General features: G+C 46.7%; 1 protein-coding gene across 1 annotated transcript; it reads right to left on the minus strand.

Moving 5' to 3' along the window:
- Positions 1 to 24,514: 24,514 nt before the first annotated feature.
- On the minus strand, positions 24,515 to 46,210 carry LOC147698076 (uncharacterized). The gene is made up of 4 exons (XM_086936178.1): positions 44,773 to 46,210; positions 34,262 to 35,316; positions 29,851 to 29,911; positions 24,515 to 24,627 (listed from the first exon to the last, which is right to left on the minus strand). The coding sequence occupies exons 1-4, from the start codon at positions 46,208 to 46,210 to the stop codon at positions 24,515 to 24,517; spliced, it is 2,667 nt and encodes an 888-aa protein (XP_086792304.1).
- Between the last annotated feature and the right edge of the window lie 25,879 nt (positions 46,211 to 72,089).

The raw sequence follows: 72,089 nt of genomic DNA on the forward strand, positions 1-72,089 counted from the left end.
ATTTTTTTATTTATGTGTTGGTTTTGAAAATAGCTAAATTAATAGCTTTGTCATTTACAATGCCAATAGTTATAACTTTCGCAAATGTGACAACTATAGCATTTGTAATGCAACATGTTTTGTATTTACGTGACTTAGATGTATTGATAATACACATAACAATGGCTTTTAATTTTTTTAAATAATTAATACTTAAATAAAAGTGATTGTAATTTATAATGGCAATAGCTTAAACTTTTGTAAATAACTTTTGTGAAGATTATGTTCAGTGTATTTCATTGTGACGAAAATCCAAGAACATAAGTGAAATATTAACATCTTTTTGTGACATTTATAATAAAGCTTGAAACATTGAGAGAACATATTTGAACGTTCAGTGATGCTGTTGTAGCGCATAGTGATGTTGTGGTGCCCCTGAGTGATGCTGTGGTGGCCCGGAGTGATGCTGTGGTGGCCTGGAGTGATGCTGTGGTGGCCCGGAGTGATGCTGTGGTGGCCCGGAGTGAGTGGAGGCCGTGAGTGATGCTGTGGAGGCCGTGAGTGATGCTGTGGAGGCCGTGAGTGATGTTGTGGAGGCTGTGAGTGATGCTGTGAAGGCCGTGAGTGATGCTGTGGAGGCCGTGAGTGATGCTGTGGAGGCCGTGAGTGATGCTGTGGAGGCCGTGAGTGATGCTGTGGAGGCCGTGAGTGATGCTGTGGAGGCCGTGAGTGATGCTGTGGAGGCCGTGAGTGATGCTGTGGAGGCCGTGAGTGATGCTGTGGAGGCCGTGAGTGATGCTGTGGAGGCCCTGAGTGATGCTGTGGAGGCCCTGAGTGATGCTGTGGTGGCGCATAATGATGCTGTGGTAGCGCATAGTGATGCTGTGGTGTTCCAGAGTGATGCTGTGGTGTTCCAGAGTGATGCTGTGGTGGTGCTGAGTGATGCTGTGGTGGTGCTGAGTGATGCTGTGGTGGTGCTGAGTGATGCTGTGGTGGTGCTGACTGATGCTGGGGTGGCGCTGAGTGATGCTGTGGTGGCGCTGAGTGATGCTGTGGTGGTGCTGAGTGGTGCTATGGTGGTGCTGAGTGATGCTGTGGTGGTGCTGAGTGATGCTGTGGTGGTGCTGAGTGATAATGTGGTGGTGCTGAGTGATAATGTGGTGGTGCTGAGTGATGCTGTGGTGGTGCTGAGTGATGCTGTGGTGGTGCTGAGTGATGCTGTGGTGGTGCTGAGATGCTGTGGTGGTGCTGAGTGATGCTGTGGTGGTGGTTCTGAGTGGTGCTGTGGTGGTGCTGAGTGATGCTGGGGTGGTGTTGAGTGATGCTGGGGTGGCGTTGAGTGGTGCTGTGGTGGTGCTGAGTAGTGCTGTGGTGGTGCTGAGTGATGCTGGGGTGGCGCTGAGTGATGCTGTGGTGGTGCTGGGGTGGTGCTGAGTGATGCTGGGGTGGCGCTGACTGATGCTGGGGTGGCGCTGACTGATGCTGGGGTGGCGCTGACTGATGCTGGGGTGGCGCTGAGTGGTGCTGGGGTGGCGCTGAGTGGTGCTGTGGTGGTGCTGAATGATGCTGTGGTGGCCCGGAGTGATGCTGTGGTGGCCCGGAGTGATGCTGTTGTGGCCCGGAGTGAGTGGAGGCCGTGAGTGATGCTGTGGAGGCCGTGAGTGATGCTGTGGAGGCCGTGAGTGATGCTGTGGAAGCCGTGAGTGATGCTGTGGAGGCTGTGAGTGATGCTGTGGAGGCCGTGAGTGATGCTGTGGAGGCCGTGAGTGATGCTGTGGAGGGCGTGAGTGATGCTGTGGAGGGCGTGAGTGATGCTGTGGAGGCCCTGAGTGATGCTGTGGAGGCCCTGAGTGATGCTGTGGTGGCGCATAATGATGCTGTGGTAGCGCATAGTGATGCTGTGGTGTTCCAGAGTGATGCTGTAGTGTTCCAGAGTGATGCTGTGGTGGTGCTGAGTGATGCTGTGGTGGTGCTGAGTGATGCTGTGGTGGTGCTGACTGATGCTGGGGTGGCGCTGACTGATGCTGGGGTGGCGCTGAGTGATGCTGGGGTGGCGCTGAGTGATGCTGTGGTGGTGCTGAGTGGTGCTATGGTGGTGCTGAGTGATGCTGTGGTGGTGCTGAGTGATAATGTGGTGGTGCTGAGTGATAATGTGGTGGTGCTGAGTGATAATGTGGTGGTGCTGAGTGATGCTGTGGTGGTGCTGAGTGATGCTGTGGTGGTGCTGAGAGATGCTGTGGTGGTGCTGAGTGATGCTGTGGTGGTGGTTCTGAGTGGTGCTGTGGTGGTGCTGAGTGATGCTGGGGTGGTGCTGATTGATGCTGTGGTGGTGCTGAGTGGTGCTGTGGTGGTGTTGAGTGATGCTGTGGTGGTGCTGAGGGATGCTGGGGTGGCGTTGAGTGGTGCTGTGGTGGTGCTGAGTAGTGCTGTGGTGGTGCTGAGTGATGCTGGGGTGGCGCTGAGTGATGCTGTGGTGGTGCTGTGGCGTTGCTGAGTGATGCTGGGGTGGTGCTGAGTGATGCTGGGGTGGCGCTGACTGATGCTGGGGTGGCGCTGAGTGGTGCTGTGCTATTGCTGAGTGTTGATAGTGAAGTGGCGTCTGTTAGGGCGGCGGTTTGGAGTGTGTCAGTGTGGTCACAGTTCATACTTGTGAACGTTTCTACTTTGTACATTGCTGCCAGCTTTGGCAGTGGATTGCAAATTAGAGCTAACAAGGGGAGAACAAGGAAACGATCATATAAATAATACCAAATAAACGCCTACATAATTTTAGCTTGAAGCATTTAGGCGGATTTACCAAAGTCTACATTTTAGAAAGTGTGCCTTCATGCGAAGCCAGTGTAGACTTAATGTGACCGGATACTAAACAAGAACAAGGTTTGTGCAAACCATTATAAGAAGTGCACACCTGCAACTAGCACACCACTAAAAAATAAAATAAGGCATCGAAAAACTGCTGTGCCACAATTGAACACGTGGAGACAATCTCAAATAAGCAGTTGTTGGAATGTTACAATGCGCTTTATCCCATATATTTTTAACAAGGAGATGCAAAGAAAATTCCAGATTTCAACATCCTCCAACATTACTTCTCATGAAGGCATGAAATATAAATGTACTAAAAAAGGCTGCATCGCTTTTACTGCTTCTTGCTCATAGTTGCACAGAGAGCAACTCAAGGGACTGTTGGCTCAAGTTACCCCAATAACAGCCTCATTGAAAATGAATGTCACAATGAGATGAGCCAGGACAAGCACTTTCATTTCAACATACATTTCCCAGAAGGCGGGTTAAAGCAGAGAAAGGAAACATGTCAGTCTCTTATGTGTGTGCCGAGATTAACATATTTGGTGAAAGGAAGAAATAAATTGGTTAGGGGACGGAGATTAAGCAATTCAACCTGACAACTATTTTGAGACAGTTTGAGAAAAAATATGCCAATGAACTTCCTTCTCGGAACCACCCGACTCCTTCACTTCAACCCCCCCCCCCCCCACACACACACACAACCATCAACAGCTGACATAATATCGGGTAAATGGCTGGGCAAATGAAACGGAAGCATAGAAACGGATGTAAGGACTGCCCGATAAAAGATTTAGGTGTGTAATTCAATATTCAATTACCACATTCAATAGTGAAAATAAATACGGATCCTTTTAAACACATTTCCTAGTAGTAGGGATTCGTCTCTATCAATGGATGGGAATGGCTGTATTTGCTTTGTGTTCACTGCAACACACACCTCTCGTCCCCACCTGCACACATCTCCGTTCAGTGAGCCCCCACAAAAACAGATTCAAGCAGCTATCATGTCAACTAGAGATAGCAAACAAAACACGGAATACAAATGAGATGGGAGGGAAACAAGAGAAACACCGAGCACGGCGTCAGTGTCGGCATTGCTGTGGGGGGGGGGTGGGAAGCGGGGATTAAATAAAGAAGCTCTCTGCATTGCTGTGGGTGGGGGGAGGGGTGGGCGGGGAGGCAGCAGCCTTTAATGTGCGAGCGAGTGGGAGGGAACGACCATATGGGGTGTGAATGAGAAGTGAGGCCAAGCGCGCGCTGGGGAAGCATCGTGCTTGAGTACCTCACATGCATTGGGGACAATCCTCGCTGGTTTCAAGAGTTTGTTTCGCCTACATTAGATCTCGACATCTGCAATGCGCAAGCGCATTGGCAGAGGTCGAGACCTAAAAAGGAGAGACGTATGGAAACTAATGGGCCGTCCGGGCTCGAGATAGTAATGGGGAATCATAATAAATCGCAATGAAACTCACCGATCCACTCTGGTCTTAACACCGAAGGCGCAGCCCGTGCCTTAGACTGGAAAAGGGTTTGAAAAAAGAAAGAAGGCTCGATCAGTACGAGGATTCTAGCATGTCTAACATACCGTAATAACATCTCGCTCAATGGTAGCAGTTCGAGGAGCTTACCGCGGGTGACGGTGATCTTTGCCGGAATGAATCCAAAGGGGATTCTTGCCGGTCACGTCGTCTTACTTAAAGGTGCGTGCACATGTAGCGGCAGCGGCCGCAGACGCTAGATGCTGGCGCACTGACCGGAACGATTTCAGAAAGCACACAGTAAAAAGACTAATGCTATTTTGGAGCTGAAATCTTGTGCTACATGTGCATTACATACTGGCACAGATATGTAGCCTTGATCCTCGTAAAATTATCATAGGTCAAAGGGAATAAAAATGAATAAAAATACCTAGAAGGGTTCTTAGTATTTAACACTGTTTGATACTCGAATATTCGACAAGAAGTGTATCACTAAGTGATATGTGGATACATTAGTAAAACACGATTGTAAACCCATTGAGGAACCCGGTATTGGTATGCGCATGCATGATCGTATCAAACATACAGGATTGCATTATGTTCACCAATAGGTCACATAATACATTACAAAGTTTATAATAATGGCTGACGATATATGTGGATTTGTAGCCGGTTTTGTATAAGTTAAATCGACAGGACTACATGGTCTCATTGGTCATCATTCCCACTTTCAATATGACAAAGAGCGATTTGTTAAGGCAGACAGATGGTCACATGGTACCATGAGGAGTTATTGCAATGAGAGATAAGTTGTTCCCAAATGTCATATACAAATGTACCATACAGAGAGAACATAAATCAAGTTATTCAGAAGTAGTACTTCTATATATACACAGATAGTAATCTTGATGCTTTGTACCTAGATTGGAGGCAAAATACATTGCAACAGGCAGCAATCTCAATTATAGAGACAAAGACACTGTCCTCTGCCTGGCGTGTGAAAAAAGAGAAGTGAGCTACGAAAACACTACTTTGGACGTCTACCCCGATTTCACCCAAGCTGTACAAGATGCCCGCCTCAAGTTCCTGGCTGTAAAGAAAAAACTGCAAGCAAAAGAAATACCGTATGCTATGCTCTACCCCGCCCAGCTGAGGATCACCCACCGAGGAAAACAGCACATCTTCAGCTCTCCTCAACAAGCAGAGGAATATCTCAAGCATGATAGGCGATCGGCGTCCCGAGAGGAGGCTGCCCGGCGGCGCTCCCGATCCCATTCACCGATGTCTGAACGGGGCTGACGCTGAAAAGCTCCACGAAAACTGGACAGAACCTAAGTCGCAACCAAGAGAACATTGGACACTACACAAACTGGTGATGTATGAATACGACATTTACTGAATGCCTGACTTTTAGGTGCGCCCAGACACTTGCCTCCATCCCGTCGGATCGGCCCTGTGATACCTGGGGCTGTAGACGGGTGAAATAGTGAGGCTGAGTGGGAGCGGTCCCCATTTGCGGGCATTCCCCTTATATTGCTCTTATGTTCAGTTCGAGGGTGGGTAAGATTACTGTACCGGTGTGGGTGGTTGGGGGGGGGGTTTCGTTTATGCCATGTCTGAATTGAGTCATTGTATGTACATTACATCAAAAGCACGGATCATAGACCACTGGTGGTATGACACTGATGGAGGGAACACGTAATCGGCAGGATGTGACATTATTATCGTGGAATGTGCGGGGGCTTAATGACCCGCGCCAAAAAAGACAGATTCTGGCATATCTAGATCGACACCACATTCATGTTGCAATGTTGCAGGAAACACACCTGGCCCCGTCGACTCCCCCCCCCCCCCCCCTTTTTGCCTCCAGATGGGCCTCGCACAGATGCTTTGCATCGTACTCTACGTACGCCCGAGGCGTCTCCATATTAATCAAGCGTGGGGTAGCGTTTGTGCCAGGTGGGGTAGAAACTGATGCAGGAGGGCACTACTGCTTTGGGGCAGACTGCACTCCAGGGAAGTCACCTTTGCCAATTACTATGGTCCTAATAATAATGATCCCCACACTCTCCAGCAACTCTGGTATGGGCACCACATACGTGATTTGGGGCGGAGACTTCAACACAGCCTTCCAGCCCCTCTTCGACAGGTCTAACACTTCCCCTTTGCACTACACCACCTCTTGCAAAACACTGCAGGCCCTCACGGCAGATAATTACCTAATTGATTCCTGGAGGCACATGCACCCGACGAGTCAAGAAGGCACCCATTACTCTGCAGTGCATGCTTCATGGGCTCGCTTAGATTACATCTTCGTATCTATAGGAATGACACACTGGCTGCGCCGAGTAGTGCACCTAGCCTGTACTTTTTCTGACCACTCGCCTGTCCTATTAGGGATAGCAACCCCGGGAAATCAATCCCCTTATAGTAGTTGGCGTCTTAACCCCCTGCACCTGCAAGACACTGCATTCAAGGCGGAGCTAGAACAGGACATTAAAACCTTCTTCGAAAAGAATATAGGCTCTGTTTCCATTATAACCACGGTGTGGGAAGCCTTTAAGGTAACAGTACGCGGCTGGTGTATCGTTAAGGGTGGCGGAGTCCTTAAATCATTGCGCACAGACCTCACTACTTTGGAAAAGAAGCTCAAAATGCAGGAAACTGCTAACACCTCCAGCCCTAGTGACCACAGCCTAAAGGCCACCTTGCGCACTATGCTGTCGGAATACGAAGAGTTGGCCGATAGGGAGAGTAGATTCCGTGGGAAGCCTCATATGGCTCGAATTTACGGTGAAGGTGACCGGCCCGGGAGAGCGCTGGCCGCTGCCGTTGGCCCCCCCAAATTCTCCAACTACGTAACGTCCATCCAGGACGAACAGGGTACTACCAATAGGAATCTTCCCGATATCCTCTCCACATTCAGAGATTTCTACGGTAAACTGTACTCCTCCCAAAGGGGAACTCCCCTTGATCTCTCCACATATCTAGAAGACGTGGCACTGGTGTGGCTTGGTAATACCCAGCAAAAATTCCTAAACCTTGACTTAGAACTGGATGAACTCACCGATGCAATCATGCAAATGCGGTCAGGGCGTGCCCCGGGATCTGAGGACTGGCCATAGAATTTTATAAAGAATACGTCACAACGTTAGCCCCCATCCTCAAGGAAGTCTATTACACAGCGCGCGAAGAGGGGTGCTTACCAGCCACCAAGCGCGAAGCCCTCCTTACGTCACTTCTAAAATCCGGAAAATCCCCCCTCAGCTGCGACTCATACTGGCCATTGTCGTTGCTGAATAGTGATACGAAAATCCGAACCTAGGTACTGGCGACTAGGCTCAACTTACTCATGCAACGCTTGGTCTTACCGTGACCAGGCGGGGTTCATTCCAGTCAGAGCCACTGCACATAATCTCAGGACCCTAGCTGCGGTACTGCAAGACATAAATCCCAACAGCGCTGCAGTGGCGGTCTTTCTAGACGCCACTAAAGTCTTTGACTCCTGGAGTGGGATTATCTGTTAGGTGTCTTGAGCCAAATGGGAATGCCAGTGTCCTTTCTTCAGTGGGTGCAACTCCTCTATTGCCAACCGGTAGCAACAGTACTCATAAATGGAGACCGGTCATCCCCCTTCCCTATTTCCATTGAGCCCCTGGCTGCTAAATTGCGCCAGCACCATAATGACAAGGTCTCGATCTATCCAGCTAGGCAGCTGCTTATCTTGCTTTACGTGGACGATATGACACTATATGTGCATAAACCGCAGGATAATTTAAACCCGATCTTAAGAGAAATCACCAAATTCTGAGGCATTTTGGGAATACAAATAAATTGGTCCAAGTCCGCAGTATTCCCCCTGACAATACCCAGCTGCACCAACTCGATTACCCATTGGTCTGGGAGGCGGACGAACTTAAATATTTGGGTATACATATTAACAAAGATAAAGACGCCCAGATAATGTCACCAAGTGGCTGAGGCTACCTTTGTCTATGGCGGGCAGTTTCTCCCTCATTAAGATGGTACTCCTACCCAAACTGCTCTACCTTTTTATTAATATCCCGTTGTGGGAGGGCGGGTTTGATATACAAGCGAGGAGGCTTAAGAAGTGGTTTCAAAGTAATTGGTTTATTGAGAACAGAAGGGGTTGGGGTTGGGTGGCTGGCTGGTTCCTTGGTTTCCTCCTCTTCAGATGACTCTGCTGATGAGCTGGAAGGGGATGACGCAGGCGAAGGGGTGGTCTTGCTTTCCTTATCCTTGTCACCACGGTGGTCTTCCCGGAGGCTCATAGGAGGATAATGAAATAAAGAAGGGAACCGTAAGTATGTTGTTCGTTATAAGTGCAGGTTTCTTTTCTTTCTTCACCACACCGTTGTGCTCTCTAATAGGTTTGATTTGTGCGAGGGAAATAGGAATAAGGTTCCTCGGAGCCCAATAGAGTTTAGTGTTTTTAAGAGGGTCAAGAAAGGTAGTAAGGTGAAGGTGAGGTTTGAGGTTGGATAATAGTGCCTAGGAACAGATGTAGGAATATATATGTGCCCGATATTACAAGGAAATAAAGTATGCAGTCAAGACGTTCAGTATAAGTAGGATATGCAGTCAGGATGTTGATATCGATATATAAGGGACATGCAGCACTAGGAAGCATAAGAACAAGACATTTGCCTCCCGTCTCTAGTCTCACCCAGCACAACCTCCCGCTTCCCCACTCTCGTTAACCCTTGAAACAGGATTACTCACAGGCTCTGCCGCAACTTTCCAGAGTTGCGGCCACTCCCCAGCCTCCTCCGGACACCACCAGTCCTCACACCAGCTCTCGTCTCCGTCCTCCTGGCTCCCTGGTACTCCGGCTTCCAGCCTAACGGGTCCCGCGCCTTCTCTCCGCTCTCCCTGGTCTTCAGGTGTTCGGGCGTTTGAAGTCTTGGGTCCCGCGTCTTCTCGGCAACTCTCCTCTTTTTCCGCGCCACCGACGACCTCCTCCCTCTGACCTCCACTGCTTTTCATTGGTCCTTTTCCACCGTTTCCTGCTTGCGTAGGATCCGCTTCCGGGTCACGCTGCCTGATGCGTTCCTGCAGGAAAATAGCAGAGTATGGTGGAAGTCCCGTGTGCCTTTGCCGTGTTGGTTCCCGTGATCGGGTTTCTCCGCCCGGCGCTCCACTGGTAAGCCCCGGGTCCTTCTCACGCCCGTATCATCCAGGAAGTTATTTCTTCTGAGCTCTTGGGTCTCAGATCACGAGGCTCATATGGGGGAGAAGCAGACTCGCCTTAGCCTACGGACGATGATGCTCCCTTACCATCAGGGAGGGTACGAAGTACCTAACTTTGAATTCTATTACTACTGCGCACAGGCGCACTTCGCACAATATTGGTTTTACCCGCCTCCCTTTATGCCTCACTTGGCAGTAGAAGACGGCTACATGGGCCGACGCCTCTGGAGGCTTACCTGTTTACCTCGGTCAAGGAGCGCGGCAGGGACCCCTCAACTGTGGACTACACAGTAATAGCATGGCACCATATAGCCCGCAAGTTGGAGTCTCCATTGTTATATTCCCTGAATATGACTGTTATGACTAACCTGTTGCTGGAGGTAACATGCGAGGCGATCTGCCGCAAAATGCTAAAAGTCTAAAATATTACACCTGGGGTGATTTCTACCTGGGGGGACGGTTCCGAACTATAGAGCAATTCTTTGCACCACGCACACCCACCACCATGGAAACCTTTCTCTATACTCGCCTTCACCAGAGTATGCGGGAAGCCACTCCTGAGTTCCTAGAGGAGCCACCGGTGCTGGCCCCCTTGCACGCCTTCCTGCAAAAAGACCCCCCTGTGCATGCAGTGTCCCTTCTGTACCGCCATACGCAGGCTGCTGCACCATCCCACGTGGTCAAGGCCAGGCAGGAGTGGGACCGAGATTTGGGCACTCCGTTGTCGGATGACCAATGGGAAGCCAGCTGCTCCAACACAGACTCCATCACAGGTAACAGTAGGCTGCGCCTCATACATTTTTATTTTTTTAACATCTTTTTATTGAACAAAAAGAAAGACATTACACAACTCAGAACTGACCATAGCGCATTGACTGACTGCAAATATAAACAGTGAGAACATAGACCTCCATCAGAGACAAATGAACAGAATATAAAGGACGGGTTTAGGCGTCTTCCGGTTCCACACTGGAGGGATCTACATCAGGTGGTGTACAGATGTCATCCCGGTAAGCGTTCCAAACTCCCCAGATCTTACCCCACTTGCGGGGTCGCCCCCTCGACACATACACAGACCTCTCTCGGAACATATACCAGTCGAGGTCCTCCATCCACTTCCCAACCCGAGGCGCCCGAGAAGCGCCCCAGTGTTGTGCAATATTGCGTTTGGCTATCGCACAAGCTAGAGTGACCCAGAGTTTGCCATGATTCGAGAGGTCGGAGGGCTCCCAAACATTTAACAAACATCGACGCGTCTCCAGCTCGATCCGCACCCCCCATACTTCACTCATCTTCAGATGTATCCTCGTCCAAAAATCATGGACTTTTTCACACTCCCACAGGATATAAAGGAATGTTCCAGGCATTCCACACCCTCGCCAACAATCCCCAGATACGGCCAACCCCATTCTCAACAATCCAGGACCCGTGGTGTAGGAACGTTGCAGAATCCTGAGCTGGACCAAACGAAGTCTCATTGGAACCGCCACTACTCTAGGGGATGACACCGCCTCCCTCCAATCAAACTCATCCAGGACTAAGCCATCCGCCACCCACTGTTCCCTAAGCTGCACCAGGGGATCCTCAGTATGGTTAATGAGTTTTCTATAGGTCAACGATATTGCTTTGGTGGGCAGATAACCATCCAACAGTCTGTCTTCCAGCGGGAAGGCTACTGGAGGTGTCTCTCCACTGGGGATTACAGCATGTAGAGCATGACTGACCTGAAGGTTTCTAAACCGTTCAGTATCATGCAGCTGGTACTTGGCCTGCAACTCCTCAAATGTCAACACCCTATCCTTACCCCACACATCACGCACCTGAGTAATTCCAATCAAATCCCAATGGTCAAACCCTTTCGTTTTCCACAGAGTACCCAACATCTCCAAGCTCTACAAAGGCGTAGCTAGTGTTATTCGCCCCGCCCATTTGAGGGCCCTGTTGGCCTCATGCCATACCCTCGTCGCCGTCGATGGAGGACCCACCAAAGGGAAACGACCGCACCTCGCATACAACACTCTGGTATACTCTCCCCCGGGCACTTGGCCACGGTCCATCGCAAAGCCCGGGTCCACCGGCGAGCCATAAATGGCATGATTGATAGGAGCCAACTGGGACGCCCAATAGTATTTCCTGATATTAGGCAGACCAATACCCCCGTCATACCAGGGCAACATCAATTTTGACAATGCTATATGCGGCCTCCCCTCCCACAGCAGGCCACGCTGCAAAGATTCAATCTCGTTAAAATACGACGGAGGCACCGGATCAAAGGAATTCTGTAGAGCGTACAAAAAGCACGGTAGGGCCAACATCTTGAAGAGGACCGCGCGGCTCAACAAGGAGATCGGTAATACTTTCCACCTTGCGACATCACCTCGCAGTCTGGCCAATGGGGGTAATAGATTCAGGCTAAAACGTACCTTGGGGTCCTTCGATATCTGGATCCCCAGATAACGAAAACTGACCAATTCCAGCTTCACCGGGCAGTTCACTGGCACTCTGGGTGGTTCACCACTTAACACAAAGAGGACCAACTTCGCCCAATTAATAGCAAAGCCGGACTGCCTCCCGAAAATAGCGAGGATGTCCATAAAAACTACCAGGGAACTGTGAGGGGAGGTCAAATACAACAGGAAGTCGTCAGCATACAGCGAGATCTTATCCTCCCACTCCGATGTCCAACGCAGTCCTCTAATTGAACGGTCCTATCGCACCCAGGCCGCGAGCGCCTCCAGTGCAAGGGCGAACAAGAGTGGTGAAAGAGGGCAACCCTGATGAGTGCCCCTCCCGAGTGACAAGTTGCGGGATCTATGATTGTTATCGACCACACGAGACAAGGTGGCTGAGTAGAGAAGCAAACCCAACCAATAAATTCGGGGCCAAACCCCAACTTCTCCAGGACCGCAAAGAGGTATGGCCACACCACTCGACCAAAGGCCATAGTGGCATCCAGGGACAACAACACCGCCGTTTCATGGATGCGCGATGCACCCGCCACCACTCCGTGGAGCCGTCTGAGATTAAGGGCGGTGTTCCAAGGCGGCATAAAACCGGACTGGTCCGGATGCACCTGCGTCGTGATGACCTTCACTAGTCGGGCGGCAAGCAGTTTGGCTAACACTTTTGGCTTTACATTTAACAGGGAGATCGGGCGGCACGATGAACACTCCAGACGCGGCTTACCATCCTTATAAATGAGCACAATATTAGTGATGCGTTGATCATAAGGCAACTCGCCACGGTCTCTACTCTCAAGATACATATCTTTCAGGTGCGGGGCCAAACGGTTGGCGTGAAGCTTAAACAGTTCAATGGGGAGACCGTTTGGGCCCGAAGCCTTGCCGGAATGAACCCCCCTGATGGCCATCGCCACCTCATCGTTCGTGAGGGCAGAGTCCAGAAATTCCCTATGTTCGGCAGACAGAACCTGCATCGGAATGTCCAGAATCATGTCGGCATTTTCTCCCTCCGTGAAGTCCTCTACCGAGGTATAAACCTCCTCAAAATAACGGGCAAATTCCTCTACAATTAACTGAGGGTCCGACGAAACCGCCGCACCTGCGATACGCAATTCCGGCACCAACCGAGATCCCCAATCACCTTTTTCCAGCTATGCTATCAAACTTCCCGGCCTTGTCGCCATGTTAATATATATTACTCTGCGTGGTAGCATGTTGCGTCTTTCCTGTGTCACGTGTCAGGGTCCTGTACTCGTCCCGGTACCCCGCCCCAGGGTCCCTCTCCGAGGAGACAGCAGCTTCCAAGACCAATAGCTCCGCCTCCACCCTATCTATTTCCGCCCTGCTCTTCTTCTTCTGCCCAGATACTAGGGAGAGAACCTCCCCCCTTGCAACAGTTTTATGCGCTTCCCACAGGGAACACTTCGATGTAACCGACCCTTCATTCTCCTGAAAATAACGATCCGTGACACGTACAAGTTCCTTCCTGACAGCAGGGTCTTTCAGATGCCACGCATTAATTGGTGCCACCCTACCCACATCACCCTGTCCCATCCGCAATCAAAGCCATATCGGTGAATGATCAGACACTCCCCGCGCCAAATGAGTCACCTCCTGAATAAAGGCCGCCTGAGACGCTGGTAATAAAACATAGTCTATCCTAGAAAGTGAGTGGTGCGCCGCAGAGGCGTGTGTATAGCTCTCATCACTAGGGTGCCGAAGGCACCATCCATCCACCAAACCCGATGTGGAGGTAAAATCCGCCAGCCATCTACGGGGAGGCAAAAGCACACGGGAGGGGTGCCTGTCTAGTTCACCATCCAGTACAGCATTAAAGTCCCCGCCCAGCACCATTGTCCCGATGGGTAAAGTCAGAAACACCCGGCCCAAATCACGGAAAGTATCCACCTGTAACGCTGGAGGGACATAGATAGACAGAAATGTGACAGTCCTACCCTCCCATAACCCCGATATTCCAACATATCGACCTCTGTTGTCAGACCACGTCGACTAGATCCCCACTCCTCTAGAGCCGGAAGTAAAGCCGGCATGAGCCACTAGTTTGTAGCATCCTCTGTGAAGCGCCATACAACGTTTACCCATGAGATGAGTTTCCTGTAGCAGCGCCACGTCGGGCGAGTGCCTCCTAATCAGCTGACTCACCATAGTGCGCTTGATCTTATCACCCAAACCATTCACGTTCCAGCTAAGGACGGAAAACCCCAAACCCAACCTAGCGGAGGCCATTCCTATCTCCGAAAAAGAACAGAATATCCATAGGCACCCATAGCGAACTCTGGTCACACAAAACAAACAACTCAACAATCAAAACCCCCTCAGTACCAATCCCCCAACCCCCCTCCCTGCACCCCTGCATGTAGCAAACGCACATCCCCAACTCGCAGTGTGCCTGTCACCCCCAACTAACTACAGGTATCTAAAAGTAGAAAACAGAAGAGGACCTTACAACAGGCCGCCCACCCCACCACCCCAAACCAACCACTGTCCCCCCGTACGACAAAACACAAAAAAGGGCCCCAGCAAAAATAGTCCAGGGGGGGAAATAAAGAACAACCCCAACCAGTTCTACTACGCCAACAGTAATGTTAATGCGGTACAGTCAAAGCGACGAGTCACTGTTCTTCACTATATGTCTGGGCCTGACCCCCGGAGTCCGAGCCCTCAATTCGTTCCAGCCAGTCCGCGGCAACCTCAGGATTATCAAAAAACCAAGTCTTCCCGTCATGTTCAATCCAAAGACGGGCCGGAAACATCATCAAGTACTTTATCTCTCGGTCCCTCAGACGCCGCTTGATGGACATAAAGTTCTGCCGCTGTCTCTGCACCATCTGAGTGAAGTCCCGGAAAAACAATAGTGAAGCGTTCTCATAGGCCAGCGGGCCCGTGGATCTTGCCGTTTGCAGGATAGCGTCTCGGTCCCGAAAGTTCAGGACCCGGGCTATTATGGGGCGAGGTGGTGTCCCCGCCTTCGGGCGACCACCGGGCACTCTATGGGCCCTCTCCACCGTAAAAAAGTTACTGAGGGCCTTAGGCTTGAGATGTTGCAGGACGAGTTCCTCGACAAAGAGGTCTGGAGTCAACCCCTCCGACCTCTCCGGCACTCCCAGGATACGGATGTTATTGCGGCGCGCCCGTCCTTCATATTCATCGAGCTTTCGATCGGATTGAGTCCGGGCCGCCTTAAGGTCTCGCACCTCTTTCTGCAGCTCCGACACATCCTCGATGAGACTCGTCGTCCTAATTTCCAAACCCTTAACTTTCTCCGCCGTTTTAGTCAGATCAGCCCTGATGAGGCCCACTTCGATCGATACAGAGTCAAGTTTAGTGTCCATCTTACCCAAGGATGATTGGACCCCGGTGATCGCTGCCATTAAGTCTCTCATTGTAGGGTCCTCAACGACCGAGTCGCCATCCCGACCACTAGTCGGGGTACGTTTCGCATCAACAGGGGACCCCTTGGAGAAGGCGAACTTGTCTATTTTGTTGGTCTGGATCTGGCGAGTATTCTTCACCGACTTCGACTGGGGCTTCTCAGGGTCTCCTCTCGATGCCATTGCCACCACCAATCGGGTCCTGGCAACTTCCTCAGCAATGCGACCTTAGACCAAGTTAGGTGGACTCAGGACACCCCAGCCACGACTCTCCCGCGATGAACCAGGATCCGACCGGTCACTTCCGGTCCCAGAGGACAATGTTGTCTCACTCCAATGCGGACCCCACCACACTTGGGGTCCCGGCTTCCACGTCCGTAGGCCTCAAAGTTTCGGGCGACGATAGTCTGTCGCCAAAGTTCCCAAACAAACCAGAATTTCACCTACTGACTCAGGTGCTGGTCCCCCACCCGATGGTAGGGACGGGGTTCAGGATAATATGCCGGATGGCTGGTCAGGATGTAGCGGCCGGCGGAGCCGAGGCTCAAGCGGCCATCTTGGTCGCTGGCACGGCTCCTCCCCCGCCCTCATACATTTTAAGTTCTTGCATAGACTTTATCATACCCCGGCCAAACTCCACAGGCTACATATTAGAGAGGACGATAGATGTGTTAGATGTGGTAGGGAAGGGGCGGATTTTTTCCATCTGTCATGGAGCTGCCCCTTGGTGGCTGACTTCTGGACACACACCTTTGAGGGCCTTTCACGCATGCTGGGCATGCAACTTGATCCTTGCCCGCCGCTAGCCCTCTTGGGATTATCGCAAACCATAAACACCCCGCATAAGAAATTCCTGGCCATGGCGCTACTTTTAGCAAAACGTCATGTGGCTTGCCGCTGGGGACGGGGACCCGCTCCCAAGTTTAAATGTTGGTTCCATACTATGTCTACTTGGTAGGACAACCTGCGCTACTATGCTGAGATGTTGCCCGTTAAGTCGCGGCCGAAGGACATCTGGGGCCCACTTACCGCATACTTACTTCAGCAGGACGAGGCTGTGCAAGATGAGGGGGGATGCCACTGCAAACAGGATGGGGGCTATAAACTCGGAGATGGTATCGCTTCCAGTATAGCCAACTGAGTCTCACCACTTAATTTTTATGTGTTGGTCCTTTGTGCGGGGGAAGGGTCTTGGGAGGGGGGTAATATGTCTCTGTTCCTTTCCTGCTGATGCCGGAATTTGTCTTTAAGTGCGATCAGTGGTGACACTATTATCCACACCACACATGGAAATTGGCATGACGTGGGCGGGGTGGGTGGGTGGGTTGTTCTCTATTCATGTTTTTATGCTTAGACATTGCTGATGCGGAAAGGTGCGCAATACTTAAATTACAATATGCTCACTGCACTGTGGATTGGTTATTGCACTGATGTACCGTATTATGATCTATCATTGTGACAATAAAGGTTTTTGAAAAATTTAAATAAATAAATACTTTTTTGTTTAAAACTTCCGTGAAGTGGGGGCTTTGTTTCTTAATGGTCACGATTTGATCATTCACTGTACGGAGGTGCGGGGATGGTGAAGGACATACATAGGTTGAGAAACGGTATATTAATGGCCTTGTATTTGTGTTTTCCTGAGGGTGCCAAAGTAAAGGAGGATGACTGGATGTAAGAAGTGGGATTACAGGAATTGCACTCGTTACAACGCATGCGTGTTCTACGCATGCCATTACAACGCAAGTCGTTACAACGACTCGTTGTTACATCACATGCCATTACAACGCAAGTCGTTACAAAGACTTGCTGTAGGGGGTGGTGCTGGAGTTTGGCATACTATAATTTACTATTCCAACTCCGGGGGGTGCAACAGTAGGGAAGGTGTTGGATTGAAAATCCAACACCTTCTGCCCCCTACAGCAAGTCATTGTAACAACTTGCGTTGTAATGGCATGCGATGTATCACATGCATTGTAAATAATGTTTCTCGGATTACAGATCCCCAGGACCAGTGAAGAGTGTCTTCTTATCTTGGTAAACCAGACAAATGACTGCATATATTTAAGTTGCAAGGCATAAACTTGAGTGATAAAGCACACTGAGTGGGTCTCATATCTCTTTTACTGTCAGAAGACGATAGATAAATTAAAAATGCTGGAAAGTCAATCAATTGAAGAAAGGGCATCAATCTGTTGGACGTCGGAATGCAGAAAAGGGTTCTGAGCCAATGCAGGGATCCACTGACTGGGCCATGGGCAAGAGTCTCGAATGACATACCATAAGGAACAATACATGTAGAGAAAAGAGGCAAACAGGTCTGGGAGATGAGCTGATTCAGCAAAGAAGTTAGGGAGCCCACTGGAGGGAGACTTCTTTCTATTAACATCGCGATTCTCTGTCCTCTATAAAAAGCCCAGTGGTACCAAGGTGCTATTACTCTTAGGTGCGTGCAGACTGTGGACAAACCCCAAACAATAGATTACAAGCTAAAACGGGTACCTAAAATGAACACTCACACAGTCTTCCAAAGTGTCCATCGTGTCTGGTCCAATCCAAGCACAGCGTTGCACCATTGGAATATCTTTAGCATGAGCTATAGGAAAACCTCTATGTCTCGCCAGCCACTTCAAAGATTTGTTGTACAATACTTCCAAGAACTCACCCTGGTCCTTCGACAGGGTCGGAACCCCAATAAGAACCACTACACATGTGCAGGCGGCCGGTGTAAGATTAACCACTGCTCGGGTAGACATTAGGGCTGGAATGCTGACAAACTGTGCAGCTTCACCCAGGGTCGTCAGTCGAAGTTCAACACTGGAACTTCCAGCTGGATAAGTAGAAGGGTTAGAGGAGGCATGGACACTACTCATAGGGTGAATCGGGCCATGATGCTTATCTGGATGAACTCCATCAGTCAAAGGTACTGCATTTTAAGCATACGACATGGTCGCAGGAGTAGGTTGGAGCGCGGACAAGCAAAATGATGCTGAAGGTTGTGGAGATATTCACCTTGAGGCAAGGTAACCAGATGAGGTGCAGAGGATGACAATATAGATTCCAAAGCATCTAAGCACGCAACTATGGGGGAAAGTACCGATTTTAACAAAGTACTTAAGTGAGTAAAGAAATTCTCACATAGCTGCTTTGCGCCTTTTTATGATATACAATCATAGATCCTTACCTCTAGATGAGGAGCGTTATCAGCTTTCCTTACAGCTGAAGAACGGGGTGAAGTGACAGGCAGTACTGGGGTGAAAGCTGCATTACAGGGTTGTTTCGAACACGCACCATCCTTGGATTTCCAAGGTAATACAGGGAGTCAGCATTACCCCTCATGTTACAAGGGTAAGGGCCCTTCATATGACATGTTAATCCACAGCTTTCCAAACTTTTTATGTTGGGGACACACTTTTTGGAGGTGCATAATTTTGGGACACAGTAAGGTAGTGTAGCGAGCGAACGTAGCGTAGCGAGCCCAAACTACCTAAGGGTGATGCTGGGGGAGGGTTCTCACTCACTCTGTCTGTCTCCCTCTCTCTTTCTGTAACTGTCTCCCTCTCCCTCTCTCTCCCTCTGTCTTTCTCCGTCTGTCTTTCTCTGTCTGTCTACCTCCCTCTGTCTCTCTCTGTCTGTCTTGCTTCCTCTGTCTCCCTCCCTCGGTCTGTCTCGCTTCCTCTGTCTCCCTCCCTCCCTCTGTCTGTTGCCCTCTGTCTCCCTCCCTCTGTCTGTTGCCCTCTGTCTCCCACTCTGTCTGTCTCCCTCCCTCCCTCTCTCTCTCCCTCTGTCTGTCTGTCTGTCTGTCTCTGTCTGTCTGTCTGTGTCTGTCTGTCTGTCTGTGTCTGTCTGTCTGCTGTCTGTGTCTGTCTCTCTCTGTCTGTCTCTCTCCCTCTGTCTGTCTCTGTCTGTCTCTCTCCCTCTGTCTGTCTCTCTCCCTGTCTGTCTGTCTCTGCCAGTGTCTGTCTCTGCCTGTGTCTGTCTCTGCCTGTGTCTGTCTGTCTCTGTCTGTCTGTCTCTGTCTGTCTCCCTCTATCTGCATCTCTGTCTGTCCCCGTCTCTGCATCTCTGTCTGTCCCCGTCTCTGTATGCATCTCTGTCTGTCTGTGTCTCCCTCCCTCTCTCTGTCTCCCTCCCTCTCTATCTCTCTCCCTTTCTCTACCTCTCTCTCCCTCCCTCTGTCTCGCTCCCTCTGTCTCCCTCCCTCTCTATCTCCCTCTCTATCTCCCTCCCTCCCTATCTCCCCCCTCTCTCTATCTCCCCCCTCTCTCTATCTCCCTCCCTCTGTATCTCCCCCATATCTCCCTCCTTCTCCATCTCCCTCTCTCTCTCCATCTCCCTCTCTCTCCATCTCCCTCTTTCTTTCCATCTCCCTCTCTCTTTCATCTCCCTCTCTCTTTCCATCTCTCTCCCTCTCTCTTTCCATCTCTCTCCCTCTCTCTTTCGATCTCCCTCTCTCTCTCCCTCTCCATCCCTCTCTCTCTTCATCGCCCTCTCTCTCTCCATCTCCCTCTCTCTCCATCTCCCTCTTTCTTTCCATCTCCCTCTCTCTTTCATCTCCCTCTCTCTTTCCATCTCTCTCCCTCTCTCTTTTTATCTCTCTCCCTCTTTCTTTCCATCTCCCTCTTTCTCTCTCTCCATCTCCCTCTCTCTCCATCTCCCTCTCTCTCCATCTCCCTCTCTCTCTCCATCTCCCTCCTTCTCTCCATCTCCCTCTCTCTTTCCATTTCCCTCTCTCTTTCCATCTCTCTCCCTCTCTCTTTCCATTTCCCTCTCTCTTTCCATCTCTCTCCCTCTCTCTTTCGATCTCCCTCTCTCTCTCCCTCTCCATCCCTCTCTCTTCATCGCCCTCTCTCTCTCCATCTCCCTCTCTCTCCATCTCCCTCTTTCTTTCCATCTCCCTCTCTCTTTCATCTCCCTCTCTCTTTCCATCTCTCTCCCTCTCTCTTTTCATCTCTCTCCCTCTCTCTTTCCATCTCCCTCTTTCTCTCTCTCCATCTCCCTCTCTCTCCATCTCCATCTCTCTCCATCTCCCTCTCTCTCTCCATCTCCCTCCTTCTCTCCATCTCCCTCTCTCTTTCCATTTCCCTCTCTCTTACCATCTTGCTCCCTCTCTCTCTATCTCCCTCTGTCTCCCTCCATGTCTCCCTCTCTCTATTTTCCCTCTCTCTCACTGTCTCCCTCCCTCTGCCTGTCACCCTCTGGCACCTCACCCCAGCCTCCCGGACATGCAGGTCTTTTAGGCGTCACTAGGGGGGTGCGGGGAGGGGGGGGGGGGGGGGGGAGGGGGATGAGTTGCGGACCACACCGGATGACACCATCAGTGGGGGGTGACACCAATCTGTGAGCACAGCTCTCTGTGCTGCCTCGCCTCTGCAGACTGCTTTACTTTATATTTATAAAGTAGGAACGGAACAAAAGATCACATATAAAAAAATATTCTTCCTAGTTTAAATACGAAATGGACCAGTGAGGAACATAGAATTAAAAGCGCCGCACGTTATAGAAAGAAGCAATTTTTACATAGAAATTTGACTGAGGAAATTGAGTAAATGCCGAGCCAGCAATGCATTTCTCTTACCAAGGACAGCCAGGCAGTTTTTAAATTGGCCCACATTTATTGACAGAGATTGTTTTTTTTATTTTTGCTTTTCGGTAAATTCGTTTTGGGACATGTTTGCATCGATTGGCTACTGCGCACTCTCCTTTCAGATGTCAGTACTTTATAATTTAAACATTGCGGGAACAGGTAAATATAAAAAAAATCCAAGGATCTCTCGTTTTTGAGAAGTTAAAGGCGTCTTTAAAGGACCATTTACTTGTTAATGGGGCTTTGTTGTGAATCTCCCGGCCCCCCTAGAGCAGAGTGTCTCGGAGTCTGCACTGCTGTGGCTGACTCCGAGACACTCTTTCAAAGGAATGCCTCCTAATTAGCAATTACGTGCTAAGTGCCTCATCCTGGGACACACCCACAACTTGCAGGCGACACACTACTGTGTCGGGACACAGAGTTTGGAAAGCTCTGTGTTAATGGGTGACTTAAACTTGGGGAATTGGGAGGCATTGGAAACATTGAAGCAGTGGCACCATCACGTGCAGTAGTGGCAATAACATCGGGAGAGGCCGGTAATGCGCTTACTCCGAGGCCACAAACTTGATCGGACCCGGAGCCAGTGGAAGCAAGAGACAGTATCCTTTCAGCAAGTGCTATTTAATTGCTCCCCACATTCACAGCACGTTCTAGCATCCAATCAATGGGCCACTCTCAATGAACTTGTTATTCTCCATGCTTGAACGCGCTCCAAGAATCCATAATAGGAGCAAAGAATCGACATATAAATGAAAAAATGTTTCCTGTACCTTAACCCCTTTGGTGCTTATGACGAGCTCAGCTCGTCATAAGGCACGGTGCTCGTGTGCTCATGAACTAAATGTGGGCTCCTTGAGGTCTGAAGCGGCAAGAGAAGAGACGGGGCCCAGCCCAGCCTCTTTCAGTCAATGACAGGCAGACCTGGCTCACCCATGGGCCAGGCTTTGCCCTGGCGTGGCTCGCACAGTGGGAGCCTGCAACAGCTTTGTAGCACAAAAGGGGGTGTGGCGGTTGGTGTCCCTTGGTGCGGTCTCCTGGGATTCCGAGTTCGCTTCACTGGCAACACAACAAACAACAGAGCAGAGAGCCCGCCACATGCTTGGTAGGGCAAAAGGGTGTGTGGTTGCCTCTTCCCCAGGTCTAATGTTGGCGCTTCCTGGCGCGGTCTCTTGTGACACTGAGTCCCCTCCACTGACAGCATCAAAAAGAACAGAGCAGAGCCTGCAACACGCTTTGTAGCGTGAAAAAGGCTGTGGCCGCCTCCTCCCCCGGTCTTGCGTTGGCAGCTCTTGGTGCGGTCCCCTGGAACACCAAGTCCCCTCAACTGGCAGCACAACAAACAACAGAGTGGCTAGTATCAACTGCAGTCTGCGATTCGTGTTTGGTATTACTCTATCCCCCACTCCAGGAATGTGAGCATATGGTATGTTCTATGCATCTAACTTGTAGGAGTACTTGAGTGGAAAGCCTTTAGGCAGGTGGTGGGTGTTGCAAGCAGTATTGAAAGCCACCATGATGTCTCTGTCTATCCTTGTGCTAGAACGAGTGAGTGCAGCAACCGCAGAAGTACAAACTGTTGCTTTTGCAGCTTCTTCAGCCATGGAATTACCTGCAATGTGACACTGGTGTCTCAATGTGTGGATTACATGAGTCTGTGGCAAGCAGTCTTTCAGCTTTGCCACATGTCCTCAAAGCATCTGGTGCTTTATTGTGCAACCCTTTGAATCTCTAAATCCATTCTGGCATTAGTGGTGTAGGTATTCGTTATAGGAATAGACACAGTAATACGAATCGCACACTATAAGCGTGTGAAATCCGGGATCCGTAATTCCTACTGCCAGAATTAGAGCCTTTAGTTTTGATCACTCATACCACAGAAAAAAATATGCACTTGTAGCATTCAAACCTTTTACAGTATTTGCTCCAGTCAATAACTGGGATAATGGCCACAATTTAATTGTATTCATCCAGCTCCCAACAGTGCGGAGAAAAGTATTTGTCATAGTTTGCAATGTTTACCTTCTGTTCTGTAATTTAACTATGAAATCAACCCTGAAAAGTTCTTTATTTGCCTTTTAGAAAAGAAATAACTTGGTCTATGTAACTTGAAGAGATGTTCTTCAATGTGCTTGACTATGTGTGTAGGCATGAGAAATAAAATAGCTATTGGGTTTGCTGCCACCTAGTGGTCTGTTTCTATGCAGCACACACAAAATAGGTTCACTGCAAGTAGGGGCACTCACAAACATTTCTCCAGGGTCCAAAGGAGGATCTATGGATCCAACCGTAGAAATACAAATTATTTGAATATTTGGCCTTTTCAAGTAGAAATTACCCCCCACGTTGCATCAAAGTCGACAAGACTGAAAGGCAACTGCAAAGACATCCTTTGAAAGGCCCCCTCACATTGCACCTGTGCAAACTACCAGAGGCAAGTTCAAGTTCAAGTTCAGGAATTTGTATAGCGCACTACTCACCCAGAGGGTCTCAAGGCGCTTGGGGAAGGTGGTGAGTTATTTATCGAATAGCCAGGTTTTAAGTTCCTTCCTGAAGGAAATGTGGTTCTGGGTGAGGCGGAGGTGTGTGGGGAGAGAATTACAGGTTTTGGCCGCTAAATAGGAGAAAGATCTTCCTCCCATGGTGGATCTTTGAATGCGTGGGACTGCAGCGAGGGCTTGATTGGAGGATCTTAGTTGGCGGGTCGGTGAGTAGAAGGACAGTCGTGTGTTGAGGCATTCGGGTCCTAGATTGTAGAGGCCTTGTGAGCGTGGGTGAGGAGACGGAATGTTATTCTCTTGTTGACAGGAAGCCAGTGGAGGTCTTTCAGGTGACCGGTAATGTGAGCTTGGCGCGGAATGTCCAATATGAGTCTGGCTGATGCATTTTGGATGCGTTGGAGTTTTTTCTGTAATTTGGAAGTGGTTCCGGCGTAGAGGGTGTTTCCATAGTCCAGTCGGCTAGTGACCAGAGCGTGGGTGACAGTCTTTCTTGTTTCGGTGGTGATCCAACGAAAGATTTTTTTGAGCATACGAAGTACGTTAAAGCAAGAGGATGAGACGGCGTTGACCTGTCTGGACATTGAGAGGGAGGAGTCTAGGATGAAGCCCAGGTTACGTGCGTGATCTGTGGGTATGGGTGCCGTGCCCAGGGCCGATGGCCACCATGAGTCATCCCAGGCAGAGGGGGATGATCCTAGGATGAGGACTTCCGTTTTGTCTGAGTTAAGTTTTAGACGGCTGTTTTTCATCCATTCGGCTACTTCTTTCATGCCTTCATGGAGGTTGGTTTTGGCGGTGTTAGGGTCTTTGGTAAGGGAAAGGATCAGTTGGGTGTCGTCAGCGTAGGAGATGATGTTGAGGTTGTGCTGTCGCGCGATGGAAGCGAGGGGACTCATGCAAACGTTGAAGAGGGTGGGACTAAGTGATGATCCTTGTGGAACTCCGCAGATGACATTGGTGGCCTCTGATTCGAATGGGGGGAGTCAGACTCTCTGGGTCCTTCCGGCGAGGAACAAGATGATCCAATCTAAGGCTTTTCCTTGTATGCCAGGGAGTCAACCCAGAGGCTTTCTATGTAAAGTATACAGCAGGCAAGGGATTATTCCCATCTCCTTGTTCTGTGTTCCTCTCTCCCCAAATATTTGATGTCAGACCGCAGGTCGATGAAGGCGAGGCAGATAATGCTGCTGGATAGTGCTGACTGTTGATTTCCTAACACAAGAAGAGAGAATCAGCTTTCAGAGCACTAACCTACTCACTACTCTAATCACAGGTTCATCTGCAAAACCTAAGACCATCTGCACTGGATCTGACAAGAGCAGATAACGACTCAGGACCAATCAGAGAATCCTACATCTTCACCAAAGTATACGACAAAATAGCAGCATGCACTTTGATTCTTACAGAACCTCGTAACACGAACATGGTCTCTAAACTTTATGCCACATTGCAAGAAGATATATCTGACACCACACATAAAGCGCTAAGGAAATGGAATGTGGTACTAGATGGCCCACTTACAGAGGAGGAATGCACTGTAGCTTGTTCTCTAACTGGTATGCAAACACCCAATGGAAACCTACGATTGGTGCACTTTAAGTATCTGCCTCAAACATACTATACCCCGGCAAGGCTTTATAAATATGGCCTGCGCACAGATGCAAAGTGTCAACGCTGTAAAGCTGACATGGCAGATTTTATACCTCTAGCGTGGTACTGCACAGCAGTGAAAGAGTATTGGGTAAAAATTGTGGAGATGCTGAGTGTTATGTTGGAATTTAACCTTGTGTGCAATATTCATACTTCTTTACTAGGCATTGTTCCAGGTACTAAGCGTACATTTTGCATCATTCCTCTACTCCTAGCTAAACGCAGAATATCGCTATGCTGGGGAAGTAGAAAGATTCCAAAAATCAAACAGTGTATTCAGGATATGACGTACTGCAGGGACGCTCTGCAAACATATGAGGAGGAAGGATGTATGACGTTACAACACATACTTTTACCACACATGCCTTTACAACGCGGTTTTTACATCGCATGCCTTTACAACGCATAGTGCTTTGGGGCGCTGGATAGTGAATAGTTTAATTTACTATTCCAACTCCAGTCCCCGTGGATAGTAGGGAAGGTGTTGGATAGTAAATTAAACCTATTCCCTATCCTAGAGCGCCCCCCAGCGCAATGCGTTGTAATGGTTTGCGTGGTAAAAGTTGCGTCGTAAAGGCACTGCGTTGTAAAAGTTGCGTTGTAAAGGTTGTTTACCGAGGAAGGAATTGCCCGCTGGCTCCAAGCCCAGAGACTACTGGAAATACCTGATTGAATATTTATACACGCACCAAGTTGAATAATTGTGCATAATAGCTGTACTATGTCAGGAGATATCTTAAGGTGAAATTGTCAAATTGCAATATACTGGATGATGGAAGTTGTCGTACTATGGTCTGTATGTTGTTTACATGGTAGATATTGTGTCTTTGAAAATGCTAAAAAAAAGCAGCAGCATGCACGCCCATCACCTCAGCACCCACACTCCTTTCATCAACACCCTTTGACTCTGGAATATGGACCTGCAGCAAACCAAGCGAGTATGCGCTCCTTAGTACCAATACAAAATACCCTAACCTACGGTCTCTGTATCCAAAGTTCTAGAGCAACGGGAACCCTAGATCTTTGTATCTGTACCAGCTGCTTTTTAACAGCCCTATGTTCCTGCATATGACAACTACCCAAGCAACCCCTGAAGTCCTGTTGATCTTTCATCGTCCCGTCACCACATTAGGGGGACCAGATTTTAAAAACCAAAATGCTGGCCAGGCCCATATATGTAATTGATTTGTCAGTGGCCACTGATGCAGAAGGACTTGCATTTTGCCTGGGACAGTTTCAGCACTTCTTTGCAGTACTGTCAAAATGATGTTTCAGACAAAGACAGCATTGCTGCACTTTTAACGTGGCCTTACCAGAAGCAGTAATGCTATACTTGTTTACAGTGATAACTGTTCTCAATCTGGGCAGAGACTAATAGTTAATATATCAAAGACTCTTGTCTTCCATTTTATTTGTAAACAGAGCAGTTACCGCACAGACATCCATAACATAACATAGATAGCTAAAAGAGCTGCAGAAGCAGGTGTATAGGTGTGGTGTGTCTGTCTGTATCGGTCACACTGGCAAGTCCTATGTTCCGTCCTCAGTAAGAGAGCGCAGGATGTTGGTGTCTGCGTGGGTGAGTGGCATTGCGTGGGTGAGTGGCGTTGCGTGTGTGAGTGGCGTTGCGTGTGTGAGTGGCGTTGCGTGGATGAGTGGCGCTGCGTGGATGAGTGGCGTTGCGTGGATGAGTGGGGTTGCGTGGATGAGTTGTGTTGCGTGTGTGAGTGGTGTTGCTTGGGTGAGTGGCGTTGCTTGGGTGAGTGTGGCATTGCGTGTGTGATAGTGGGCTTGCGTGGGTGTGAGTGGCGTTGCGTGTCTGAAAGTGGTGCTGCGTGGGTGAAATTGGCACTGCGTGGGTGTGAGTGGCTTTGCGTGAGTGAGTGAGTGAGTGAGTGGCGTTGCGTGGGTGAGTGTGCGTTGCGTGGATGATAGTGGGCTTGCGTGGGTGTGAGTGGCGTTGCGTGTCTGTAAGTGTTGCTGTGTGGGTGAAAGTGGTACAGAGCCTTTGATGTGGCCTGGCGCAGGAGAAATGCTGCTGCTGCTAATTAAATATAAAAAGTGTTTAGGGACTCACGGCTGCCGAGAGTAACAAGGCAGTGCTGGGAGGGGGGCTACACACCAACTGAAGTGCTCTGGTTGCACGGCCTGCGGCCGGCCGTGTGAAGTGATAAGCCTTTGAAGTACACAGGCATGCTGTGACGGAGGTGTGAGAGGTCTGGCTGGGAACAGATGGCCTGGCTGTGAAGCAGGGGGCGGGGCAGCGCTGGGGAAGCCTGTGGGAGGGTGATTGATGCCTTTGATGTGGGGAGGGAGGAGAGCCTTTTGCGAGCCTGCAGGAGAAATGCTGCCGATGCGCGTGCATGTTTAATCACGTGATTCACGTGAACTTAAAGAAAACCGCGGCTGAAAGCCCGTGGTTTGAAGAGGATTTTCCCGACTTGAATTCTCCCCATTTCCCATTCTTGCGGAATGGTGAAGGCGAGACCTAAAAAGGGACAGGGTCAAACAATAAACAAGAAAGTATCCCTTTTGTGTCACACACTCTTACTGTCACCACTGTATGTTCATATACATCATATATTTATAAGGGGAAATCCACCATTCACTTTCATCCACTCTACTATCCTCACACTGAACACTGTTTAATGTAAAAATGTCTAATGTATTCAATATTATCAATCCTTTACATATCCAAACTTACAATCATATTTAAAAACATACTCTATCCAATATTTCATTAATATAATACACTATTGTATCAAATAAAAAAAGACAAACATTAAACCATTGTTCGTACTGTAAGGAAAATGTTAGCACTATAAAATATCTTCCTAATACAATAAACAAATATTTTATTATAAGGTAGAATTACTCAGATGTACAAAACTGACAATAACCGTAATATACAAAGACTGACAAATGTCATCACTAGTTGTCAACGAGGCATTTCGGTGGTATTGAGTGGTTCACCCCACCCCACCTTCTTCAGTACATAATATTATAAGAATTATGTTTATCGTAAAACCCAAAGGACTTGTATCCAAGCTCCTTCCCTGTACTATCAATATCTCATGTGTGTTGTGGGGATCTCACTGTTTTTTCTTTTCAGGTGTGTAAAACTAATCTTGTTGTATTTTAATATATGTTTGTTCAATTACAGTCCCAATAGTCTTGAATGGAATAACACTTTCTCTTCCTTTTTTGCCCTTTTATCGTTGGGTCGATATTCACAGTTTGTCACTGGCAGAGTACATTGGAGAAAATTCCCTCTCTGCTGCCCTTCTCATTCCTATTGGTGGTAACCTTTTTCTAATTTTCAAACTGTTGTCTTCACGATAATATATGGGGATCCTAATCTGGGTCCTCCTCACTTTCTGTTAATACTTTTATATCATACTCCTGTCTACTCAATCGGGTCTTCGTACAAACTAAGAAGATGCCAGATTTGAATTCTTGAAGGATCAACACAGCTATTCACTGTATCAGGGTGTATCTGGTAAGAATAACATGTTCTCTAATTGGGTGATAGGAATCAAGAGACTTTGGCTTTGTAACTAAGCATGAGCGAATTTTGCGGATCTCGCGTTCGCGAATTTTGCGGATTTGCGGATTCGCAATCCGCAAAATCCGCGAATTCCCGCGAATTTGCGGATTTTTTTTTTTTGTGTTCGCCCGTGTTTCTGCCAGTTCGCGAGGGTTTTGTACACTTTCGCAAATTGCGAACTTACCTGTCGGGTCGCAAGTTTTGCGAACTTGTTGTTTCTACGTGTCCAGCCTGTTTGAGACACTCTTCTTCATCACTGCCACTCTCTGTCACCACTGCCACTCTCTGACTACTCATGCCACCCTCTGGCCCACCCATGCCACCCTCTGTTTCATCACCACACCCTCTGGTTGTCCAGTGTACATTATTTTCGGCAAAGCAAAGCACACCTTCCCTGCCTCAAGTGACCTGAATTAATTTGGGGCTGATTAATGTGTCACAGAATATTTTTTTAGCTGGCACCTGCTTCCTTAGTGCGCCCTGATTAGTGATCTTTTGCACTTGCTAAGTGCTTTCATTGTTGCAAAATTAGTTACAACACCTGCCCTGCCCCAACTGACAATAATGAATTAGGGGCTGATTAATGGATTTTAACTTCCAGCCTGGCTCCTGCTTGTCTCCCTTAGCTGTAATTCAGGACCTTTGTGGCATATGTGTAACTATTCTGAGGTTCATCGCAGGGTCACATAATAGTTTCAACTGGCAACTGAACTCTGGAGGGGCCCCTCAGGAAGCACTACAGGAAATGGCTACTAATGATGAGCCTGAACTTTTGAACCTGGTAAGTAGTTACTTTCAGTTTTGCTAAGATCGTATTTCTGCAATTTTGCACTTATTCGCGGGGCGCGAACTCACGCGAACAGTGCGAGCAAAATCCGCTGCTCGCGGATTTGCGGATTTTGCGGGAGATTCGCGAATCTCGCGGATTGCGGATTTCCCGAAAATCCGCAAAATCCGCAAGCGGAACGGATTTTCCGCCCATGCCTATTTGTAACTGGCTTCTCTCAATATTAGTAGACATTCACATACCCTCCTTCACTTCCTGTAAAAATAATTCATCAGACCTGCTGCATTTTGACATTATGTGTGAACCTCTGAGAACATGATCATAGGAAAAAAAACAAATTAAAACTTCTAAGGGCAAAAGATGAGAGAGTAGTGCCTTAACACCTGGAAGTCATCTAAGAGATGGTGGCAAATGGCTGCTCCTATTCAGTCAGAGATAAACAGAAACTTACCAGACACAAACAGCAGCACCCTGTTGTAGTCCTGGTGCAAGAGGACGGTTGATGGTGGGCTCTGTTGAAGTTAACAAATAAAGAAGAACACTTACCTCATGCTCATCTCAGTGTGGTGTTATTTTAAAGAGAAGCATCCATTACAAATGGACGACAAGGAAAAAACAAGGACCGCACGGAGCCCACTGGTTGGATTGAGCCTTTGGCATTCTCAAGACCATCATGTGAAGTAACCTTGGGACGATCAGGAAGAGACCTGGAGTACGAGTATAGAAAACTTGCCAGGTGACTACTGTTGGGTCGTTCATGCGAGTATGTGTTCTCTTACATCATCCATGCCTCGCCTATTGGAATATACTGGCATGGGTGTGGAATTCTGGTGGGTGGAATGCGGGACACTCGAGCTGGGGATCGGACGGGAGGAGACGGTTGTACCTTGCCTCTCCTGGAAATTTCGAATAAAGTCTACTCATGAAGATATTTCGTTTCAGTGTCCTTCCTGATACAAGAATATTGGCGGCGATTTCCCCGGACTGAAAAGGAACCCATTATCTTCGGCCACAAGTACGGAATCTAATTATGCTGCACAGCTGCCTAGAATAAAGTGTCGGCCACACCGGCAGCTCAAGCGAACGTAAAAAATTTTTTTAAAAATCTTTAATTGGAGAACTAATTGAACTGTGAATCGCTTGGTCGGCACTGTTACTTACACAAGCGAGGATTCAAAATGTGCAAACATACGTGACAAGAATTTTCAATTCTATTAAGGACAAGGAGGCGAGGATTAGGCTTTCTCTATTTCTTTATTAGAAATGCTCAGCAGCCAATAAAAAACAGTAAAAAACTACAGTACCCATGAACACCAGGGTATCACGTGAACAACCATAGAGACCATAGTATAAAAGGTCATGTAGATAGTATCTCATCCTCTTTCTTTGGTGAGGAAAAACAGTTCAAATCGAAACAGTAAGTTCAAAAACGTGGAACATCAGGAAAAGAAGCCATCAGCCGCAGCAGAAGTCCAAGCTGAAGAACGAGGATGTGGGCAACCATAGATCACCGGAACCAGAAGGCCATCGAAAGGCAAGAGAAGCCAGGTGTAACAGAAAACCTCTAGTTCGGTCAGAACCTGAAAAGAGACATATAGCCGTAATACACATCCAGTATACATGCTGAAACCAGAAATAGGGGGGGTAGAAAAAGCAAGGAATTGCAATAAACAAAATCCATATGCAAATATCAGAAGTTTTTAATTTAGCAACAAATGCAGAAAACAATAACAACGGGTGGGATAATCCTTGCCTCCTTGTCCTCAATAGAATAAAAAATTCTTGTCACGTATGTTCGCAAATTTTGAATTCTATGTCAGGACAGGAGGCTCCGATTATGCTTGTTTAAAGCTGATCCACTACTACAGAAGCAATATGATCAATTGGTTTGTAATAAAAGGTTTTGAACACTGAATCAGAAGACCAATCTGCGGCCTTCATAATGTCAAATAAAGTGACACCCATTGAGAATGCTTTAGAAGCCATCGCCCCACGTGCTGAATGTGCACCAAAAATCGAAACATCAATGCCAGCTTCTGACAGGAGAAATCTAACCCAGCGAGCTAATGTAGCTGGGGTAACAGGGCGAAAAGGCTTCTACAAAGCAATCAACAATTGTCCTTGCATATCTGAACGTAAAGGAGCAGTACTTACTTCATAATCCTTGACACATTGAACAACGCAAAGGTTGGGATGATTAGGAAAGGAAGGATAGGTAATCGAAGTAGTATTCGTTTTGGTACGTCTGGAAAGAAGAAATGTGACACCTTCAGGTGTAAAACTGCGACCCGCCAAGTCCAAAGCCCGGACAACAGACACCCGTTTGCAGGAAACAAGGCATAATAACATAGTCAGTTTGGCTGACAGCTGTTTACGGGATAGCAATGAATTGGGAGGCCAAGCCTCTAAAAATCTCAAAACAATGTAAACATCTGATAAAGAGACGTACTTAGGATATGGAGGTTTTGTCAGACGAATACCCTTAAGTAACTTGGCAATTAGAGGATGTTCACCCGCAGGTTTACCATCAATATGCAGATGGCCCGCCGAAATGGCGGAACGGAAATTGTTGACAGTCCGATAAGCCAAACCGGAGGCCAAAAAATTAATGATCATGGAGACATCTGCTGAAGTGGGATCAACCTCACACCAGTCACACCATTGCTTCCAGGACCCCCTGTAGCGTTTATGAGTATTGGGTGACCAGGCCTCACTGATAAACTTGGAAGCGTCTCGAGAAAGGCCTGGGACCGTCCAGCGATCCCCGAAATTCGCCATGCCAGCAGAAGTAGAGTGCCTGATAGAATCAGGGGATGCGGATTGTCGAGAGGATCCAGAAAGAGATTCCAATTCTGGGGAAGAAGTAGAAGCACTGCAGAACACATCTCCAGGAGAACCGGGAACCACCCTTGAGCCCTCCACAGAGGAGCAATCAGAATCAATTCTGACCGATAACGCTTCGTGCAAGCCAAGACTCTGGGAATCATCATGAACAGGGGAAAGGCATAGCACAGACCCGACGGCCAAGTCTGCAGAAAGGCATCTGTGGCCAGGGCTTCCGGATCCGGCCTCCAGCTGAAGAACAGAGGGAGCTGAGTGTTGAGGCGAGAGGCAAACAGGTCGATCCGACACTGGCCCCAGATCCGTAGGAGAGAACCGAAAACACGAGGATGAAGCCTCCAATTGCTGAAGTCCCAAAGGTGACGCAAATTCCAGTCTGCAATCTGATTGTTGCGACCCGGAAGATACTCTGCAATAACAGTGATCTTCTGTTGCAGACAAAAATGCCAAAAATCTTTGGCTATCTCCGCCAATATCTCGGATTTCGTTCCGCCCAACTTGTTGACATAGCGAACTGCCGAAATGTTGTCCATGCGGAGAAGTATGCAGCAATTGGACCGAAGAGGAGTAAACAACGGATCGCAAATGACCCTGCCAGGAGTTTCAGGCAATTTATATGGAGAGACAATTCTTGGGAAGACCACCGACCCCCCGTCGAGACGGAACTGCACCGGGCTGCCCAACCCCACAGGCTGGCATCGGACTCTATCACTAGTTCCGGAGATGAACCGAACAGGGCTCGTCCATTTCAGGCATTCATGTGGTCCAACCACCATTGCATCTCCCACCTCGCTTCCTCTGAAAGAGGAATTAGATCGGAATAGTGAAGGCCTTTCTGGAGATGACGGATCTTCAAACGCTGAAGTGCCCTGTAATGCAGAGGGCCCGGGAAGATCACCTGAATGGAGGACGCCAACAGACCTACAACTCGTGCTAATGATCTCAATGATACAGTCTGTTTGGAAATAACCGAAGTCAATTCCCTCTTGATGTACAGAATCTTTTGATTGGGTAAGAGAAGTTGACACGAAAGCGAATTGACTTGGAAGCCCAGAAATTCTATCACCTGCGACGGAGTCAAGACTGATTTCTGAATGTTCACCAGAAATCCCAGAGATTGTAAGAGGTGGATAGACCACTCCAGGTGAGTTAGGAGTTTGAGAGGGCAGTCTGCCATGATCAGAATGTCGTCCAGGTAAATAATCAGGCGAACACCCTGAGCGCGCAAGCATTCCACGACGGGCCTCAGAAGTCTCATGAAGCACCAAGGTGCTGACGAGAGGCCGAACGGGAGAACGTTGTACTCGAACCAAGTCCCCTGCCAATGGAATTAAAGGAACCGACGATGAGGACTTAAGATGGGAATCGACAAGTACGCATCTTTGAGATCGAGACGAACCATCCAGACCCCTTCTCGATGAAGTTCTCCCAACAGATGGATTCCCTCCATCTTGAAATGCCTGTAAACGACCTTTCCATTGAAGTCCTTCAGATTGAGAACTAGGCGGGATCCGCCCCCTTTCTTCTCGACCAGAAACACTGTGCTGACGAACCCATTGGGATGACGGACAGTCCGAATTATTGCCCCCTTTTCGAGGAGAGAGTTTATTTCTGCGGAAATTAATTCTTGATCTTGAAGGGAAAAACACAGAGGAGTGGGTGGGTGGGTCTGATGCTGATAAAACTCTATTTTGTAACCTTGAACAGTTTCCAGCACCCAAGCATCGCTGGAGATTAGATGCCAATTGTGCAGAAAAAATTGTATCCAGCCCCCCAGAACCACATCGCAAGCAGGAATCAGGCTCAGCTGAAGTGTTGAAATCCTGGTAGCCACCTTGGTTTCCGCCGGAACGTCGTTTTTTATATTGCCCTCTCCCTTTGCGAGAGGGATAGAAGTTTGAACGGGTATTGTAGCCGGTATCCTGACCACCGCCTCTTTGGGACTGGAACCCCCTCTGGGAAGGTTGTTGAGAGCCACGGCCGAACGAGCGTCCCCTGTGTCGTCCGGCCCTGGCAAAAACCAGACGAAGCACTTGCCGCAGCGAAGCTTGAGCCTTATCCAGGCCACTGAAGGTGGCCACAAACTTAGTGAGTTCTTTCAAGAAGGGCTGGCCAAATAGCAGACCTTGAGCCGCAGGACCAGACTCAGATGAGGAGAGCTCTGCCAATTTCAGGTCCAGCTTGAGAAGAATAGAGCGGCGTCTTTCACACGAAATTGCACAGTTGGCATTACCCAACTGGCAAATAGCCCTTTGTGCCCACTCAATAAGTTCATCTGGGTAAACAAGGGCCGAAGACTCTTTGGCCAGAAAACCAAGATCCAAAATTTTCGTGAAAGGACCCAATAAGTCAAACACCTTGTCTTGACAGGAACGCCAAGATCGGTCTAGACCCTTCTTCGGAAATTTGGCGTACTTCTTAAGATAGGTGACCATCGTGGGATCAACCTTTGGAGTGTCAGCCAAATGGTCTGCGAGATCCGGCCGAAGGCATTCGGACCGAAGACGTGCCCTAACATCCTTCTCAAATGGTTGTCGGATGTGTGTCTGGACATATTCTGCCACAGCAGGGGAGGGAAGCCAGGAAGTGGAGTGTGGATGAATAATATCCGAAGGGTCAAAAGTCAGCACAGGAGGATGTGTGGGAGCTTCCACGTAATGTTCTTTGCACACCTTCTTTCTAGGGGGAGGATCATCATGATCAGAAGTAGAAGAATGAGTGTCGTCGGTATCTGTAAGAGGGTTGGCGGACGACGAAGCACCTGCTGAGGTCTTAGATTTGTCAGAGGCCAGACTCTTGGCCAACTTCTGAAAATCTGATTTATGAGGATTAACAGGGGATTTAGAGGACTTACGTGAGGAAGGCAACCAGCCTTGCTGTTGCGTATATTGATTCAAATGGCGTTTTAAAGGATTAATGGCACGCACTAGCGCTTTATTTATGGAGTGTTGCACACCCTGGACCAAAGCCTCAACTAAATTGTGCTCCAAAGAGCCAGAGGCGTCCTCATCATAGTAATAGTCATCATCTTCGTAATATTCTTCCATAGTCACACAAAGTGTAACAGTAATGCCCACTAGATGACCCAATATAATAGTGGCCAAAGGCACAATGCAGGGGGAGTGACAAAACCCCACAGCAAGCCAGCAGCACAGGCAAAACCTGCACACTGTAAATATTTAAATGTGGAGGGAGGGCTTGCTGCAAAAATATCACTCCAGGCAAAGCCTATGAATAGTTGTATAGCTCAATGCAATTCTTCTGACAAAAGGCGTAATTCGGGGCCAAATTCTTGAGGCAGTGGGCAATGGCGTGTGAAAAAACGACCTTCGAACATCCAGCTCCGTGTAAACACGGAAATAAAGCCGGAAAATGGCCGCCTCGCATGCACGGTAACGGCCGCCTCGGAATGGAAGAGAGAGGAGCTCGCACGTACAGCGTGCACGTCCTTCAGCCCCGGTCTCCCGCTCCACTGATGAAAAGATGCGGGCACAAAGCGCCCGGCCAAAGGGAGGTGCACAGACACCCCCAGTTGAAGCGCACGCAAAGCGGCAATGAAAAAGAATACGGCAATAGCAACAAGCCGAAAAAGACACACAGCGCGTGAACAAGGCGCAAATAGAAGCGAGAGTGAGAGCGCTAAACAGGCATAAACATGTAAGTGCCAAGAAAAATACTAAAGAACAAGCAGTAGATAATAAGCAAAATGCACTTAACTGGCTGCGGAGCAGCAAAGAAAGAGGATGAGATACATGACCTTTTATACTATGGTCTCTATGATTGTTCACGTGATACCCTGGTGTTCATGGGTACTGTAGTTTTTTACTGTTTTTTACTGGCTGCTAAGCATTTCTAATAAAGAAATAGAGAAAGCATAATCGGAGCCTCCTGTACTGACATAGAATTCCAACTGCCATCCTTAGAGACGCGCACTCCAGGGCAGAGTACAAGGGAAGTGAAGCTCGAGGAGAATCTTGCCGGTGCAGCTCAGAACTTGGTAGAAGTTACGTCATGCGCATAGGAGGATGCGCAAGATTGGAACAAGCAGCAACGTGAGCGTATACGCACGTCGCAGCGGGCATTTAAGGGAGTTCGCAGCCTGCACTCTGTGACAGGCACATCATTACAGAGTTAAGCTCAAATTCAAGCATCCGCATAGTTTAAGCATGGTGATTGGCACACCTTGGCAATCACAATTGAGAAAGCAACATCGGCCTGTCTGGTATATCTGCGAAGGTAATCTGGCACACAGTGACTGGCACACCATCGACACAGTTAATTGCACAGTGATTGGCACACCTTGCCGATCACAATTGGGAAACAATATTGACCTGTCCTGCGTATTCACTGAAGTCAGCTGGCACACCGTGACTAGCACACCTTTCAAATTTAAGTAACGGGTATGCAGAAAAGAGTTTATCTAGCCTTCACTCGGTGACAGGCACATCTGTCTACTTCGTGACTTCCATTTTCTTTAGGTGAATTTAGTTACATTTGTGTTATGTATGAATCTTACACTGGGTCAGCAAGCTGTCTGAGGAAAAATGAATGTAATATTTTTTTTTTGTGTTCATTAACTTTTTTCTTTTATTTACATTTTTAAAGCAAGTTCTTTGTTACGTTGGGACATAGTAATTGTGAAGCATGGCAATTATGAATTTGCCAGCTCTACAACCTTTCATGATGATTGAGGCTGAAGTTAACAGTTTACAATGGGAAGAATGGAAGGTCTATTCCATTGATACTTTTGGAGAGTTAACACCGGAAAGGAAGAAAAGCACATTGTTACATTGCTTGGGTAACGGTGGTCTCAACGTTTATGATCATTTGCAAAAGAAACCACGTGCAGATGATGAAGGTGACGTTTTTAAACATGCTTTAGCTGACCTGGATGTGTATTTCGCACCTACAGTTTGCAAAGCAATACACCGTTACAACTTCTATCATAGGAAGCAAGGGCCAAGCTGGAAAATTGAGGACTATGCTGCTGCTTTAGGGAAGTTGGCTATTTCTTGTATGATCGAAAGGTTGGAAGAAAAACTAGTTAGGGACCAAGTCATAATGCATTGCAATAATCCAAGCTTACAGGATAGGTTGTGGGTACATGGCGAGTCAAGTTTATAGGAAGTCACTAATATCATTCGTAAATCGGAACTTACATCTAGATATGCTAAAGCAGTTGTGTCTTCAGCAAAAAGGGAAAGCACTGATGACACTGTCAAATCAGTAAAGAAGAAATTACCGAAAAAGGACATTCCAGAAACACAAAGAATTGAAGAGAAAGTTGTAGGGAAGAATAAGCATACAATGGATGATTTGAAAGGGAAGTGTTATCGTTGTGAAAGTGCGGGACATTTAGCACATGAAAAAAGGTGCCCTGCCCTAGGGCAAAAGTGCGCAAAATATGTCACTAAGGGTCATTTTGCACATGTGTGCCGTAAATCCAGAGCAGTCAAGTGTGTAGTGGAAGAAATGTATGAAGAGTGGAACTCCGACTCTGATATGGAGAGTCCCAAGATCTTTTTTTTTAAATATTTCTTTTTATTGAACAATTTCACAAAAGGCACATCAATTGAGTGCAAGCAGGCAACTTCATCTCTTACAGTTACATTGCATATTATACAAAAATCATTACAGTTATTATTTTAAGCAGGTCAAGGGGTATCAATCGAGTCAGCATCAATCTGCGGAACAGGCAGAAGACAAATGTCACTTCTATAACGATTCCAAGCTCCCAACACCTTCAGCCATTTCCCAGGGCAACCTCTAGCGACAAAGACTGATTTCTCCCTGTACATACACAAATCTAAATCTTCTGTCCACCTCCTCAACTGGGGCGGCTGACTAGCACCCCACAGCTGGGCAATGTCGCGTTTAGCTATCATACATGCTAGCGTCACCCATTGCGTTGTATAGGTGTTGAGATCTGTGGGCTCCCAGACATTTAGTATACATCTCCGGGCTTCTGGCTGCACAACGACTCCCAGTGCAGACCGCAATGTGTAGTGGCTGTCTCTCCAATATTGCTGTATCCGTGGGCAGCCCCACAGTATGTGGATAAATGTTCCCGGTTCCCCACACCCCCTTCTGCACTCATCGTTTTCCGCCCGCCCCATAAGTACCAGGCCGGAACCCGTTACATAGACTCTATGCAGTATTTTAAGCTGTACTAATTTCAATCTGGCCTGAATTGCAACTACACTGGGGGGGGGGGGGGGGGAACCGCCTCTCGCCAGTCTTCATCATTCGACTCTAATCCATCCCCGTTCCAATTCCCCCTAAGCTGCAGCAACGGGTCTTCCATGTTGTTAATCAGCTTCCTGTATATTAGCAATACGGTTTTCTCTGGGAGGTACCCATGGATCACTGAAACAATATCGATGGCAAAAATATAGAACTACAAAAATATTGAGTAAAAAATATAGAATGCCAAAATATCGACTTCCTATCTCCAAACAGGTAAGTACAAAAATATCGAATCAAAAATATCGTTGTAAAAAATATAAACACTCTAAATATCAAATTTTTAAAAAAGTTAAAAGTAATTTAAAATTAATGAAATGATAAATATAACTAACTTAAACATACTTAAAATACTTAAATAACATTAAAATTAATAAATAATATATATATATATATATATATATATATATATATACAATATATTTACCATAGGATAGCGAGAGGGTTAAATTCCAGTGAGTGCAACAGTAGAAAAAACATTGGATAGCGTAGCAGTAAAAATTACTATTCCCACTCCAGTGAGTGCAACAGTAGGGAAAGCGTTGGATAGCGGGAGGGTAAAAATTACTATTCCCACTCCAGAGAGTGCAACAGTAGGGAAAACGTTGGATAGCGCAGGGGTAAAAATTACTATTCCCACTCCAGTGAGTGCAACAGTAAGGAAAGCGTTGGATAGCGAAAGGGTAAAAAATACTATTCCCACTCCAGTGATTGCAACAGTAGGGAAAGCGTTGGATAGCGTAGGGGTAAAAATTACTATTCCCACTCCAGTGAGTGCAACAGTAGGAAAAGCGTTGGATAGCAGGAGAGTAAAAATTACTATTCCCACCCCAGAAAGTGCGACAGTAGGGAAAGCGTTGAATAACAGGAGGGTAAAAATTACTATTCAAACTCCAGTGAGTGCAACAGTAGAGAAAGCGTTAGATAGCGTAGGGGTAAAAATTACTATTCCCACTCCAGTGAGTTCAACAGTAGGGAAAGCGTTGGATAGCGGGAGGGTAAAAATTACTATTCCCACTCCAGAGAGTGCAACAGTAGGGAAAGCGTTGGATCGCGTAGGGGTAAAAATTACTATTCCCACTCCAGTGAGTGCAACAGTAGGGAAAGTGTTGGATAGCGTAGGAGTAAAAATTACTATTCCCACTCCAATGAGTGCAACAGTAGGGAAAGCGTTGGATAGCGTAGGGGTAAAAATTACTATTCCCAATCCAGAGAGTGCAACAGTAGGGAAAGCGTTGGATAGCGTAGGCATAACATTTACTATTCCCACTCCAGTGAGTGCAAAAGTAGGGAAAGCATTGGGTACCGGGAAGGTAAAAATTACTATTCCCACTCCAGAGAGTGCAACAGTAGGGAAAGCGTTGGATAGCGTAGGGGTAAAAATTACTATTCCCACTCCAAAGAGTGCAACAGCAGGGAAAGTGTTGGTTAGCGTAGGGGTAAAAATTACTATTCCCACTCCAGTGAGTGCAACAGTAGGGAACGCGTTGGATAGCAGGAGGCTTAAAACTATATTCCCACTCCAGAGAGTGCAACAGTAGGGAAAGCGTTGGATAGCGTAGGCATAACATTTACTATTCCCACTCCAGTGAGTGCAACAGTAGGGAAAGCGTTGGATAGCGTAGAGATAAAAATTACTATTCCTACTCCAGAGAGTGCAACAGTAGGAAAAGCGTTGGATAGCAGGAGGGTGAAAACTACTATTCCCACTCCAGTGAGTGCATCAGTAGGGAAAGTAAATACTTCATATATATAAATAAAAATAAAATAAATATTAATACCAATTACAAATTAATTAAAAGAACTAACACTTGTATATAATATATTAATTAATCAATTAAAAATACAAATAAAAATAATAAATAAAAATAATTGCCTACTAATACAAATTATTTACCAATTAACAATAAATTAATTAACAATTAAAAAATAATTAAAAATTAGATTAAAAAAATCATTTAAAAATTGAATTACTTACAATTAAATTACTTCCCACCCTATTCCCCTATAAACTCACAACCCATTACAGAAAATAAATTAATAAAATTAACATAATTATCTATTAATAAATTAATTAAAATTAATTACCCATTGTGGTTTAATTAATCACCAAATAATAATTAATTAACAATTAATTCAAAATAAATACATATAAATAAATTAAAATATTTAATTAATTATAATGAAATTACTTCCCACCCTATTCCCCTATAAACCCAGAACCCGCTACAGAAAATAAATTACTAAAATTAACATATTTATGAATTAATCAATTAAATAAAATTAATCACCAATTATATTTTTTAATTAATTAACAATAATAATAAACAATTAATTCAAAATAAATACCAATAAATTAACATATTTAATCAATTATAATTAAATTACTTCCCACCCTATTCCCCTATAAACATACAACCCGCTACAGAATTATATTACGCAAAAATTAAATACCATAAAAACAAATAATTAATATAAATAATAAAATAAATATACACTTTTCAAACATATACTAACATAAAAAAACACTTCAAAAATTGATATTAACTTACTTACCTAAAATCCGATATTTTTGTAGTCTATATTCTGTCCATTCTATATTTTTGTAGTCTATATTCTGTCCATTCTATATTTTTGTTATCGATATTCTGTCCATTCTATATTTGTTGTCTATATTCTTTCCATTCGATATCATGTCCATTCTATATTTTTGATTCGATATTAATGCTATCCTATTCAATATTTTTGTAGTCTATATTCTGTCCAGTCGATATTGTGTCCATTCTATATTTTTTAATTGATATTAATGCAAATCGATATTAAAAACTCAATATTTTGAGTGTATACCGGTACCCATCTAGCACCCTGCCCTCCAGGGGGGAGGCTTCCGGTAGCGCTGTGTCTCTAGGGATGTGAGTAAGTAATGCATGGCGGACTTGGAGGTATCTGTGGTGTTCAGTGTCTGACAGGCGGTACTGTGTTTTGAGTGAAGCAAATGGTAGAACTGTTCCTCCTCCCCAGATATCTTTGATTAGTGAGATCCCTATGAGGTCCCACTTATCGAAACCCTTGGATCTCCAGAGGCTACCCAACTTCTCCGAGCTCCATAACGGTGTGGCCAGTGTGAGTTTATTCTCCCATTTTAGGTGTTTGGTGACCGTGTGCCATATCTGGACGGCGTGTGAAGTAGGACCAGTCAGTGGAAATCTACGGGGTTTGGCATATAGTGCTCTAGTATAATAACTCCCTGGGAGCAGCCACCTATCCATTGTGTACCCGGGGTCTTCTGGGTGCCCATAACTCCTGTGGTTGATGGCTGCCAGTTGAGATGCCCAATAGTATTTTTTAAGGTCTGGAAGGTCAATTCCCCCATCATACCATTTAAGAGTCAGTTTTGAAAATGTTATACGGGGCCTACCTTCCCACAGCAGTTGTCTCTGGAGACCCTCAATCTCTTTGAAGTAAGACCCTGGGACCGGGTCCATAGTATTCTGGAGTGCATATTAAAAACGTGGAAGAGCCATCATTTTAAAAAGGGCTGCTCTGCCCAGCATGGAGAGGGGAAGAGACCACCAGTGTGCGACATCTCTCCTCAGCCTCTGCAAGGGTGGGTTGAGGTTACGGGCGTATCTGAGTTTCGAATCCAGTGTCACATAGATTCCGAGGTATCGGATCCCTTCTGCTGCAATCTAGATTGGGCAATTTAGTGGTATTAAAGGCGGGTCACCTTGAGGGACATAGACTACCGATTTGGACCAATTAACCATGAACCCAGAGTACCTTCCGAATATTGCTAAAACATCCAGGAGACAAATTAATGATGCCCTTGGATTTGTGAGGTAAAGGAGGATGTCGTCTGCATATACTGAAATCTAGTCCTCCCACTCCAGAGACCATCTCATTCCGCGGATCGCCGGTCCTGCCTGATCCAGGCCGCCAGCGGCTCTAATGCCAACGTAAAGAGGAGTGGAGACAGGGGGCTGCCCTGTCTAGTGCCCCTACTGAGCTGGAAGTGTCATGGTTCTGCCCCTGGGGACTATCGGTATGCGTGTGGTGTGGTGAGTTCCGGTACTGTCAGTAGAGTGCAACACCGCTAGACAAATCAGCAGTCTAGCATTCAGATCAGGAGGTGCACCAGAGCTGACGGGAAGCACTTTCGGGTAAGACCGCATATAGCTACGGCACTCAAACCCGTCTGTGCTTCTAGTACTGGATGTTTCCGGACGCTGGCTGCCTACACCTCGAACCCGCACCCACCAATAACCTCCCAGATTCCTTGACCTTCGAAGACGCACTGCGGCGTCTTCCTGGACGGCTGTTTCCCCTGCCGGAATATCTTGCTGGCAATTAATCACGCGACACGCACTGGGAAGCATGGTCGCGACCTTTTTGTTTTCACGGCGCAGGAGTGCCTTATGCCACAGAACCGTGACACGCACAGTGAAGCGTGGTCGCCTCCTCATTGCCTTTGCTTTTCACGGCGCAGGAGCGCCTGTTGTCCCAGAACTGACACACACAGGGAAGCATGATCAAGTTCTTTCTGTTTTTTTTTCACGGCGCAGGAGTGCCTTATGCCCCAGAACCGCGACACGCACATGGAAGCATGGTCGCCTCCTCACCGCCTTTGCTTTTCACGGCGCAGGAGCGCCTTGTGCCCTAGAACTGCGACACGCACAAGGAAGGGTTCTCGCATCCTTACTGCTTGCTTTCACAGCGCAAGAGCTCCTTTTTCTCTTGCCTATCTGCATCACGCACAGGGAAGCGTGATAGCGGTTCCTTTTCTTTGCACTTGTCACCACGTAGGAGCACCCTGGTTTTTGCCTTCTGCCCTGTTACCACACTGGTACAAGTGACGTTTCTTTTGTTTCCTGGCACAGACTGCAGGAGTACAGGCAGCATCCTCTTCTGACTTGGTAGAAACTGAAGCTGACCCTGCCTTTCAATTTTATAGCACTACGCTTTGGAGACCTATCCTATCAGGAGCACACACCTTCAATTTCAGGTGACTGTATACCTTGATTGAACTCTTGTAGTACTGTATGGTTGTTGTATGTGTTTGACCTGGACAGACGGGCAATAGACTCACTAACCACTTGCTTGTTCCTTTGTCTAGCTGGCAATACCCAAAAGAGTGCCCTCTATCTAGTAAGACTCCCACCTGGTCTTCAAAGTCGACGTCCCTTCCCAACATCTTGACAACTTCCCCTGGTCCCCATCCTTGCCTAGGTCTGGAAATTCACCGTTGATCAGGTAGGGAGGGGGACGGTGCAGGTTGCTCACGTCATCCCTGCGAGACAGCTCCACGAGTTGATAAGCGTGGCTCAAATCCACCAGAGTGACTTACCACACTCACCTATAGTTACTCAGTAAGAAGTCAGCCGGACAGTGGAGAAGAATAAACAAGGTAAATTTATTAGGCCACAAACTCCCATATGAGAGGGCCCTGTCCGACCTCACCCCTAAGAGTGCGCCGAGAGGACTAACTCATATCATCACAGCAATACATTATAACATGGTACAGTGGAATAAAACACGCCCCTTCTGGAAAATTACTGAACCCCAGAGAGAGGAACAATGGCATCATACAAGAGGCATCTGCACCTGCGAGGGATACATTAGCTATCTTTGCCCAAGGCCGCGGAGCCGAGCCTCAGCATCTCTGGCGCATGAGAACACTACTGATAAGAAACTTGTTAGTTTCGGCCACAGTTAGCTGAGAAACAAAAACTGCTGCATTAGTGATTTTCCTATTCCTACGGGAGGGGTAAATGAGCGAGTGCGACTCGCAGACACAGAGGAATACACAAAATGGAGGCACACGAGCTAAGCTAAGGAAACCAAATATCTTCACACATATAAATGAATAATCACATAAGGAGTAAAAATAACGTAAGAGCATAAGTGTATACTTCATCAGTTAGACACATGATGCTAACTTGCATATGTAAATGGTAATGGGTGGGGCAACGAAAAGTGAAACCTATCAGACCCTCCTTTTAGCATCATTGGTTAACTGGAGCGTAGCCTTTATTAGCTAAAAGGTAGTGCCTTTACATTTCAGTCTAGGGGCGGGGCATATTTCATTCAAAAATATCATCGTCAATGAGCATCATCCAACGAACATCAGGGAGTTCAATAGCAGTGGAGGCAGGATATTGACCAGTCACCCTTTTTGAGGGTCGCAAATTACTAGCACACATTGAGCAACATGGGGGAAGGCAGTAAACACAAAGGCAGCACGTCAGGAGTACACTCACTACTCCAACTAGACCCATCAGTATTTTCCAACCCCATGAGGAGAAAACACCCCAGAGCCACCCTTGTAGTGACCATGTCCCATTATCCTGATGAAGTTCAGTCACCAACCTATGGAGTTTCTGTACTGCTAAGTTAACAGTCGGAGCTGAGTCAGGAATATACACGCAGCAAGACATCCCGATGACGCGACAGGCTCCACCCCTATCAGCAAGGATGACGTCTAACACCATCCTGTTCTGGATCGTGAATAATCTCATAGCCTGAATCTCAACAGACATATTAGTTGCAATGTCTGCTTCAGTAACTACTACTTTCTCCATCACTCTTGACAACCGACGGATGGCCCTACTGTTAAATATCGGACCCCAGAAAGGCAAAAGCCCCTTAGAAAAATCTGTCCATTGTTGCAAAGAAGTATCTGTCTGGTCTACGTCATCAACCTGAAGTGCCCTCCTTTTACGCTGCTCTGGCGAGCTTGGGAACCTACGGTGAGTTTTATGATAATCAGAGGGTGCTACATACACAGGTGGAATCATATAAGCTAAATAACAGACCCCACCCCAACCTTCAGGCAACCACAAGTACCCATTGTCCCCGCACACGAAGTAGATATTGGGAGGCGTAACCAGAGAAGGACTAAGGGGCAGGCATATTGATGCTGTCACGTTACAGGAACTGTTCCCAACCTTGATAGGACCCCTTCCCTCTATACAAAAGAATGGTGACGGTCCTACAACTGCTAAGGGCACCAAAGACTTATTGCTACCATTCCCTTTTGGTGGGTGTCTATAAGACAGGGAAGAATTTAACTGTAGGAAACTCTCTCTAACTTTGTCAGTGTCATTGGGAGTCAAGAACCGTCCTACTTTCTTTTCACATGTCTCCAAAAATGTTTGGTCAAAACGTCCATCAGTATACAACCGTCCAAGGGAAGAAGGGGGCATAGGACGAACTCGCATTGTCATAGTTGACCCTCTGTCTTGTAGTCGAGGAGTTAGAAAATCTGGCTGTTGGAAATATTTGACCATACCAATCAAAGTGTACCACCCCACGCAACTATTCACTGGTGTCAAAGGAAGTGCTAGAAATCTGTCCTTCTTATAAGCAGCAGAGGGTAGTAACCCACACACCCAACAATCTGTTATGTTATATACGGCATGAGCATGATGTAGCGTCTTAATAAAAACATTATCTTTGTAACCAGTTCGCAAGCTTCTTTCACCATAATCAACCGTTATCATATTATGTTCGGGAATGGCAGAAGGTGTGGGGGCAAACACATGTACAGGATAAGCCTTATCCAGGAAGAACAGTATTCCGAGAGTCACAAGGAAAGCAATAAGCACTATTATGATGAGCACTATTTTCCCTTTTCGTGATAAGGCCAACCATGGAGAAGCAGGCTCAGGTCTACGAGGAGCCGCAAAAGGCTGCTCCTCATCAGGGACAGGACGACCAAAGGGATACATTTTCACTTATCAAAAATCAAGAATCAAAAATCCAAAAAAAAACTAAACTAATAAAAAAATTGTCCCAGACAGTCCTAAAACCGGCCAGAGGGGTTCTTCAACCCTTGAAAGGGATCTTCGTCCCTGTGTCCGTTAAAGCCTCACAGGTAGGCTTCTATTGTTCATTCCCTAATCCCTCGTCGAAGTTGCACAACAGCCACAACTCAGGAGCACTAATCCGGGCCCAGACACCACTCTAATGTCTCGTAAAACAGAATCTTCGGCCAAACACCAGGGCTCTTACAAGTCCATCCCTATCACTAATCTTCTTTTTGTGAGATAATGTCCACTAAGCCCTTCTTCCAGTGTTTAGTCCCTTATGCCTTTTCCTTTTCTGGGCCGCAGATTATAACGAGTGCTCCCTCGCACTTCAGGATCTGTGAACAAAATGGGTGTATCTGTGGCAAGAGTTGCACCCGTTGATGCCTGATCACTATTCTCAATGGGAGCATTGGAGCTTGCAATTTTTCCTTTTTTTCTTTTCGCTGCACTTGGCTCCCCTCCCCTCAGTGAGGCATCAGAGAAAGGGATGTAACTGGGCACTTGCTCGCACTCTTCATCAGCAACGCCCTCGCTTACCCATTTGTCATAGGGTAACGGCAGGGGGACCTTCTTGACATGCGACGCATGGGTCCACGCCTTCCTGCCCTCAACTCGAAGTGCGGTACGCGTCGTCAGCAGCACTTGTCTTGGCTCCGACCACCTGGGCTCCAAACAGGATTTCCGCTGATATCTTCGTATGACTACCCAATCCCCGGGTAGTATGGAATGTCCGGGCCCCTCCGGCAACGGCTTCAGGGTGTCTGCTACCTGCTGATGAATAGAACGGAGATCTTTAGTCAAAGCATACAAGTAGTCTATCAACAGAGGATACTCTATTTCTGAAAAACACTTGGGTCTGGGTACTCCCCAAACGTTGGCCGGGCGGCCGAATATTACCTCGTAAGGGGAGAAACACATTTTGGAATTAACTGTCACTCTGGTAGAAAGCAGGGCTAAAGGAAGGGCATCTGGCCAATGGAGTCCTGTACTCTCCTGTATTTTGGCCATTTTAAGTTTCAGGGTACCGTTAAACCTCTCTACCAGACCCGCGGCCTGAGGATGTTGGGCCGCGTGGAACTTTTGGGAAATCTGTAAACCTTTGCATATCTGTTTCATTAATTCAGCATTGAAGGATGTACCATTATCACTCCAGATCACCCTAGGCAATCCGAAGCGGGAAAAATATTCTTTAATCAACATTTTAGCTGTAGAAATGGCCGTGCAATCTTTTGTTGGAAATGCCTCCACCCATCTGCTAAAAGAGCATACGACCACCAGAACGTATTTGAGATTATTAACCCTTTCCATTTCAATATAATCCATCTGGATCACCTCAAAAGGGAAGGAAGGGGGTGCAAAATTTCCCACTGGTACGGGTGTTCCCTTTCCTGGATTGTGCCTCAAGCATACCATGCACTGCTGGACCAAGTGCGTCGCCACTTTAGGGATATTCTTATTACTCCACACTGGGTCTAGTAATTTGCATATACCTTTGGCACTAATATGTGCCGGCCCATGAGCCATCGTCACCACTGGGAGAACATATGCATTTGGGAGTAACCATCGTCTTTTGTCAGTCACATCTGTCCAACATTCATCAGAATCCAATCGCCCCCCCACCATCTTTCCATGTCCTTAATTCTTCCTCAGTCGCTTTTTCTTGTATATTCTTTACACTCTGTACAGTATCTGCAAACATGTTAACGTCTGGTACCCATCTAGCTGGTCCTGCCACAAACATTCGTGGGAGTTTAGTCCTCGCAGTCTCTTTTGCTGTTTGGTCTGCTAAAGCATTACCCCGTCTCCCATCGTCCACCACTGCCTTATGTGCACTGCACTTTATCACAGCCAGTCGTCTAGGTAGCGTCAATGCTGTAAGTAGTCGTAGTATCAGTGGGCCGTGTTGTATTCTCTGTCCGTGTGATGTTAGGAATCCCCGTTCTGCCCACAGTCGCCCATAACTATGAGCCACGACAAAGGCGTATTGGCTGTCAGTATAGATGTTCACGTCTAGTCCTTCACTCAATTCGCACGCTCGCAATAAGGCTATAATTTCTGCAGCCTGAGCCGAGTGGTAAGGGATTCTAGAAGTCTCCACTGCTGTCTGTAATGTCGTAATTGCATATGCTGCTGTCGATGTACCATCTGCAAGTTTAAAACAAGACCCATCAACATACAATTCCCCATCTGGATCATCTAAGGGCTTGTCAGTCAAGTCAATTCTCCCTTTCGTCTCCTCCTCTGTCCGAAACAAGCAATCATGTATTTCATCGTCCTTTGTGTCTGTTGGAATGGGTAGCAACGTGGCAGGGTTCAGAGTGGCACACCTCTTTATCGTGACATGAGGCGCGAAAAGGGTCATTTCATAACCAGTAAGACGATCACTAGTTAAATGCTGCGTCTGCGTTCTATTCAGTAGAATGTCCACAGCATGCGGTACCATCACTGTGAGATCTGTGTCAGATGTACACTCCGCAGGATCCGCATGCAGCAACTATGCTCCACCTCCGGACCCTCAGAACACCCTGAAGTATGAACACAGGGTATTCAGACGATACGGTGAGGGAAAAAACCCCAAATGGGGAAAAAACCCAGAAAGAACAAAGAGAAGAAGGAAGGGGCAGCAGGGAAAAAGAAACTGAAAAACAAAAGTACAAAGGTTAAATGCAATACTTAAACCTACTCTCATGAATTCTCACTAGGTCGATAACCCCTGAATTCACCTGTAATACATGGACTCTACGCCACCCTATTGCTGCATCTCCCGTCTTCCTTCCATCCTGCTCAATACAAAAGAAGGTATTAGCAACAACCCACAGTACTCCATTATCTAGAAGCCATTGTCGTTAACATACACATACCCCTTTGTGCTTATGTATGTTTGTAAACTAGTTCCAAAGAAATGCGCCAAAATCACCAGGATTAAATGAGCACCCTTATGCTCAACAGAAAAGCAAAGGAATCCACTCCGTTGTGAACTGAAAGCCCATATGTTTTCCTTCCATCAAAATAGTACAAAAAGATGACCAAACACGGCAGGGCGTAGTTTCTTCACTACAGCACTCCGCTTTGGTATTTGTATATCCACTAGTTCCAAGTAAATGAGCCCCAAACCTATGCTTCGTGACGGCAGTGCGGAGGCCCCAGACTCCCACCCTGCACTCCGCCACTTGAATAGCCAAATCTCATTCCTTTACCACACAGTCTCAGGAACCTCCAGGAACGTGTGCCAAGAAGCTATGTAGTCTGTACAACACTCTCGCAGCAGAGGCTAAACAAACTCTCAGCACTGTTTTCTTTTGTACAAGCCATCCGTTACAAAGTTGCAACATGTAGTCTGTAACAGTCCCTTGCAGCCAAGGCTAAACAAACTCTCAGCGCTGTTCCCTGTTGTACAAGCAATCCGTTACAAAGTTGCAACATGTAGTCTGTAACAGTCCCTCGCAGCCGCGAGGTGAAACAAAGTCTCAGCGCTGTTCCTTTTTTCAACAAACCATCCAATACAAAGTTGCAAAACAGAACGCGCTAGCCAGCGCATTCACAATGTTACCCAATTACTGGTTCTCGCCTCTCCCAAGCTGGAAACAAACCGGCTGCTTGGAACCCTTGGAGCTGAGGAACAAAAGCAGCCTCCAACACAGGAATCACTAGCACCGAATGGCAGACTCCGCCCGGTGATATCCTGTAATCCCGCCGGGGATTGTGGGAAAAGTAGTCCTTTACCAGGGAGTGCAGGGAATCGTAGTCTTTTAGGTAGGCGCGCTAGTCTACACCCTGACAATCTGAACCCAGGACGAGCCCTGCCGATTGTCTAATAGAGACCGCAGCAGCCGCCGTGGCCCTCAGACAGCTCGGCAGCGCTCTTGCCACATTGTCGAGCATCGCAGAGAAGTAGGCGCAAGGTCTCTGCTTCCCCCCAAAACATTGTGTTAAGACAGACAACGCACAACCTTCCGCCTTGTGTACATAAAGAACAAAAGGCTTCTGGTAATCAGGTGTTCCCAAAACAGGTGCAGAACATAAAGCAGTTTTTAGTGACTCGAAAGCTTCCTGACATGCGGGGGTCCAGGGTAAGGGTTCGCGCACTTCTTTAGTAGTCAGATACAGTAGGGGTTTCCTTAGTAATGCATAGTTGGGTATCCACTGGCGACAATACGATGTTATGCCCAAAAACGCGCGCACCTCTCACTGCGTGTTAGGTACAGCCATGTTAGTTATCGCCTTTATGCGCTCCGGTGTCAACCTCCTCCCCTCCTTCGAAAGGAGATGACCTAAGTAGGTTACCTCCGTTCGACAATATTGGAATTTTGGAAGGGACACCTTGTGACCCTTGTGCGCCAAATGATGTAGTAATTTAACCGTAGCATCCCGACAACCCTCCTCAGTGTCCGATGCGATAAGGATATCGTCCACGTACTGTAACATAACATTGCCAGCGGGAAGTTCCAAATCATCCAATTATGCTTTTAGTGCTTGACTATAGATACTAGGACTCTCTGTATATCCCTGGGGAATTCTCTTAAATCTAAAACTTCGGCCAGCCAATGAGAATCCGAAGAGATAACGGCTATCCTCATGCACGGGAATACTAAAGAAAGCATTCTTCAGATCCAAAACAGAAAAATATTTAGCAGATGGGGGAATCATTGTCAGTATTGTAGTGATGTCAGACACCACCGGGTATTGGGGCTCCACTACCTTGTTAATGTGGCGCAAGTCGATCACAAACCTATAAACATCAGGTGTATCATCTTTAGCATCGGGTGACCGCCTTTTAAGAATCGGGAGGATAGGGCTGTTACACATATTAGAATCCGTCTCCTCCACTACTCCTGACCGGATCAGATCCTGTATTATCTGTAACAGGGCTTTCTCTCCCTCCCTAGATATCCTGTATTGGGGTATTCTGGGCAATTGGGCTCCCACCTTAACCTTTATTGTCACGGGGGCAATATCCATTCTTCCCACATCTGTATCACTGTTGGCCCATAAACTCTCAGGGATCCCTTTGAATTCAGGTGGTAGAGGTTCATCTTTTGAGAAACATTGTTGTGCACGTGCAACAGTAGGACCCAACGTAAGGTACACACCGTTCGGAGAACAGTAGATGGTGGCATGTAACCTCTTCAGTAAGTCTAAACCCAGCAAATTTTCGCCACAATTAGAAGTCAGTAAAAAAGGTGAATCAACAGTGAAAGGACCAATCGTAAGAGTAAGTGGTTTGGAAATGGGGCTAATCACCGGGGTACCTGAGAACCCCACAGAGATATTGTTCTTGCCAGACAGAGCCGCCCCTGGGACCCGAGAACGAGCCACTGAACTTTTCATCGCACCTGTATCTACTAAAAATTTCTGTTGGGACCCTGATAAATCCGCAGTTACATAGGGTCCCCGTTGATCAACTTCCACAGAAACTGGCCCCTTGCTCTGTCCTACGCTGTCCTAATTATGAGAGAATCCTGTCAAATCATCCATTGCATAGTCATCATTGTAATACTGTCCGCTTCCCCTCTGAAAATGCTGTCTATCCGTGTTACTGTCGAAACAATTTCCTCCTTGTCTCCTACCCCCGTCAGACTGCCCATTCTGTCTCCGGGAATCACCTCGGCCCCGTCCTCTGCCGTGGCCAGCATTCGACTGAAACAGAGGACAATCTCTCCACCAATGCCCCTCCTGTTTACATTTCGCACATTGATTCGGTCCCAATCGCTCTCTGTTGTCACCCCTACCGTAACCACCGCCCCCTCGTCCCGTTGTCGCAGTCGAAGCACCTCTTCCTCGACCTCTAGATACCTGCTGCAACAAAGCCCTCGTCTTCAAATCCTTGGCCTTCTTTTCCTGCTTGTCCTTACTCTCATTTTCTCTATGTTCATAATACTGGGCCATGCTAAGAATGCCAGAGGGAGTGGACGTCGTCCACGTACTCTCTGACGCTTGCAACCTTGCTGATATTTCCGGTAACAGGTTCATTACAAACCTATTAACGAAAAGTCGTAACCCTCCGTCCTGTGACATATCCTGTCCACTGAAGTCCATAAACGTCTCCTCAAACCTGGTAAAGAAGTCAGAGACCGCTTCATCCTTCTTCTGTCTACATGCCGTCAACTTATCCCAGTCCACTTTCTTCGGGGGAATGAGGGTGTGCATATACTTAATAATCCGCCCCGGTAATGCCAAAATCTCTGCTTTCGGCTTCTCCCCTGGCTTACGTTCTTTGTCCCAATCCTGCAATTCCGTCCACGTACCACCTAACTCCTCTGCATGATCTGTACCCTTCACCTGCCTCCATACGTCCACCGGGACCAAAAGTCCGAAAAACAATTCCATATCAGCTAAAGTCATGACAGTTGAGGATGCGGCTTCCGTCAATTCCTTATAATAGGCAGTCGGATTCTTTCTAGAATCTGGTAGCTGAGCCTTCAAAGCTAAGACCTCACTCCTCTTCCACGGTGTATATACCCACTGCTCCTGAAAATGGGCATCTGTACGAGCCCTACTGACAGCTTTCGTTACTGGATCTACCACCTCGGGAACCTCAGGGTGAAAAATAGGGTGCACTTCGCGCATTGGATGTATTCCAGGAAAATGAGGTGAACCTGCGGAGGGTAATTCATTTCTATACTGTAATATGGATTGTAAGGTGCGCATCACTTCCCTTACCCCAGTGTTAGCTCTATAAGCTCCATTTTTTTATATCCTGTAGGGTCACCGGAGCCACTCCTCCGTACCCCTGCTCCCATAATGTTATCAATGTATTCGACATGTGCCACAAAGCATGCTGCTGCATCAAGGGCTCAAAATCTTTCATTGTGGACCAAATGTCTTCAAACGAGTAAATATTGTTCCTGGTCCACTGACAAGCCTGATTGGCCACCACTGTTTTCTCGTCTAAACTAACTGTAGAACACGTAAGCAATTTTCGCACCTGGGAAAACAACCCACTGCCTGCACCTCTACTCGGTGTCGACAACTCCTGACTAGGGGTAGTGCTAGCAGAGACAGTAGGGAGTGCTAGGGAAAACTGGGAGGGGGCAGGTGAGCTTGCCGGGAGTAAGGAAACAAGGGGTGTCAGCAATGAGGGGGAGGTGGAAAGCGCTGCGCCGGACGGGAGTGGGGCACTCCCTTGTGGATCCGAAACCCCACCAGGGGAGACCGGGACTGGCAAGGCGGGATACAGTGGCTGCGGGGCATAAGGTGGAGGGGGTCGGGTATTCAAAATGTCCTCTATCTCATCCTGCTCATCCTCACGTACTACATAACTTTTATTTTCTTTCAACCTGCAAAGCCTATCTGCGCGCTCCAAGCGTTGCTCATTCTCATTCTTTGTGTGTTCTCTCGCTTTCTGTGCCATTGTCTGTGCCGCCTTTTTCTGTGCCGCCTTCTCCTCTCTCAATTTACGTTCCCTAACTTCCTTCTGCCACATCCTTAATGAATCGAACATGCTCTGACGACTGCACCTAGCAAATAATTTATCTTGTAAATAATCCAATTTAGCCGCCTCAAAAGAACCTGTCAGGGGCCACTGCAAATCCACATTGTCACTGGTGTATCGATGCCACAGGGTACCAAACAAAATCGTGGGCAATCCATGTTTTATATACATGTCAAAATTTGGGGTGCCCTCCGGAGGGGCGGGTTGGCTTTCAGCCAATCTAGAATCCGATACACGACAACAGCATCGGAAACACCGCAACTTACTAAAGCACGGCATCTTTACCGCGATACAATCACACCTTCTCACAAATTCCGTTACCTCTATTCACTGGCTCCTAACACGTTCACACACATATAGTATACATTTGAAATCAACACACACACACACATCCTACACATTTAGATCCTACCAAACACGTGTTACCAAAATGGGACAAGGCCCGTCAACCGAGTCCTGGGGAACCTGGACCCTACCGCAGACCGAACAGTACACTAACTGTTCTGAGGATGGAGAACGCATCCGCCACCCGGGCGGCACTACGGGTCGCTGCGCACTTTACCACAGGAGACCCAGGACCCACTCCCACCGAACCGCCACTCTAGGTGTTCGGGGTGAGTTCCGAAGTTTACCCGCAATGAGCCACGCCTCCACCACAGTACCACCCGGTCGGATGACCACAAACAAAATACAAAATGTCCTCCCAACCTCCGTTAAGTCTGTCAGAGCACCACTCGCACTCTGAGTTCCCCGGAGCACACTAGCCCCAGGAGCGCACCGGCTCCTCAAACCATTAGAGAGACCCTAGTCTCTCGGAGCACTCCAGCTCCTACAAACAACAGGCGGACCACTCACCTTCCGTATGCGGTACTGACCACTACCGTTCTCCACCTCCGGCTGCCAAGACCAACACGGTCAGCTCCAGGTTCTGCCTTCTGGACCCCGGCGTAGGATCCGAACTGGGACCTCTCCCGATCAGCAGGGTGGGGCAGCGCTGCGAGAACCAAGCTCGGCATCAAATGGGTACCCGGACCCACTGTGCCGACCAGCAGGTCCCCGGTCTTCTGCTACCCACCTACGGGTGAGAAAGATCTTTATCGCGGGGTCCCTGTTCGGGCGCCATCTGATAAGCGTGGCTCAAATACACCCGAGTGACTTACCACACTCACCTATAGTTACTCAGTAAGAAGTCAGCCGGACAGTGGAGAAGAATAAACAAGGTAAATTTATTAGGCCACAAACTCCCATATGAGAGGGCCCTGTCCGACCTCACCCCTAAGAGTGCGCCGAGAGGACTAACTCATATCATCACAGCAATACATTATAACATGGTACAGTGGAATACAACACGCCCCTTCTGGAAAATTACTGAACCCCAGAGAGAGGAACAATGGCATCATACAAGAGGCATCTGCACCTGCGAGGGATACATTAGCTATCTTTGCCCAAGGCCGCGGAGCCGAGCCTCAGCGTCTCTGGCGCATGAGAACACTACTGATAAGAAACTTGTTAGTTTCGGCCACAGTTAGCCGAGAAACGAAAACTGCTGCATTAGTGATTTTCCTATTCCTACGGGTGGGTAAATGAGCGAGTGCGACTCGCAGACACAGAGGAATACACAAAATGGAGGCACACAAGCTAAGCTAAGGAAACCAAATATCTTCACACATATAAATGAATAATCACATAAGGAGTAAAAATAACGTAAGAGTATAAGTGTATACTTCATCAGTTAGACACATGATGCTAACTTGCATATGTAAATGGTAATGGGTGGGGCAACGAAAAGTGAAACCTATCAGAGTAACAGGTAAGACTTGTGGGGTCCTGATAGGAAGTCTGAGGACTTGCGGTTGTTTACCACTACACGGGCCGTCAGGCCAGAGTCTAGGAGGCGAATCCAGCTAATGAATTCCAGGCCGAATCCCTATTTACGTGAAACTGCGAACAGATAGGGCCACCCCATCATATCAAATGCCATGGTGGCATCCAAGGACACCAGAACTGCTGGCTCCAGTATGGTAGACGTTCTGCTCAGCACACCGTGCAGGCGACGTAGGTTAAGGGTCGTATTCCGATGTGGCATAAAGCCCGACTGATCCGGGTGGTCAGAGTGGTAATAAGAGTCCCAAGATCTTGTGTGTACTGGAAGATGATGTGTTGTGTGTGAAAGGCACAAAAAGAAATAAGCTTGTATGCAAAGTGTTTGATGGAGGTATTCATGTGTCACTAGTAGCTGTTTCAGGTTCTCCATTTACAATCATCAACAAGGAAACATGGTTGAAACTATTTTGTGAGAAGATTGGCTCAAACCTTGAAGAAGCCGACATCTCTCCTCAGAGTTTCACGGGGGAACCTTTTGAAAGTCAAGCAAGCTTTGAAAGCATTAAAGATGATATTTGTAAAGCTCCTGCTCTCCAAGGTTTTGACCCAAAGTGTAAAACCTTTGTCACAACTGATGCCAGTGGGAAGGGGTTGGGAGCTGTCTTGTCGCAATGGCAAGAGGTGTCAGATCTCCAACAGGTAACCACTAACCTCCAAAGCCGGATATAGTGGAAGCGATGAATGATGCTGCGTAACCCTATCCCCAATGTGGATTGACCTGTGACCACAGTATTAATACTCCACAGACCAGACCATAAAAGGGTAAAAACGGAAAAAAGGGACAAAGGAAACAATAAAGATGTAGCTGCGAAATCACACGATGGGACTGCACTTGGAGTTGTAGACCTAGTCTGGTTCTTTCACTCCAGCTGTCTAGCCCTGTGTTCCCTGTAACAACATACAAGCACAACATATATATGGATGCATCAGCCACAGCGTGTATTGAGCATAAGACTATAAAGAGTATGTGTAAGCACTTACGTTTTAGTCATGCCGCATTTGTCCTAATGCCAAAAAGCACAAAAGTAAAAACATAAAACATAAAAGAAATCGCCTGATCTTCAAGGAAGTGTTCTGAGCTTGCGCCTCCCCCTACAGCGTTATTGCCTTCAAACAAAGTATGTAAAAATACGCTTAGCTCTAAGAAGGATCCTCCAGTATGAAAAGAGTACACCTCACTGTGGCCACCTACAGGCGTTCAAACCCACAAAACAATTCCTGGTCATGATACGAAGTTCCTGGGTTGGAATGCTGTTAAACAAGTTGATGCAGCCGTGGAATCAGAGCCTTATGAAAGCCCTTGGTGTGTTTCAGCCGTATAAAAAACAACAAACAAAATAAGTGCAGGAAAGGAATCTTCATGGACTGTGAGTTATTTAGGCCGGCGCCGTTACTCTCTCCAGCGCGTGTGCAGGCAAACCAAAGCAATTGCCCTTCCTGAGCCGAGCCTTGCAGTTGGCTCTGTGCGCGCTCCAGCGGGCGTTTCGTTGATGAACAAAAAACAAGAGAAGCAGGGAATGAGACATGATCCCAGCCTTTCAGATGGCTCCGTTGCGCTCTCCCGCTCGTGAGTGAATCTGATGTAGGTATCCTTTGGGGTTTAACAGGATGTTACTTCCAAGCCGTCTAACGGCTCTAGGATGCGCACCAGCCGATTCAAACCAACACAATCGTCCTAGGTGCAGCTTCGTCGTTGACAAGCCCAGAGCCCCCTGCTTATGTAGGGCTCAGAAACATGACCAGCTGAGGCCCCCCATGGCATTTTGGGGAATGTAGTGCTGATGTACTCGCGCATTCGTATCGCTGCAGCCATACATACCTAATTGTATCCCCACTCTCTATCTATGCCATAATGTGACAGAGGATGGTAGCGAACACGTAGTCGCATTTGCTTCTAGAGTTTTCACTCCAACTGAGGAGAAGTATTCTGTTATCGAACGGGAAACGTTAGCATGTGTCTGCGTCCTTAAACATTTTAGGCAATTTATTTGGGGTGGTTGTGTAGTGTTGAGGACCAATCACAAACCGCTAATGAAAGTGCTTACCTCACAGGGTTTGAGTAATGTTTCTACTAGGATCAGCAGATTATCTATGCAATTACTAGACTTTGTGTATGAGGTTGAATACGTTCCAGGTATACGCAACAGAATAGCACATTTCTTGAGTCATTTTTCTTTAGACAACGAGGAAGATATTAAGAATGAGTGGGACGAGTACTGCCTAGACTTGTTAGTCCGGGAGAATATGCAAAGTATTGATCAGAAAGACTGGATCGAATCTCTTAGGCAAGATAAATGTTTGTGTAGAGTCAACGACTTTGTCATTAGAGGGTGGCTTGAAAAGCAGTCTTTAAACAAGGATGTGGTATCCTTCTGGGAAGTGAGGGAAGAGTTATCGGTGGAAGAAGGGCAAAAAATGCTCGATCATTTGCCAGTTTTTCAGCCCCCACCTGGTATAGAAGCTGGTGATTCGGATGATTGAAATGTGTATGTAGAGGCACAGAAAAGACGGTCACTTAAGTTTTCTGATGAACTCCGTATTGTTTTAGAATGTTCCACTTTCTATTCAAGGAATCAATCCTTATGCGAGTCATTTTACCAGTAAGTAGCTGCTTTAAGGATTTTGGCAAGTTTGTGTTGTTTTGACAATTACTTAGATCAGTACATAAAGGATTAAATAGTTCTAAATTGTTCTTTAAAAAAGGTGCAAGAGCATTTATTGTGTTGCATAATCCTTCATTGGATGAGAAAATCAAGATTGCAAAAGGAACAGAGCGATCTGTACAGTAGGTGAAAACTATATCTGAGGATAAAATGCTGTCAGTGTATGTGCTCTTAAAAAAAAAATAACACAGATGATTACGAAACCGAAAGTTACAAAAAGTTCTTATCAGCAGGTTCCAGTAAATGTTATAGGTGTGGATCCACCATACATATCAGTAACTATGTTAATTGCCCTGCTCATGGAAATAGGTTTAACAAGTGTAAAATAATTGGAGAGTTTATCCGTGTATGTATAATAGTACCTTGTCCGTAAAACTTAGCAGTGTTCAGTAATGTGAAGAACAAATATTAGGAGAGAAGCTAACAAATGTTGTTTTAACAGAGTGTAGTAAGTGTCAGAGGTGTGACTGTAAGTAAGAAGTATCTTTTTGTGAGGTACAGTTTGGTGAGGTGGAACTAAGAATTATAGCAGACTCCGGTTCACTTGTTCCCATGATTTCTGAAATTACGTTCAACAACAAGTGGTCTGGTGTCAAGTTGCAGAACCCGGATGTAAAAGCAGTAGCATATGGTGATTATAAAATTGAAATGCTTGGGTTTTTTGAGGATGCCCTAGATTTTAAGGGAAAACTCATTATCACGAAAGTGTATGTGGCAGTTAAAGGTCGTGATATCATGGGATGGGTGGATCAAGTCAGATTGGGAATTGTTTTGAGACTCAGAACTGAGACGCCCATTTTATTGGTTGATTGCGAGATTAATGCAAAACAAAGTGTTATTCCGGTAGCTCATAAAGTTAGAGATGTGCCCTTAGGTGTGAGGGCTGATTTGGAGAAACATCTCAGAGTTGTGTGAGGGCAAGATAATAGCATGGACATCAATTCACCAAAATGTCAGGTGTAGCGGAAGTGACAGCACATGCCATTTGACCTTTACTTTCACTCAAACATATATGCTTAAACACATTCACTCATACACACTCGTTCTTACATAAGCACCCTCTCACCCGCAAGCATGCACAGAACATACATTTTAAATAATTTTTACTTATCTCAGCTGCCAGATAGGGTCATATTCTAGATAACTGTACTCCATTTTTGCAGTACACTGATAGTGAATAATCTGATATTATTCACTATTAGTCTAATAAAAACAAAACTGATTGAAAACAAGGAAAGTGGTGCCCCAACCAACGTCAACAAGAATGAGGAGGCCCTGTGTTTCTGGCACTGACTTTGCCACCTCTGAGGCCAGGGGTCGCAAAGGTAGTGTCAGGGGTTGCAAAGGGCAAGCCAGGAGTCACAGCTGTGACCCCTGTCAACCCAGAAATGTTGTCAATGGATAATAGACCCTGTAAAGGCTTCTCAGTGGGTGAGTGCCTTCGTCATTGCTACAAAGAAAGGGGACAAATTAGGTTGTGTGCAGATTTAAGACAATTGAACAAAAACATCTTGATTGATTGTCACCCTTTTACCAAAAACTCAAGAATTGTTAACCACCATTGGGATTGCTTTGTACTTTAGTAATATTGACTTAGCGGCTGTTTATCATCAAGTGCCTTTGGAACAAAATGATCAAACTCTTACCACATTCATAAATCCGTTAAGTGTGTTTAAATATCTAAGATTACCATTTGGGCTAGCTTCGTCGGCTAACGTATTCTAAAAACTCAGGTATTGTTTAATCACGGATGTTACCCTTTCAGGATGACTTGCTCATCTTCGCCAAAACAGTTAGTGAAGACAATATGATTCTAGAACAGGTACTATTGATTCTCAGGGAATGGGACATGACTGTCTCTTTAGACCACACGATCTTCTCAAAGGCATTGAACCTAAAGGGGATCTCCTTAAAGCCCAATGGGATGATCTCAGCCCCAAAGACACGGATGAGTTAAAATCAGTCATTGGTCTTAGTGATTACTATTCCAGATTTGTTGAGGGTTATGCCACAATTATGAAGCCATTAAAGAAAATGTTAAGAAAAAAAGGAAAATTTTGGTTGGGTGACCGAGAAGAGCAAGTCTTCCTGAATATAAAATCAACATTGAATAAGGTTCCTGCATTGAAAACGTTTGTGTCTGGACAGTGGATGCCAGTGCCGTAGGACTGAGGGCTGTGCTGTGTCAAAAAGTTAAAAGCGACATGTCGTCCTATTGCTTTCACATTCAGAAACCTGAAGGAGGCAGAAAGAAGGTACAGCACAATTGAGAGGGGGCATTAGTATGTGCATGGGCTATCGAGAACATTGAGGATGTGTGGGGGAATTTGAAGATGAATGTGTGGTAGCAGGTATTGATATAGTTAAACAATACCAGGGCATTGTTAGTGAGAAGGAATAGTCAGTAGCTTGTTATCAGGATAATAATGTGAAAAAAGTATTGGAATTTGTGCAAAATGGATGGCTACATATTAAGCATCTAAAGGGAGAGTTATTGAGTTCTGTCCATGTTGCTGATTAGCTGTCGGTTGAGTCAGGAGTGTTGTTAAGGACTGACAAGTTTATTCCACATGTAAGTTTAAGGCCTAGGATTGTATCTTTAGCACAAGTGGATCATCTTAGATCCTTTTATACTATTAAAAAATGCTTAGATGTTCTTTTTGGTGGCCAGCTATGGACAGGCTGTTGAAACCATGATGGAGACTTGTAGGGGTGTGTTGCAAAGTCATCCTGTGCCCTGGGCACCCCAATCATGTTTTTTGCTGACTGGTACTGGTGGTAACTGACTCTGACTTTCCCCAGGCTCTGCCTAACCAGGCCCAGGGCCAGTGCTATGCTGAAAACACACTTGGAATATAGTGAAAACACCTACATACACTAGGGTACATAATGGGTTAGGGTATCCCTTTATTACATAATAGGGCAGGGGGATTAAAACTAACTTTAAGTCCCTAGTATATAATAGGACATGGCTGTTTAGAGGCCAGCAGCTTTTCTGTACATGCATGTGTGCACTGCTGAAAGCCTGGGGTCTGCTCTGTGTTGCAGGACTGCTTTTAAAATGTAAATTGGGCCCAAACTCGACTTTGGTGTTTGGGGCAGTTAAAAATTGGTAAACCACAATATTTTGTCATATTAAGTACCCCCAGGGTCTCCCCTAGGTGTCCCAGTGGTGGGGAGGGGGTGGGGTCAGAGGTCAGGTACTAATAAGGAGGACCCTTATAAAAGAGGTTTTATATGCATTGGGATAGAGAAATTGCACATTTTGCTTCCCTCATTATTGTAAAGTGCCTCCCAAAATTGACTTTTGTACAAGGAGCACAGGGAGTGAGGATCTACAATATTTTTTATATATTCAGCACCCCAAAAGTCTCTCCTAGGTGTTCTAGGGGCGGGAGGTCCTGTAGATATAGGCAGGGTCCTTATAAAAGATGTTTTTAAAGCCCTGGTGCCTGAGAAATTGCCCATTTCAGTTTCCCCATTGCAGATCCATCGCCCACATAGCTTAACATGGCAATATGTTATTAATTAATAACTAATGCTAGAGATTGTAGGAAAATATCATTTAAGGACTCAGGAGAATGGTAGGGATAACTCCAGCAATATGCTCTTGTTGAATGTATCCAAAAATGTACAGAACATAAGTTATAAGACTTTCTTGCTGTAAGCCACAATTCAGCCTTCTAGTGGTCTGCCCTGATTGGTCAGAGTTAAGTGGATTAGCCAGGCTGCTTTGATGAAGTGATAAGTGGCACCTGGGGTGAGAAGCCATTTGGGAGGAGAGGGTTCTGCTGCACAGGAATGCCAGAACAAGGGGTAGGGGTTGTAAACCATGAGCTTCAAAGGAAGAAGGGAACAGGCAGAAGAAGCCTGGTTCATCTACACCCATCCGTTCTGAACCCAGCCAGATGACAAGCTTAACAAAGGAATGTACAAATGCCAGGGGGAGGGAGACTATGGAGACTAGTAATCTTGGAGGTTGATTTAGCTAGCTCTTGCCTCTCTGTTGAGACTTCAGCCATATTGAATTTGGGAGAAATTGTGCTTTCTGGGAGATCATTGTGCCACACTTTAGAGGAAATGGGCATGCTCTGGGGTGTTTCCTTGCACTTCATTGGACAGGAGTGTCCTCCTGATCGGCCCCAGAGAACACAGAATAAGTATCTAAGAGGTGCAGAGCCTCTCAGATCTGCTGCTTGAAACCACAGAAGAAGAAGGCCCAAGCTGGAAGTTTGATTTGCACCAACCAGGCCCTGCACTCTGAATGTCTGCCCCTGCTGCACAATCTGGAACTACAGCCCTGTGGACCTAACTGGCTCCAGAGGAATAAACTGTTGGCTCCTTGCAAGCTACAGGTTAACATAGCTCAACTGGACCATCTCCACCAAGAATCCCCAGCCTGGAGTGACTCCAGTGGATTTGTAAGGGTTTAGTCCAAGTAGATTGTGGGAACTGAAATCCCAAACTTTCAAGTACCATTTGGAGCTCCCAGACCCCTGGAGTAAGTTTTGGGCACTTTGGGCCTCAGAGGAACTTCAGGAAGAAGTTCCAGACGTTTGGAGAAGTTTGGAGCAACTTTGGGAAAAAGCTCCATAAGTGGACCACCTCAACCTGGCCAGCCAAGCCAGCGACCCTCAACCGCAGCCGGCCTGCCCTCCAGGTTCCTCCCGCTGAAAAGCTTCGGCGGTCCGATTTCCAGAGTTTGACTGGGAACTCGTCCAACGCCATGCTGGCGAACCCTCACCAAACCTGGTCTGGTAAAGAACAGCGAGGGAACCCTTGAGAAAAAGCTCAGTAAAAGTTTCTAAGTCCGAAGGTAGAAGTCTTGACCAGCTCACCCACGAGAGTCAAATCACCGACAGTCAACCCCACACTGGCCTGGATCACTGGTTTGTTCCGCTGGAACACTCCGGCGGTCTGACTTCCGTAGTTTGACTGGGAGCTCGTCGAAAGGCAAGTTGGAGAACCCTCATCGATCACAGATCAGTGGAGAGGCTCAAGGGAGTCTGGCAGAAAAGCTCCAGGCAAGTTTCTAAGTCAGAAGGGAAAAACTTTTACAGAGGCCTACCGCGAGGGGCAGCCACGCAGAGCTCCATCGCGGTCGGCCTGAAACTTTGACTGTGTCCTGGTGTAGAGAGAGCAGATGTTCCAATAGGCGCTAAAGGTGCTTTTGTGCTATACAGTGCAAAAATCTTTGAAAATCCATATCTCCGATTCCCTACAATGGGTTTTTTACATTTTGGTGTCGTAAAGATAAAAATATTTCCTGTTTTTAGAAATTTGTATTGGATTTTTATTGTGTGTTGTGTCTCAATTATTTACTAAATTGGTGTTTTTAAATGCTTTACAAACCTATCTCTGAAGAAGTTAAGCCTGCCTGCTCACAGCCAAGATGCCAAGGGTTGAGCATGGGAATCATTTTCTGAGACCTATTCTGAGCCCTACACTGTGTCAGTGGCCTTATTGCCAGTGGTAGACATATATTTACCACTACTAATAACCCACTTTCCAACAGGGGGGAATTTTGAATAAAAAGCATTGGAAGTTGAAGGACACACCTTTGAGACCAGTACCGTTTCCTCAGAGGGATTAGGAAAAATTAGTCTTGGATTTTGTGGGACCTATAAATGTGTTATGACAGTTGCGTTACATGATTGTCCTAGTGAATTATTATTCCAAGTGGATTTACTATGATTTTGAGGAGTAGATCAGCACTGAGAGAGCAATACAATTTGTGTCTAGAGTATTTTCCATAGAAGATTTTTCTGCAGAGTTAGTCACAGATAATGGGATAACATTGATATCTGACAAGATGGAAAGTTTCCTAAGGGCGTGAAGCATTAAACAGAGGCTGTTTACAGTTGAAAAGCTAATGGTGCTGTTGAAAGGATTAATAAGAATCCCAAAGAAAGTGCTCAAACAGCTCATACTTGTGATTTAAATCTTGTCAAATTTCTCAGAGAAAAGGGGTAGGTTTATCATAATATCCTGCATTCGGTTACAGAAGTGACTCCTTTAGTTTTGCTAAGGTGTAGGAATGCTCGTCCTAATTTGGTCCCTTACTGGTTGAAGAATTACAAAAATGTTGGCAAATGTGAAATGATGGATAATGAGGATATGGAAAGAATAAGACGTAAGGAAGTTGTTTTGTATGATAAGCTCCATAAAAAAATTCAACAAAATGTTGATGGTAGGTTCTTGAGTTATGCTGAAGAATATGAGAAACAAAAGGTTCAAATGTTAACAGATCTTTCAGGATTGCAGTTATATAAGATGATGGGGAATTGGTGGGCTAAGAGAAATCTTATACTTTTTAGTGAGTTTCAAAGGTTGGTATTATAACAAAAGGGCGGATTTGCATGGGGATTTCTTGTGGGGTCACATTTCTACCAACCAGCTTGATACAGAAAATGAAGGTATCGCCATGGGCAGTGCTGTTAATGACGTTGCAACCGGGGAGGATGAGACTGCCTCACAAAAGGTGAAACAAAATGGCGTGAACAAGTATTATGACGAGGAAACTATTATCACTAAGCATGGCATCTTTCCAAAAAAACTTGTGTAATTTTGTGATTTTCACTGCGAACAACTTATTGCACATACTTTTTCTCTATTCCGTATTATTGTGGTATTTATTTGTTTTAACTACCGTTAGCTGTCCATAAAAAAATGTTTTTGTGTAAAGGAAGGGAGATGCTGTTTGGGTGCTGGAGGACCCTTGGTAGTGGGTCATGTTGGAGTTAACAAATAAAGAAAAAACTTCCCTCGTACTCATCCAAGCGTGCTGTTATTTTAGAGAAACACCTACTAAACACGTGCCCCTAAAAGGTCAATATTACTGCTTACCAGAGGGAGGGCGAAATTGGGGGCTGCAAAGAAAGGTGTGGTGGGCTTTAAAGGGTCCCCAGGCTCTACAATGACTATTACTGTAAGCAGAGGTATAACTGTTTTTGCGTGTCTTGCATAGTCTTGTTCGCTAAGGACTGCAAAACTGAAAGACATTTAAATGTTTCACATTTACATCATGGATAAAATACATTAAGAATGGTACTGTATAAATACTTTTATATATCCTAACACTAGATGCAATAAATAGAAATAATGACCTGTAGCAAAGGGAAAAATTAGGATCCTCTATCTTTCTGGCCAGATGAACCGGGAGCCAAGCAAAAAGCAGCTAAAGATGTGATGAATTTTGTTAACTCCAGTGGCAATTACCATGCTTGTTTGTCAGTTGTTAAAACATGAAGAACATTTTTTTCTTAAAAAAACAAAAAAAGTGATAGATTGTGAAATCTTCTTTGACTCTACACTTTCCAAGAATATTGACGTGGACAGGCTGTCTCAATTGACTTTCTACATAATGAATACAAAATGCATGCTTCTACATCTTGGATTTCCTCAAAAGGTGCAAGCAACAACTTTTGTTTTTTTATCAACTTTTTTTATTCAAAACACATCAACAGCATCATGTAAACAGCATGTTTAAACTTAGGTGCACAAGAAAGTCATCATACAGATACCATCACAGTTTTACGAACAAAACCATCACATCAAATATGGCACATAACTGTTCCTAGGAGGTTCATAGTCAATTTATAAGCTACGCATAGTATTGGAATAACAGGAAAATGCAGTTATCAAGCAATATGAGATCTGTATTATTTCAGAAGCAATCAATCACATCATAACTGTCAGTATCTTCATTCTTGTCACTCAAGGCACCATCGGAAGCCAGAAAATCATGAAACAATTTCACACACGCTTCCAAAGCCAGCTGCAGCTTGTCATCAGTCCAACTACTCTCCATATAGATCTCCTCTGCTGGGGGCTACTCCGCCACATATCACTACCAGTGAACTAGCGAAGGTAGCCTCTGCCCCATCCATGTGATAACCTGTCCCTACTAGCCAATACCAGAACTAATTGTAGGAACTTATAAGACATAATTCTCCTCTTGGGTCTCATCATATTGCCCAACAGGCCAAACTGAGGTAGGAGGGTTCCCTGCAGTGCCATGGTATGTGCAATCCTATCCACTACCAGAGTCCAAAAAGCATATACTAATGGGCAACCCCAAGCCAAATGCATAAAATATACCCTGTCAATATTATGGGGACAGGAAGAGGCTCGGTCAGGATATAGGCGGCTTAGTTTTAAAGGAGTCATATAAGTGCGAGGAAGGAAATTAAAGTGGACAAGCTTAAACTGTGCATGACCAGAAACAGTTTGAGTAGGAGCGCACACCCTAGCTCATTTCTCATCCTTATAACAACAAAATGGTGGGGCAGAGTCCTAGGGAATTACGTTTAGAGACCAAAGAGGAGAACTTCCCCTATATAAAATCTATAACACAATACTACCTCTGGTCTATGTATTTAGCACATGAGTTGTGCGTGGTGAAAGTGCAAGTTCGCTCAAAAATTATGAATGGGATATAACCAATAAGTGGGAATTATCCCTTAAGGACTAGAACCCTCACTCACCCGAGGGTGACATGCTTCATCATATGGGTTCCTCCTCCCAGCAGGAAATCCTAGTCTTGCTGAGGGCTACAACTCCCTCACTGTGAGGGAGGAGCTCAGGGATGTTTTCAAATGATGTTCCCTAGTGTAACTAGGATGCTAGAATCCCATATGTGATGACATGGTGTAGACAGGGCGCAGCGCAAAACAAGGGGAACTAATAGTGACCTAAAACTGCCTATGGTACATTGATACTAGTACCGAATAGTATCCTAAAGAAATCCTAGCCTGTAAATTTCAATTAACTACTCTTCCTTAATCACCAGCCTTAGGGGTGATACCACACCACTCTACGTTTTGGAACACACCTTGAGCAATTGTTTTTGAACATGAATAATCCCACCACAAAATTTGAATAGGTGTGATTTAATATTTTTATTTCCCACAGAGCGGGCCTCCTCCCCTGAGCTGTAGCCAGGTAGAGGTGAGGTGTTTTATCCTACATTTGAGGGTAAGTTCATCTCTAGATAATAACGATTGGATATCTATTGATGACAGAAGTAATTACAGTATGTTACTAGTGAAGCACGAATAACTGATTGTGCTGTTTTGTTTTGTTTTCTCGCTTTTCACAGATATTCCCAGTAAATCCTGATACAGCTTCACAGGATTACTGGTGTTGTATCTTTTTCCTATAATTGATCACCAGATCACCATTAGCAGCAGCGAATACTAATATCTTTCTGGTCCTGAAGAAAGCCACTGATACATATCATTGATCCCTTGGCTGAAACATGTCGACCTCAATTAGCGAGCAGTTTTAAATCAATACTGTTCCATGCACTGCATTTAAATCCTGCCAGTGAGAGCAACCTAATAAAAGAAAGTATTTTTGCATCTTCCTAGGCAGTTTTAGATCACTATTAGTTCCCCTTGTTTTGCGCTGCGCCCTCACTACGCCATGCCCTCATTTCTCATCCACCATTGTTTCGCTCAAGCCAATTCCATGGCATCCCGAGCTCGGAATGTCCTGTGAGCCACATCTGCCTCCATGGCGTTATATAACAGAGACCACCAAATGCCTCCCCGTTCAACAGGTCAACATGACCCCTAGAGTGCCCCAGGTACACAGCCACCCTCTCGCCATGCCTGATATGTCATGTTGGCTTCCATGCAATGAAGAGGGGCAAGTATTCATACCGGTAGTTCCCTATGAAAGGGGGCCCTACGAAGCACTACGTACATCAACCGCTGCCACACTCTGGCCGTCTGCCGCCAGTCGAGACCCTTACATCAACACCACTAGGTCCTCTGCACCAACACCCCCTAACAATACATGGTTTGCCCAACTTTCTACCTCTGCAAGCTATCGCGCCACATGTTGCATTATTTCTGCAAAGTAATAAAATTCCAGTTCCAGTGCCTCCAATCCTTCGTTCTCTGTGATGATCATCAACGCTGTCCTGCCCACTCTGAAACGCTCAACTGCCCATACCATGGAAGTGAGCAGGTGAGCAGGCTGTCCAGTTTCCTAAATACCTAGGCGGGAAGAGGACTAAGGGAATGCTGTAAGGTATAAAGACAGCGCAGCAGAAGCAACATCTTCAAAATAGCGGTCCTGCCCATGAGTGAGAGGACAGGGTGTTCCAAAAGGAAACTGAGGACTTTCAAGAGTACAAGATTCGGCACTTGTTATATTGCCTCTGAATCTTTGTTGAGTGAGCGAACTTAATCCCCAGATAGTGAAATCTGTCCAGCTCCCATCGAAATGCCCAAGTATGAGAGGTTTTCCACTGAGACCCTGGCAGCGCCGCGAAAGGAAACAGCAGCGACTTTCTACTGTTCAGACACAGTCCAGAGACCGCTCCAAAGTCATCAAGGATACACAACAGCTTTCGGAGTGACTCCTGTGGGGTCCTGAGATAAAACATCATCTGCATAAAATTACACTAGGTGTCTCATCTCTTCCACATGTATGCCCCATCGAGTCAGGTCATAGGATACTTTGATCAACTGGGGCTCCAGTGCTAAAGTGAACAACAAGGGTAACAATGGGCAGCCTGCTGGGTGCCCCTACCCAGTTCCCAGCCTTTAGAGCGGAGAGAACCCATTCTGATCCACGCATTTGGGCTTGTATAAAGTAACAGGATCCAGGTGCCGAACTTTGGGCCTATGCCGAGAACCCTCAATTCTTCCAAGTAATATCCCCAATCAACGGGACTGAATGCCTTTTCTATTTCTGCCGCCACTTGCACCATCTCTTTGCTTGCCCCCTCTACCTCGTGCAGGATATGTGTGAGTTGTGTCAGATTCATACCTATATTACGGCCTGGGATAAGCCTGTATTGATCTTCATGAGCCAGGCCACCCACTACTTCGCCTAGCCGGTTAGCTAACATCTTAAAGAGGACCTTCACATCAGTATTCAACATAGTGAGTGGCCAATCAGCAACAGTGTCCTTCTTATCCCCCCTGGGCTTAAGCATCATGCTGTCTCTCCTTCCCTCATGGTCAGGGGCAGCTCTCCCCTGTCGTGAGCCTCTAGATACTCTTCCAGGAGTCCCTCTGTGAGACGGTCGAGTAAGCATGATAGAATTCTGGGGGGAACCCACCCCCTCCAGGAGCTTTATGTTTAAGAAGCAACTTTAGTGCTGCCCTTACTTCTTCCAGTGTGTGGGCAGATTCCAATTCGAGACACACCCCATTCCTCACTGTGGGAAGTGTGAGCCGCCCAAGAAAATTCTGTATCCCTGCCTATGTGATACCTGGGTATTTTTGTATACCCCCTCCAGGTGGTGTCTGAATGTTTTCACTACCGCCTCTCGTTTGACTCTCAAGGCACAATCCAGTGCCCTCAAGTGGACAACCGGTGCAACTGCTGCTTCTCTATGCCGGATCCAGGCCTTGGAGACCCCAGACTTGTCACCCTCACTATGAAGCCGTTGCCAGTACTGCGTCAGTGTGAACTTATCCATCCGGTCCCAGATATCCGCTATGTGGCGTTGCAATGCCACCTCCTCCCTCCAGCCCTACACCTCAACCAGATCACCGGTTTGCAATCCCGCCAAATTCACCTCTCTCTCCCCAATTACCACCACACCCTGCACATTAAGCCCATGTATTGCCTCCCCATTACCGTCTTCATAGCCTCCGACTCGGTGGGTCTGCGGGAAGTACTACACCAATTGCGAGCGATGTAATCCGTCAGTGCTAGTGACGGCGCCTCTCTGCCCTCTGCATCAGTAAGTACATCCACCGGGAACCTCCAGTGCAGGCACCACTCTGGTGAGGCTCCCCATCTCAAATCATAACTAACTGGAGTATGGTCAAATAAAAATCTGGCCAGGTAGGACACATTCACACGATCCAGCCTGCAATACATATTATACGCGATGGAACAGCAGGTGTACACCTGACTCTGTCGAAAATGCAATCTTCACACATCAACCAGCCCCAGATTCTGCATCAACTCACTCAACGAGCAGTCATGCGAGGTTTCATGTCCAGTTGGGGCACAGCCTGTCCAGATATCCATACAATACGCAATTGAAATCACCCATCCAGAGCAGCTGCACATCCACATCCCAGCTAACCAGCTCTTATACACCTTAGAAAAAAATCTGGATCATCCGTTTTAGGAGCATAAGTATCAAGGATAGAAACATCCCACTCAACTAATAAACCCTGAAGAAGCTCATAATGGCCCCCTACATCTGCATCCAAGTATGTCAGTGACAATGGGACCCCAGGCGCTACCCAAATCAATTCGCCCCTAGTATACGTGGAGTAAGAGGGATAATAGGTTTGACCCATTCATTTCTTAGCTATCTCACTTAGATGTGTTTCTTGAAGGCAAGCCACATGGACCTTGTGTTGTTTCAGAAAGCATAACATCCTGTACTATTTAGTGTAAGTGTTCAGGCCCCGGATATTCCAAGTCAAGAATCAGTACCTATCCCCAATGTGACCATGTTAAGGAGAACAGCAACTGCCCCATGAACAGCAATGTGCAACCTTCCAGGATACCTATAACAACACATTACAAACAACAAACCCCCAACCACAAAAAAAACCACCCATGGATTTGTATAGAAAAGCGTAAGGCTTATACACATCCACCCAAATAAAGTGCCAGGACCAACACTTTCTCCCAGGCCTTATCCTAAAGGGCCAGGGCCATGACACTGAGTCCGACCCACCCAGCTTAGCCCAGACATCAAAAGAACTACAGAGGGGGAAGAACTGAGAAAAAAGGACATGGGAAGCTAGAGGTGGGGGTGGGAAAAATAGGTGGGGGAGTGTAAGAAAAAGGAAGGCAGGCAAGCCCACCCCTGCACAATATAGTACAAGCAGTTCAGTACCTGAACGTTTACTCTCTCTAGAAATGGATGCCCAGGTGGAGGCATAGTGGTGATGCCACAGCATCCCCTTCAGCAGTTCTCATTCAGGAAAATGCCACATTCCATTAGGTGTATGGGAAACAGGCCTTTGACCACGCCACATACCACTCCCAGGCAGCAATCACATTTATGTGCTTAAGAGTTCGCCGGGTCAGGCAACGACATTTCAGGAACAGCATCAGTTAGAAGCCCTACACCTTCAACAGTAGGTCCCGAATGTCAGACAAGGCAGTCCCTCCTAACTGGTGCCTGTGTGTCCCCCACTGCTATCAGCTTCATGGAGCCATCTTCCTGAATCATTACATTGGTGGTGGGGTGGAGCTCCACCTCCCTCCAATCCCCCTCCCCCTGGGCCGGCCCCCTCCACGGCCCAGTCCTGATCCAGCTGCTAGTTCTCCTCAGCTACGTCTTCTCCAGGGCCCCAGGGAGGCACCGTCCCTTAGGTCCAGCCAGTCCCATACTTCATCAGCGTGTTCAAATAAATGCACCTCCATTGCGATACGACTTTCAGTTTGGAGTGGTATAGGAGCATATATTTCTATTGTATTGCCTTAACTTCTGTTTGACGGACACAATAAGATTTACTCTGTTTCTGTACTTTCCTGATGTAGTACGGAAAAAAGGCAATCCTATTATTCTCAAATAATGGAACCTCCTGTTCCCTGGATGCTCGCAGGATACAGTCTCTATCCCAGTAGTTTAGGATTTTTGTGATGAATTCCCTTGGGGGCACCGGGAGTGGGCAAAAGGACCAGGGCCCTGTGTGCCCATTTTATCACAAAGATCTCCAAAAGGTCCGTAGACCACAGATGTCGTTGTACCCGGCACCCCAAGAACTCCTGTACCGAAGCACCCTCCGACCTCTCCAGGAAACCCAGCATCCTTATGTCACTGAAACGGATGTTCCCTTCCACATCCTCCACCCTATGCTTCAGCTCGAGGTTCTGCTTAAGC

This window comes from Lissotriton vulgaris, chromosome 8 (genome assembly GCF_964263255.1).
Source record: "Lissotriton vulgaris chromosome 8, aLisVul1.2, whole genome shotgun sequence".
Lineage (NCBI taxonomy): Eukaryota > Metazoa > Chordata > Amphibia > Caudata > Salamandridae > Lissotriton > Lissotriton vulgaris.

Excerpts from the sequence above, each read along its gene's own strand:
- LOC147698076 (XM_086936178.1), bottom strand. The coding sequence starts at position 46,210 with ATGTATCCCTTTGGTCGTCCTGTCCCTGATGAGGAGCAGCCTTTTGCG. Across the intron at positions 35,317-44,772 it reads GGGTGTTTTCTCCTCATGGG|TGGGCATTACTGTTACACTT; the intron begins GTTGGAAAATAC and ends TGGGTCATCTAG. Across the intron at positions 24,628-29,850 it reads GGTGCTGCTGTTTGTGTCTG|GAAATCAACAGTCAGCACTA; the intron begins GTAAGTTTCTGT and ends TTCTTGTGTTAG.